This window comes from Arachis hypogaea, chromosome 5, assembly GCF_003086295.3.
Source record: "Arachis hypogaea cultivar Tifrunner chromosome 5, arahy.Tifrunner.gnm2.J5K5, whole genome shotgun sequence".
Taxonomy (NCBI): domain Eukaryota; kingdom Viridiplantae; phylum Streptophyta; class Magnoliopsida; order Fabales; family Fabaceae; genus Arachis; species Arachis hypogaea.
The window spans coordinates 6,172,372-6,243,678 of NC_092040.1; the positions used below are offsets into that span (position 1 = coordinate 6,172,372).

The 71,307-nt window shown below is 33.1% G+C and overlaps 8 protein-coding genes and 1 long non-coding RNA gene across 10 annotated transcripts; 6 read left to right on the forward strand and 3 right to left on the reverse strand.

Moving 5' to 3' along the window:
- Positions 1–2,198: 2,198 nt before the first annotated feature.
- Positions 2,199–4,809, reverse strand: LOC112803184 (uncharacterized). The gene is made up of 3 exons (XM_025846697.1): positions 4,431–4,809; positions 3,096–3,811; positions 2,199–2,966 (listed from the first exon to the last, which is right to left on the reverse strand). The coding sequence occupies exons 1-3, from the start codon at positions 4,807–4,809 to the stop codon at positions 2,199–2,201; spliced, it is 1,863 nt and encodes a 620-aa protein (XP_025702482.1).
- Positions 4,810–6,764: 1,955 nt separating this feature from the next.
- Positions 6,765–9,508, forward strand: LOC112800449 (tubulin alpha-2 chain-like). Of its 2 annotated transcripts, XM_072196332.1 has the most exons (5): positions 6,765–7,202; positions 7,879–8,113; positions 8,193–8,563; positions 8,661–9,118; positions 9,204–9,508. In XM_072196332.1, exons 1-5 carry the CDS (start codon positions 7,110–7,112, stop codon positions 9,478–9,480), a joined length of 1,434 nt encoding a protein of 477 aa, XP_072052433.1. In that variant the 5' UTR covers positions 6,765–7,109; the 3' UTR covers positions 9,481–9,508. The 2 variants fall into 2 exon arrangements, with proteins under 2 accessions (XP_072052433.1, XP_025698516.1); XM_025842731.3 differs by having other exon boundaries at positions 8,661–9,508.
- Positions 9,509–10,011: 503 nt separating this feature from the next.
- LOC112800451 (cytochrome c oxidase subunit 6a, mitochondrial-like) lies at positions 10,012–12,549 on the forward strand. The gene is made up of 4 exons (XM_025842733.3): positions 10,012–10,256; positions 10,657–10,763; positions 11,222–11,264; positions 12,261–12,549. Exons 1-4 carry the CDS (start codon positions 10,145–10,147, stop codon positions 12,296–12,298), a joined length of 300 nt encoding a protein of 99 aa, XP_025698518.1. The 5' UTR covers positions 10,012–10,144; the 3' UTR covers positions 12,299–12,549.
- Positions 12,550–13,177: 628 nt separating this feature from the next.
- On the reverse strand, positions 13,178–16,365 carry LOC112800450 (uncharacterized). The gene is made up of 2 exons (XM_025842732.3): positions 15,857–16,365; positions 13,178–15,410 (listed from the first exon to the last, which is right to left on the reverse strand). Exon 2 carries the CDS (start codon positions 15,347–15,349, stop codon positions 13,397–13,399), a length of 1,953 nt encoding a protein of 650 aa, XP_025698517.1. The 5' UTR covers positions 15,350–15,410; positions 15,857–16,365; the 3' UTR covers positions 13,178–13,396.
- LOC112800452 (cysteine desulfurase, mitochondrial-like) lies at positions 16,216–19,114 on the forward strand. Its single transcript, XM_025842734.3, has one exon. It carries the CDS (start codon positions 17,253–17,255, stop codon positions 18,624–18,626), a length of 1,374 nt encoding a protein of 457 aa, XP_025698519.1. The 5' UTR covers positions 16,216–17,252; the 3' UTR covers positions 18,627–19,114.
- Positions 19,115–23,790: 4,676 nt separating this feature from the next.
- LOC112804093 (EPIDERMAL PATTERNING FACTOR-like protein 2) lies at positions 23,791–24,911 on the reverse strand. Its single transcript, XM_025847516.3, has 2 exons — positions 24,526–24,911; positions 23,791–24,401 (listed from the first exon to the last, which is right to left on the reverse strand). Exons 1-2 carry the CDS (start codon positions 24,623–24,625, stop codon positions 24,130–24,132), a joined length of 372 nt encoding a protein of 123 aa, XP_025703301.1. The 5' UTR covers positions 24,626–24,911; the 3' UTR covers positions 23,791–24,129.
- Positions 24,912–35,752: 10,841 nt separating this feature from the next.
- Positions 35,753–38,262, forward strand: LOC140184547 (uncharacterized). The gene is made up of 4 exons (XR_011881612.1): positions 35,753–35,868; positions 36,002–36,055; positions 36,135–36,245; positions 37,935–38,262. It is a non-coding gene; the product is annotated as an uncharacterized lncRNA (long non-coding RNA).
- Positions 38,263–44,469: 6,207 nt separating this feature from the next.
- Positions 44,470–46,814, forward strand: LOC112803185 (uncharacterized). The gene is made up of 2 exons (XM_025846698.1): positions 44,470–46,314; positions 46,767–46,814. Exons 1-2 carry the CDS (start codon positions 44,470–44,472, stop codon positions 46,812–46,814), a joined length of 1,893 nt encoding a protein of 630 aa, XP_025702483.1.
- A 2,088-nt stretch (positions 46,815–48,902) lies between these two features.
- LOC112800453 (probable xyloglucan endotransglucosylase/hydrolase protein 6) lies at positions 48,903–50,832 on the forward strand. The gene is made up of 4 exons (XM_025842735.2): positions 48,903–49,382; positions 49,470–49,570; positions 49,648–49,844; positions 50,286–50,832. The coding sequence occupies exons 1-4, from the start codon at positions 49,190–49,192 to the stop codon at positions 50,671–50,673; spliced, it is 879 nt and encodes a 292-aa protein (XP_025698520.1). The 5' UTR covers positions 48,903–49,189; the 3' UTR covers positions 50,674–50,832.
- Positions 50,833–71,307: the final 20,475 nt, after the last annotated feature.

Sequence of the window (71,307 nt, forward strand, 5' to 3'; positions counted from 1 at the left end):
GTGACAAGTATGGGCATATGTGCATTGGAAGTTCTTGCCTTTGTTCGTGATTTTGGCAGTATCGGACAGTACAGTTGGGGATCTGCATGCCTGGAACACCTGTACAGGTCATTATGCAGGGCATCTCATTTCGACTGCAAGGAAATCGATGGTCCGCTAACACTTCTGTTAACCTGGGCTTGGATCCGTCTCCCATATATAGCTCCGGTTCCTCGGGAACCCTGCAGTTTTTCCCTTGCAAACAGGTGTCATTATCTTACAGTTAAAATCCTATATTCAATTGTAGAAAGGAATTGTGTTAATGAATTAAGTCATATTAGGTGGCGTAATTGGGAGCGTGGAGACCGACGCTTTAGGTATCTTACACTTGAGCATTTTAGGAAAGCCTTAGATGATCTCCAGGAAGGCCAGGTGTGTAGTTATTAAAGAAGTATTTGATGGTTGATTTAGTGTTAATGTTATCTGAGTTGTAATAATCTGTTTCCGTTATTTTTCGCAGTTTGTGTGGCTTGCTTATACTGTTGATCACATCGATCCGGATATAATTCCTGCAGATATCTACATGCACTCGGTTGTGTGGAGCGCTACGGTGCCATTAGTGTCTTTTGAAATCATTGAGTGGCATGCAACCGATAGGTTTAGGAGACAGTTTGGTTTCGTTCAGGGAGTCCCTCATCAGGAATGGAATCTTGACAAGGCACACGGAATGGTCCTGACTGGTCCTAAGAATCTTGACTGGGCCACGGCCATGACGCATTCGTTTTGGGTGATGCAGTGGACAAACAGGTATAACCACATTCTTATTGAGCTTCCCATGCCTCCACAGCATCCCTTGGATATTTACATGTACTGGTACCATGCAAGATATGGCAACCACTTGAACATGTCGGATCGTGTGGGTCAAGAGAATGATGAGGGTAATCAAGTCATGGATGATGACAATGAAGAACAGGAGCCACAGTCACCTCCACCTCCACCTCCACAAGAACAACCGTAATTCTCAAACCCATATGTACCTCAAACACAGTTTACCACATCATATCCAATACATCAGCAGTATTGGGGTACTCCACAACTTGACTCTGGAGATAGAGTATTTTTTTAGCCAGTTACTTGGATTCATAGTTGCAGAAGCAGGCCAATCACAGTATGGCCATCAGCGTGATATCATGGCTGGTAGGTATTTCTTGGACGCGATGCATCCATACCGCACTTCCTCGGTTAGCACTGGAGGGTTGGTACCTGGGGATTCTAATAAGAGTGACGGTGGTAGAGGAATTCTTAATAGTTAAAATCCTCGTCATGTTTCAATGGGTCTAATTGAAGAAAATGCTAGGACAGATGAGCTAGAGACGGATGAGATTCTAGTTGATATCCCAGATGATGATGATGACGATGAGGATAAGGATGAAGATGAAGACATGGAGGAAGATGAAGAATCTAATAATGATGCTGCTGGTGATGGTGATGGTGCATGTCCTATTATTGCTTTAATCTCTAGCCAATTGATTATATTATATTCATATATGGTTTATTTGCTTATATTATATACTTGCTGGGTCATTTGGTTATATTATATTCATATTTGGTTGATTTGCTTATATTATATACTTGCTGGTTCATTTGATTATGATGTATTCATGTATGGTTGATTTTCTTATATTTTGAACTTGTTTGGACAATTGATTATATTATATTCATATATGGTTGATTTGCTTCTATTATATACTTGCTGGGTCAATTCATTTGTGTTGATTTGATTATATTAGAAACTGGTTTAGTCAACTAATTAAGTTGTACACAGGTGAAGCATGAACTCTAGCTGAAACATGGAAAGGCTACAATCTCAGGGTGGATCTGCTACGTCGTAGCGCTAATCAATGCACTCCATCCGTATTCAAAAGGATCTCCAAGAAATGCAAGGATCTTGTGGACGACATGAAGTGGGCAAGGAGAAAATAACTTTTGTGTAGTTAGTATTATTACTGTGTAGTTCATCAAAGACGTTTCCATGTATCGTTTAAATGTTCTATGTATTGTTACAATGCATATCATAGAGTAGTTTTCTATCGAACATGGCATATAGTGGTTTGATATCAGTTACAATGTAGCAAAGAACATACTTTATAGTAGTTTGATATCAGTTACAATATTTCAAATAAAATAGAGTACTTTGAATTAACACGAAATACATAAATCTACTGAGCATTATTGCCGGCACTTGCACCACCTGCCTGACGGCATCTATTACGGCTGTGTCCCTCAACCCCACATTGCCTACATATCCTAGGACAACATAACATCCGCGTGTCCATCTCGTTCAAGAAGCGCGTCATCCTTAGACGACCTTTGGTTACTCGTCTCAGGTACGGATTCGGTACAAATCGAGGCCCGTTGTAAGCATGCCATGTAGTAGGGTTCCCCAATGGCCTAAACCTGGATCGGTAAACCTGTCGAACTTGGTCCATCTTATACACCTCATGAACATAAACATGCCAATCTAGTCGTTGATTTGCACAACATGCAAACACATGTCTACAAGAAATTTGATCCACGTGGAACTCACCGCAGTCACATCGTTGTCGACGGAGGTCGACGGCATACTCCACTCCACATGGCATCTCACGCACTTCAAAGACCTCATTCTGCCTGTCGAAGCAATTCACCTGGATTTTTCCTGAAGCAAGTTGATTTGCATGCAACTTGGAGGTCACAAGCTCAGAAAAAACATGGCCGGTAGTAATCCGAGCCTCCGCCTCGGCTCTTTTTCGAGTGAACAACTTGTTGAGTCTGTAGAAAATTGCTTTCACAAGTGCAGTGATAGGTAGATTGCGTGCACCCTTCAAGACTGAGTTAATGCATTCCACGAGGTTCGTAGTCATGTGACCCCATTGGTAACCACCATCAAATGCCAATGTATACTGTTCGCGGGGGATTCGGTTTAGCCAGGTTGTGTAAGCCTCGCCCTATTCTCGTAAACATTGGTAACGCAATTCATACTCGCGGACCGTCCTCGAATATCTTGCGCAATAATAAAGGACAAATTACAAAACAAATTATTAACAGTACCCTGTTAATAATGAACCTCAAATTACAACAAGGTTACCTATATTGACGACAAGTTTCTGTAGGTACGGTGCCTTGAACTTCCTCAAAAAATTCGACTCTATATGCCTGATGCAAAACATGTGGAAAGCTCTGGGAGGTGACCAAACTCCGTTACTACGGGCCACAACTGCATTGATGGATTCGTGTCGGTCAGAGATCAGTTCCACACCATCCCGAGTCACTACATGCTGTCGCAGGTTACTCAGGAAAAAGTGCCACGCATCAGTAGTCTCTCCTTCCACAATAGCAAATACAATTGGGACGATATTGTTGTTTCCATCATGTGAAACTGCAACCAACAGACAACCCTTGTACTTTCCATACAAGTGAGTCTCATCTACTTGGACAACTGATTTACAATGTCTGAATGCTCTAATACAGGGGTAATAACTCCAGAAGACTCGATGCAACACCCGGATATCCGTAACCAAGTCATCGCCTTGATATGCAGGCATAGTCTCAAAGTGGACAATTTCTGATGGCTCCTTATGACACATGGCCTCAAAACATATAGGCAAAGCTTCGTACGATGCTTCCCAACTTCCAAATATTTTTTCCACTGACTTTTGCTTAGCCAACCATGCTTTCCGATAGCTGACGGTGTAATTGAACTTCGACTGCACTTCCGCAATAACTGATTTCACCTTTATCGAGGGATCAACCTCAACCAACGGCTTTATTGCTTCTCCAGCTTCGAATGATCCTGAGAAATGGTTGCTCTGGTGCAAGTGTGACTACCATTATACCTCCTTATAACCCAACAGTACTTTTTGCTGATCATGCTAACCCTAATAAGCCAATCACAACCTGACCCATACTGCGTACACTTAGCATAAAATGTCAGCGACTCCGACTCATACACCCGGTAGTCTACACCTCTTCAGATAGTATAATCTTTTATCTCTCTAATAACAGCTTCACTAGAACTGAATTCCATACCCACGACAAATTCACCATCTGCGACAACAAGAATTTCTGCCACGACAACAGCCGTAGCATAAATATTTAATACACAAATATTTAATAAGTGCAATTAAAACTAAATCAATCCACAATACGTCAATCTTAGTATAATTAATAAACACTAATTAAAAGCATAAGCACATAAATAAATACTAAATAGTAACACTAATTATTATTTAACTTCATCAATAACTAACTACAAATAATGTTATTAACTAAACAAACACACAAACAAATGCTAACTGCGTATATTATCTCTTGTCACGTAATTATTTGTTCACATCGATCAATATAAATTATTATAAAATTCTAATCCATCGTTTATATCTATAGGCAATTACGTACATGCATTCATATACTCCGGAAATTCCGGAGCATGTATGGCTTCCAAGTCCAAAACTCGCATGAAAGACGGCTCCTCAAACGGATGTTCGTTTTCGAGTGCATTGACACGTCAGCTACATTTGGTGCCATAGTGTTGTCACCTTGGTCTTCGTCTCCATCAGGACCAACAACTTCGTAATTGCTTTCAAACTCTTCCTCACTATCACTGTTGTAATCTTCCCGTTCAATATTTCGATCGGCTTCAGACGGTTCGAATTCAACATACACCTCAATGAACGATATCTGACTGCGACTTTCAATGTACATTGAAAACATCTTTTGCATGCTCGCTTCATCTGTTACATATTTCATCTGAAATTGAACGAATCCACCAAATACAGGTATGGGATACATGTATACAATACATGATATTCTTCTAAACAACCCAGATTCTATCTTCTCACAAATCACACCTTTTAGTTCCTTGAATGAGATTGTGAATGGAATAACAATATCTAACGGATTTTCACAAATAAATTTTACTCCTTCAATTGTTTCTAAGAAAATATGACCGAAATAATATACTTTCAGTAAGACTCTATCATCCATTTTTCTCACTCATATGAATAAACTTTAAACTCTCGTTAGTTTCCTTCGTCTGAAAGAAGAGAGAAAGATAAACGGAGTTCCAGAAGGAAGAAGATGATGAACTGAAGAAGAAACACTCTTATCATTACAATATGAGCTACCCACACTTATATAATCGTTAAAAAACATATTATACTCAACTCGGACCCAACAATTACGCTTCACATATTCAAAAAAATATTTTTTTATACCAACTCGGAGAGTCCGTTTTCCTTTTATAAAAAATAAAAAATAAAAAATATAATCAGAGGGTCCGTTTTCCTTTAATAAAAAAAAACTAATCGGACGGTCCGATTAGTTAACCGTGAATTTTAAATTTTTCCTTCCTCATAACTCGAACCATCCGATTTAGTATCCTAATTTTTTCTTTCACAGAATTCGGATAGTCTGATTTCTTGCACTATATTTCAGCCAAAAGCTGTCCCACATAACCCCATCTTCTTTATCAATGCATAACAAACGCGCGCATAACATATCTAAATTAATGAGCCACAAAAACACACTATTTTGTGGAAAAACACCTTTTCCACTACCACAAAAAAAATTTGCGATATTCTTACGTTAAATAATAAAAAAGAAGATAAAGAACTGTTTTATGTTAAAAATTAGTATCATATCTCGTCATGTTTACATTTTTGTTATTGATTTCTTATTGGTTGCACATTTTATTTTTTAAATAATAAAAAAATTGAAGATGTGATCATGTTATGTTGATTTTTTTATGAGTGAATATCCCATCCGACCCCTGACAATTATCTCGAAAGGACAACGAGGCTCCCAAGAAAAAAAAAAACACCCAATCCGGCCCCTGATAAATTTTTTTGGGACTGATTAGCCCCTGTGTCAAAAAAAAACATTGATTTTTTTTGGTACAGGAGCCTCGTTGTCCTTTTGAGATAATTGTCAGGGGTTGGGTTGGATTTTTTTTTGGTTAGGGGCCGGGTTGAGGTTTTTTTTTTTGTCAGGGGCCTCATTGTCTTTCGAGGTAATTGTCAGGGGCTGATTTGGGTTTTTCTCTTTTTTTATTAATAATCGTTACCATGTGATATTTTTTGGTAAAGGAACTTCTAACCAAATATTTTTTCCAGTGAATTTTTAAAATATTTTCTAGAAAATAAAAATAATTTGATATTTTGATATCTTATATAAAAATATTTTTGTATTTATCAATTATATTTAGACATAATAATATAAAATATTTATTTGTTTATTATATTAAAATAATTTTTTCTAGAATAAAAAATTTTAAAAAATGGTAATTATAAATTTTTTAAAAATATGTTTTTTTATTTTCAATATTTTTATTTTTATTTGAACAAAAATTGTCAAACATACTAAAATTCTGGAAAAGAATTTTGATTAAATTTTTTTTACCACTTAATGATATACAAACACACACAGATTATTGAGACTAATTTTAAAGTTTCATCCGAATTTTGGCAAAGTTTACAAACAAGAATATGATAATTTTTATTTTCACAGTGCATTTGTTGTTTAATATGTTAGACAACTTTTAAATCTATTTACCAAGATAAAATATTATCTGTATTTAAATATTTGTCTAGATAGTAATATCTCTGTACACATTCTTAGTCTGTATGTATACTTTATATTGAATTGTATTACACTATTACTAAACTTATTGTGTCTTGAAAATTTTTTTTAATTAATGAAGTTAAAAAAAAACAACAAAAGAAGAAAAAGAAAAGAAAATATTCAGTGTGTAGAACAACCTGTAAAGTGTAATGTAATGGTCAGATGGCAAAGCAGCAAAAGCAGCCCAATATAAACTTGGGTCAGTGCTAGCGGCACATAGGTAACCCCGGTGTAATGAGAAGAAATTCAAAAAACGTTAACCGCGGTTAAATTATTTTAAAATGAAAATATCCCTCACAGTCACAGGGACGGCACTCTTCCCCAACCGCTATATAAAAAGAGAGAACCCCAAGAGCCTCAAGCACACTTTCGGCAACAGAGAGGCGTCTTAATACACGCCGCTCTTCTTCTCCATTCGACTTAGATTTAGATTTAGATCTCCTTATTCGTTGTGTGATTCAACTGTGAAAATGAGAGAGTGCATTTCGATCCACATTGGTCAGGCCGGTATCCAGGTCGGAAATGCTTGCTGGGAGCTCTACTGCCTCGAACACGGCATTCAGGTATTTTCCTCCATAACCATACCACCATTTTCCTTCACTGTTTTTGTCTTTTGCTTCCTTACTTCATAGTTCATAGATCGCTATGGGTTTACTTTCACTGTATTTTGCGTGGATCGCTGGATCTTCAACATTTGCTGTCATTTGTTTCTTTCTTCCATCCAGATCTTTCAAACTTCAAGTCAAGATTTAAGACATTTGAATCTTCTTTAATCTTGCCGAGTATAACTAATTTTACAGTGTAGATATAGAGTATATAATTTGTTTCTCAAATAATGCGTTTAGTAGTGCTGTTTTTAGTAGATAGATCTGGAATGTAAATTTAACGAGGCCTAGATTTCTGCTACGTTTGCCACAATTTTTTGAAATATTGCTTTACTTAGGAGTACAAGAGTATTGCCTTTACTATATCAATGAATTATGTATTGGTTATTGACAAAAATGTAGTGGATCTGGATCCACTTTGATCTAAATAAATAAGACATTCATAGCTTGTTAACATTCTTCAATTAGAATATGAGTGGTTGTATAGTTAGTCACTTGGTCTAGTCGTGCCGTGCTAACACGAAGATTCTATCAGTATTGTTTTTCTTTGAATACTGGGAACAATTAATTTCTATCCTCATGTTTTCTTTTAAATTAATTGGATCTTGATCATTTTTCTTTTGTGGTCTTTTAGCCTGATGGCCAGATGCCGAGTGATAAGACTGTTGGGGGAGGTGATGATGCTTTCAACACCTTCTTCAGCGAAACTGGAGCTGGAAAGCATGTACCTCGTGCAGTTTTTGTAGATCTTGAGCCCACTGTCATTGATGAAGTGAGGACTGGCACATACCGCCAACTGTTCCATCCTGAGCAGCTCATTAGCGGAAAGGAGGATGCAGCAAACAACTTTGCTCGTGGCCACTATACCAGTAATGCCTCAACAACCTGTGCATTTTTTCTGTATTTAAATCTAGTTTCATGCTAATACCATTGTGTTTGTAAATTCAGTTGGGAAAGAGATTGTTGATCTGTGCTTGGACCGTATCAGAAAGCTTGCAGACAACTGCACTGGTCTCCAAGGTTTCCTTGTGATGAATGCTGTGGGTGGGGGTACAGGTTCAGGTCTTGGATCCCTTCTTCTAGAGAGGCTTTCAGTGGACTATGGCAAGAAGTCCAAGCTTGGTTTCACTGTGTATCCCTCCCCACAGGTTTCGACATCTGTTGTTGAGCCCTACAACAGTGTCCTTTCAACCCATTCCCTTTTGGAGCATACTGATGTTGCTGTGCTGCTTGACAATGAAGCAATCTATGATATTTGCAGGCGTTCTCTTGACATTGAACGACCAACCTACACAAACCTTAATCGCCTAGTTTCTCAAGTATGATGTTGTTAACACATTTGAAGAAATTCCGCTTAATTGGTTATTTAAATGAGATCATACTCTGACTTTCTCTTTATATTAATAATATTTTCAGGTGATATCATCACTGACTGCTTCTTTGAGGTTTGATGGTGCCTTGAATGTTGATGTTACTGAATTCCAGACTAATTTGGTTCCATACCCCAGGATCCACTTTATGCTTTCATCATATGCACCTGTGATTTCAGCCGAGAAGGCATACCATGAGCAGCTATCAGTTGCAGAAATCACCAATAGTGCATTCGAGCCATCTTCTATGATGGCAAAATGTGATCCACGCCATGGAAAATATATGGCTTGCTGTCTCATGTACAGAGGTGATGTGGTGCCTAAAGATGTCAATGCAGCTGTGGCAACTATTAAGACCAAGCGCACTATTCAATTTGTTGACTGGTGTCCCACTGGATTCAAGTGCGGAATCAACTATCAACCTCCAACTGTTGTTCCAGGAGGTGATCTTGCCAAGGTGCAGAGGGCTGTTTGCATGATCTCAAACTCCACCAGTGTTGCTGAGGTTTTCTCCCGCATTGACCACAAATTTGATCTTATGTATGCGAAGAGGGCCTTTGTTCACTGGTACGTTGGTGAGGGGATGGAGGAGGGTGAGTTCTCTGAGGCTCGTGAAGATCTTGCTGCTCTTGAGAAGGACTATGAGGAGGTTGGTGCAGAGGCTGCAGAAGACGATGAAGGAGAAGATGGAGAGGACTATTGATTTGGAATTTGAAGTTCAGTTAATTTCTTTTCTCAATGGAGTCTTGTTTTGTTACCTTTGTCTTTTAATCTTTGTATGCTCTTGTTTACTTAGTTGTCCAATCTATTGGGCTTGGTCTGTTCCAGTACTAAACTCTAATGATTTGAATGTGGCTCTTAGCTAAAATTGTTGTCTATTTTGTGATTGCTAAATCATGCGTTGCACAGTGTGTTGATCCTGCGATGAAGCAGCTTCGATTATGTGTTAGAAGTTCAAGTGTTTTACCTCCCTTCCCAAGAATCAAGATGCACCTATGTTACTTTCTAATAAAACTTTTAGATTTTATATATATATATATATATATATATATATGGTGTTTAATTTTAATGTATTAACATTATAAAATATTTTACACAATTAAGTAATCATATTTTTTAGATAATTATTTAAACAATTAATATAAAAAATAATTATTTTCACTGTCATTAGAATATTAGATATACTGTATATTAAAATTTTTCTCAAAATTTAAATTTTACTTTTTTTCCCTCTCTCAAAGAAGGCATTGAGATTAGGAAATGATGTAAGTAGATACAGGAATTAGGAAATAATATGCTGGATGCGTGTTCAATTATTTTTAATAAACTAAAATTTAACTTAAAAATTAAAAAAAAAAATCGAAAATGTTTATAACGATAAGATAAAAATGCAATCCTTATTTGACGTATTCTGCTCTGAAACTTTGTCCATATTTACAGGGCTTTCCCTGTTCCTACGGCCTCCATTACTGACAAGTTTAAAACGCATAACAAGATTTCTGTTTCGGTAACATTGGCATTGATTGAGCAATGGCAAGCACCCTCGCGCGGTCCACTCTTAGAACTGCCTTACGAGGAAGCCCTCGTGCCACACCCCCTCCCAAGCGAAACTTCGCATCTTCTCCTCATCACGATGATGCATGTTTGTTCTCTCTCTCTTTCTCTCAACAATAAGATTGGATTGTTTATACGTTCCTGTAATCTTCTCGTGCGTCCGGTTTTAGTTTCTGCATGCATCTCCTTTTTCTCTCAAATCTGGATCGCCAGAACATTTTATTTACTCTCCTTGTGGAAATTACATTGTATTTATTCTGTTGCTGAATTCGATACTGAAGCTAACCTAACTTCAACGTGCTTTTATATAATAACATTTTAGACTGCAGAATCAATGTAACGTTCACCTTACAAAATAGGCACAATATTATATAGTTTTCAGTCCAAATCCAATTTAGCTCTCATGAATAATTTCTATGAATTATATTTTCTTTTTTCGTTAAAATGATTTGCTTTGGTTATTATTTTTCTGCTGTGATTTGTTTCAGATGAGACGGCCAAGTGGGAGAAGATTACGTATCTAGGCATGGCTACATGCTCAGGTTTAGCTTTTTATATTCTTTCAAAAGGCCACCCGCACCATGAAGAACCTCCTGTAAGTTTTTGCTTTCCACTCATCACATGTTATTACCTGTTTTTTTATGAGTGTTAAGTTCAATTTGGCATGAGTTTAGTCACCCTCTGAAATTATACGACATACCATGATCATATTGTTTCATTGTACTAAAATCCAAAAGGGTGATATTTGTGTTTCTTATTGAGTTCTACTTTCTATTAAGAAATTGACCATAAGATTGAAAATCAAGACGGCTTATGGTCTAGGAGTTTAAGTTTTTGAAGGATAAAGACGTTTTCTTATCTATGATGATTATAATAAATCTCAATTTTAGGTCAAAGTCTGTGTATGGTTTGTCTGAAAATTTACGTTTACTGCATTCTATTATTTGTTTTTATTAGCTTGTTAGTTACATCTCAAATTTGTTTTAACACATTCATCATAAGAATATCCATTTCTTTCTATCTCTAATTTCTTTATTCTCTTTTCTTATGCAGCCATACCCATATTTGCATATCCGCAACAAGGAATTTCCATGGGGTATATCTCTCTCATAGAATGCTTTAATCCGTGTGTCTATGTATATATGTTCTCTAAGCAACTTCCGCCAAAATCATTTATTGGAATTTGGAATTGTTTAATTTTGGCAATTGGACTTTGTTCAGCAACTTCTGCAAAAAGTCTTTCCTTTTTATCATAAAATTGTAGCTCTTCTTTTAAGAAATTTAATATTCATGAAACGTAAAAGCAGCCTTCTCAATCAGATGTAGAGCAAAGAAGAAAGCTGCATATAATAATGTGAAGTTATCGAGTTAATACTCAATTTGACCACTGAAATTTGAAATCGGATTTAATTTGACTCTTAAAATTTCAATGGACTCAAATTGGACCTCGAAAGTTATAATCGTAACTCACATTAAGCCTTGAGCTAATCTCCGTTAATGGTGTTGATTTGGTACATTAATTTGTTGTGATTTGGATTTCTCACCCAGGTTCTATGTGATCAAGATTTATCAGAGTTTCAAAACCTTGATTGTTGCATCCAAAGCCGCAAAATTTTTAAATTGAACTTGTTATTTTTGTCTTCACGAGGATGTTGTGGAGCCAATCAAACTTTTAGGAGGTCTAGTAAGTCTTAGTCACATAGAATCTAAGTGAGGAGTCCAAATCTTAACAAGTTAACATGCAAAATCAACACGCCATTTACAGGAATTAGCTCAGGGACTAACGTGAGTTACTATTGTAAATTTTGGAGACTAAATTGAGTCAATTGTAATTTTAAGGGTCAATTTGAGTCTTCAAATTGAATATAAGTCGAAGTTATCATATTATTATTCACTTAGATTTAGATGTGATTGACATATGGAACTTTGAGAGATCATCATGTTTCAATGCCTTTCGGTACACTTTTATGCTTTTGTTACCGTTGATTGAAGTTTAGCCAGTTGTGTGCATGTGATGTTTTGAACAATAGAATAGGATCATTCAATTATCTATAGTTTCTTATTGTAGAAGTGATTCTTCTGTGATAAACAGGTCCAAATGGGCTTTTCGAGGTTAAGGACCACCACTAGGAGGAGCATTCGATTATTGGATTTTGATAACTGAGTGAGGTATTTGGAGGCAGCAGGCAATAGCCTATTTCCTTTGTCAACGTTTCAAGGAAAACACTGATGATGGTAGTTTCGTATTATTTTATGGAACTGTTATCTACAACTAGCACTTGACTATATGGTCTTTCTTATTTAATTCAATTTGTTTGGTTTAATTTGCTGAAATTGAAACATAATAAAACGGGTACCATGCTTTGTACTTTTTCTCTCAATACTTGGTCAATTCATTCTGCCTCAATTTTAGCTTCTTCAATGAATCTGTTAATATTTTGGAAGTACTTAAAGTATAATGTAAATGATATAACAAAAAAAGTTTATAAAAAAATCTGACCGGAACAATGCACAAATGAATTTTCTTCGTGAAAGTATAAGATGTTGAGAAAGCGACTTGCCGTTTTAGCCTGCATTAGCTATTATAGCTAAATTGTCGTTTTATGTTATGTTAGCTGCCAAGTAGCCATCAAGGTAGTGAAAGGCCAACTGTCTAAGCTATTAAGTGGTCTTTACAATCAAATTCGGGTATGTTTGGTTTAATTTTCAAGTGAAAAAGATTAAGTTGAAAGAAAAATCCTGTCACATCTTTTTTGTTCTACTTAGAGATAATATCTTGCTAGTTGCTATGTGCTAGTCTTCAATACCAATTAGGCTCGGACCCATTCATAAAGTCACTGGTTGTTGTTACTTCGGGTTTAAGATCGCTGTCTAGTAATAGAAATACCAATGCCTCGTGAGATAAGAATGTTGTTTAGTGTTTCCTTTTTGTAAGGTGAAAAGGGCTGAATGAGTTCATACTCATAGACTACATATTTTAAAGCAGCAGAAATAAAGCAAATTGATATCTTCTGTGGACAATCTTGCCAATGCAAATTGCAATTAGCAATGATCAAATATAGAAAACAAAAATTTGATACATATTGGTCACGTAAGGAAATCAAAAGAATTACTAGGATTACAAGAAGAAAGCAGAGGATACAATTCATTTATTTAAATTACCATTTTGCAGCAGTGACATCATACCTCCCTTATTTTCTGTATTTGTTCCTGGAATGGTTCCCATATCTATGCCGCGCTCTGAGAGTTTGAAGAATCAGAGTTGCCTTGACCATTCTGCTGAGAGTTGCCATGATCATCTGTGTTTGCTGACTCATCTTTCTCTTTTTGTGATTCCCCTGATTCCTGTTGAGTTCCTTCTTCATTTTCACTCTTCTTCTCAACATTGTTTTCATTCTCAACCTTGATTCCGTCAGCACTATTATTCTCAGAGGATGCGTCTTTCTTCTCAGAACTGGAAGAATCAGAAGTATTTACTGGCACATCATGACTATCACCTCCGTTTTCATTGCCATCTGAGTTATTCTGCCCAGCATTGTTACTACTTTCGGAATTTGTTGATCCTTCTGTGTTTTGTTCGGAGTAGTTAGTTTGGTTAGTATTTGTGTTGTCATTAGCACTTCCGTCATCACCGTTCGTGTTGGTCTGAGCAGAACTGGTGTTGTCATTCTCCCCGGACTCTGCGCCATTCTCTGACCTGGAGGATTCATCCTTTTTCTCTTCGGATGAAGCATCAGTGGAAGTGAGCTGAACCTCTTGGTTTTGGCCAGCATCTTTGTTCACAGTTACCCCTTCTTGGCTGGAATTGTTGCCGTGGTTTTCACCCTCAGCAGAACTTCCGGAGGTGTCCTTGTATTCGCCGTTAGCCGCATTGGTCTCATGAGTTCCTGATGAATCTGTTGAAGCGGAATCAGCTTGTTGCCTTGACGCATCTGACTTAGAATCTTCGGTTTTCGTCTGGCTGGTTTCCTCCACCTCGGTGTTTGCATTGTCTCCTGAGGGATTATTCTGCTGCTGCTCATCTGACCCAGCAGTATTGGAACTCTTCTGTGAATCATTTTCTGTCTCAGCCTGATTCTCGCTACTGTTTTCTTGGTTGGTTGTTGTAACAGTAGAGTCATTCACTGATTCTGTTACATTTGGGACTGACTCATTGTTTTCTTTGTTTTCAGCAGTGGAGGCAATATCCCCATCTTGCAGCCTACCTTCAGATGAAGCCACCTCCTCAATCTTTTCATTCTCTTTTTCATTTTCTGTTGCTTTGCTTTCCTGCTTGTCTTCTTCTTTGCTATCTTTCTCTCCATTTTGCTCCCCCTGTTCTTTAGCTTCACTTCTGTCTTGGTTGGTATCTTCATTCTCCTTATTGTCTGTCTTTGTCTCTTCATTTCCTTGTTGATTCTGTTCCTCATTCTTCTCTCCACTTTCTTTGCCCTCTCCCTCAGTTTTGTTATCGTTGCTCTCTTGCTGATTCTTTTCCTCACTTTTCTCTACATTTACTTTGTCCTCCGCCTCAGTTTTGCTATCTTCATTCCCTTGCTGATTCTTTTCCTCACTTTTCCCTCCATTTTCTTTGTCCTCCGCCTCAGTTTTATTATCTTCATTCTCTTGTTGATTCTTTTCCTCACTCTTCTCTCCACTTTCTTTGTCCTCTCCTTCAGTTTTGTTCTCTTCTTTCTCTTGCTCATTGTTCTCTCTATTTTCTTTGTCCTCCCCCTCAGTTTTGTTACCCTCACTCTCCTTCGTTTCAGTATCACTCTCCTTGTTTACCTTATCGTCATGATCCTCATTTTCCTTTTCCATCATAGCATTTTCGGATCTCTCTTCAGTCCCTTGATCTGCTGAATCCTGTGCGTGCTCAAAATTGTCTTCATTGTTATTCTGCTTCATGCTTTCATCTTCCACACCATTAACATCTTCTGGTTTTTTTTGCTCTTCATGCTTGATTTCTTCATCCTCTTCCTCTCTATGCCTTGCATCTACAACAGAAGGTTGCTCCACATTAGGGGTGAGGTCCTTCCTCCCTAACTTGACAACCTCAGTGCTAATAGATGCTTCCTTGTGGCGGCTGGGTCCGAATTGATAAACCAGCCAGATGCAAAGGGCTAGCACAACACATATTTGTACAGCATGCTTCACCTTGAAGCCCTTGGATCTCGGGCTCCTCTGAGATGACCTGAACATGCCGAATAGTCCTGAATGATGAGCCTCCAAATTTCACCTTCTTTAATATTTTCTCGGAAGCCTGATCAGAGTTGAAGATAAATAACTGATTAGAACGAACCAAGAGTAACAACAAATTAAAAGATTCACATTTAGAATATAGTATGCTGGCCGATCTACAACTACAAATACCTTAAGCTTACATGTAAAAAAGATATTTTATTACCAAAATCAAGATCACATACGCGAGGTTAGAACATTTACCAGTGTAACAATTGGATATATCAGTTCATGATTTAAAGTTCAAATCTGAAATCAGTAGCAGAGAACAATGGAAAGAGCAGCATATGCGTATTGAGGAGCCAACTCAGTTCGAGAAATCATAATACAGCAGTATATATGAACATTGAATTAAGACATTCACAGAGATCTAAACTTGTTTATGGAAAAGAAATGGCAAACTGAAGAAGCTTCACAATAACAACAGAAACCATAATAAATCACAGAAGGACAGAGACACATACTTACCTATAAGAAAGAGGCTTTTGGAGTTTCCCTCAGATGAATTGAATGCTTTTGGATCTGATACCGATGTAGTGTGGACAAGATCTATTTGCAGAGATGGTAATGGCAATGGCAACAAGGCCTCACACTCATTTATTTATTTATAGCCTTGCAAGTTGAAACTAGTTTAGTTTATTTTTAACTGTTTTTCCCCACTAACTTCAAAAGTAGTCCATCAAAACTCAAAAAGAGAGAGAAAATGAAAAAGGTAAAACGACGCCGTCTTTTGAAAATGTTAGGAGCACCGCCATTTTTTTTTTGGTGACTAGGAGCACCGCCATTTAATTTAATTTAAGCACTACGTGAACAAAACCCATGGTGGAATAAAACCAAACACGTGGCTTCTCATAAACCTTACCATAAAACCCTACCACCGTCAGATTCCCCAAAGTTAGGAATGTGCGCGTGTATCTCAGACTTCATATCTGAGAGTTCAAGTCATACGCTCACACCTTTTCTTCAATTTTGCTCTCGCCCCATCAACTACTAGGAAGATATATATAGTTATGTGAATTATGTTGAGTTATGGAGTATTGGAAAGATATATATAATTATGATAGTATTTAATTTTTTGTTTTAGTAGAAAGAAATTGGACCATCTGATTTTATTAGAAAGAGAAAATGACATAAATGGGACGGTTTGATTTCGATTTGTGTAGAGCAGTACAAATTGGATTTAGGATTTTCTGTCAGTATATAAATTGGACTTAAGATTTTTTATCTGTATACAAATAAGATCCAAAATTTTCAGTACTTCTAATCAGAAGGTCTGATTTATCTTACGTAATTCTCATATGGTGAAATATTATATATCTTCATAACTCTATATACCAACCCTCTTTCCATATTAAAATTAAAAAGTTCTAAGGATAACGCTAGGATAATAATGTAGTAACGTTATATTTTTTTAAAATAAATTATAATATAAATTTGATATTTTATTTATATTAAAATATTTTTATTATTTTTAATATTTTAATTATATACAATATTTTAAATAATTATTATATTAATAAATAAAAATACATACAATAAAATTAAATATGTGGACAAGTAATTATATTTAAGTGAACTTAAATAGTTAAATGTGTTTAGAAAAATATAATATTATAGTTTAAATAACAATAAACATAGAATATTCAACAATTATCAATAAATACGCGGCTTGGGAGTTGTATGTGCAACGCGCCTGTGAGCGGTGCAAGGTACTGTTTGATAGAGATGATGGCATTTGTTCCTCCTGGAAAGCAAAATCCTGAATTAGGTTTATCGCTGCTCAGTTTCTATCTATTTCCCTTTCAAATTCTCTCTCTTTCTTTACCAAACCAGTAAGCAAGGTACGTTCAGACTCACCGATCCAATGACCTCGAAGCTACTTGCTTCTAATCTCCGTCACCACCTCACAAGATCCGCCCGCATCCTCTTCCGCCGCCAACCGCTTTCAACTGCGACAGCAGCGGCGCCGGACTCGCCCCAACCCTATGAAGACGCCGCGGGAATCACGATGAAAGGGGTGAAAATCTCCGGTAGACCGCTTTACCTGGACGTGCAAGCGACCTCACCGGTGGACCCTCGCGTGCTGGACGCCATGCTCCCCTTCTTCCTTTCTCGCTACGGAAACCCTCACTCTCGAACACACTTCTACGGTTGGGAATCCGATGAGGCTGTTGAGCGAGCACGTTCTCAGGTTGCGGCCCTTATAGGCGCTTCCCCCAAAGAAATAGTGTTTACCTCAGGGGCAACTGAATCCAACAACATCTCCATTAAGGGTGTGATGCATTTCTACAGGGAGAAGAAGAAGCATGTGATTACCACCCAGACGGAGCACAAGTGTGTTCTTGATTCTTGCCGCCACCTTCAGCAGGAGGGTTTTGATGTCACTTATCTTCCCGTTGAGTCTGATGGTTTGGTTGATTTGGAGAAGCTTAGGGCTGCTATTAGGCCTGATACCGGTCTTGTTTCTGTGATGGCTGTCAATAACGAGATTGGGGTGGTTCAACCTGTTGAGGAAATTGGGAAGATTTGCAAGGAATTCAATGTTCCTTTTCACACTGATGCAGCTCAGGCTTTGGGGAAGATTCCTATTGATGTTGAAAAGTGGAATGTGAGTTTGATGTCTCTGAGTGGACATAAGATTTATGGACCTAAAGGTGTTGGGGCTTTGTATCTTAGGAGGCGGCCGAGGATTCGTGTCGAGCCTCAGATGAACGGTGGTGGACAAGAGAGAGGGATTAGGAGTGGGACTGTGCCTACCCCTTTGGCCGTGGGGATGGGTGCAGCTTGTGAGTTGGCAATGAAGGAGATGCAGTATGATGAGAAGAGGATTTCCATGTTGCAGGAGCGGTTGCTTAATGGGATTAGAGACAGGATTGATGGGGTTGTGGTGAATGGAAGCATGGAGAGGCGCTATGCTGGGAATTTGAACTTGTCCTTCGCTTATGTTGAAGGGGAGAGTCTTCTTATGGGGTTGAAGGAGGTTGCTGTATCTAGTGGCAGTGCCTGTACCAGTGCAAGCTTGGAGCCTTCTTATGTGTTGAGAGCATTGGGTGTGGATGAGGACATGGCTCACACTTCCATTAGGTTTGGGATTGGTAGGTTCACCACAGAGAAGGAAATTGATAGGGCGGTTGAACTCACGGTTAAGCAGGTGGAGAAGTTGAGGGAGATGAGTCCACTTTATGAAATGGTGAAGGAAGGTATCAACATCAAAGAGATTCAATGGGCACAGCACTGATTATCAGGGAAGTTCATGACTTAATTGGATTCATATATAGCGAGCTGAATGAATTGGACCTGGATAACATCCCTTCGGAGATAGCTAAATATGTGTGCTGCTCAACCATATAAATAATCGTTGATCACCCAGGTTTTTGGCGCCCTTCCAGACTCGTTTCGAGAATCACAATAGGTAATTTAGGATGAAACATGCTCTTAAATGGTTATGTATAATAATACCTTTCTAGGATTGCTTACATTTCTTGGCACGTACCTATATTACTTTGTCATATTGGAATGAACACTTATGCTCATACCCATTTTCTAGTTTTGTTTTATTGTTTTTGTTCATTGTTAATCTTAACACGTATGCCAACTACATATTGTGTTTCTTGTATTGAATGCATTTTGCTCTCAGAATACTGAACTAGACAATGATAGTTGAATAAAGCATATGGTTTGTATGCTATCGACAACCTTCAATTTGCTTGGTTGTTTCTTGTTTGAGTTGTTGAATATGGTGATATGCCAGCTTTTATCTACCGTTTTTACTTTATTTATGTATCATAAGTGAGAAGAATCAGCCTGAAGTCTTACCTTACATTCATATGTTCAATTGAAAAATACATTACCAATTTAACTAGTCGGATTAGACATGGTTTTATATCAAATTCACCAATAAATCAGTGCAAATGTGACAAGAAATGTATTAGGCCTGCTAAATTGTTTCTTGTGGCTTCCATAAGTGTTTAACAAAAATAAAAATAAAAACCATTTATTGTGGCTTCCAGTAAGTAAACTTGGTCTGCTATGTCTCGTTTTGAAGGTAACTTCTTACTCTGTTCAACTAACCGTTTTGTTGTGGCTTCTATGGTTGTATATCACATAACTATTACTAACTATGCCCGAGTGAAGTCCTTAATGATAATGAGTATTGTTAGGATACCATTAGTAAGGGGAATAGTTACAGTTAATTAGTCACGAAATAGTATGAGGGAATAATTTAAAGAGGGTAGGGTCTTGCCATTTGGTTAGTCTTTTGGGGAGAGATTGAGGGCTCGGGGATTCTCTGAACTCTCATAATTCAATTTAGGGTTCTTGGTACTTTTAGAAGAAATACCCAATTTTTATAGGCAATCATATATTCTTCTCTCTACCATTGATACCAGTTCTAACGAGGACTCCAGGACCTTTGCTCATAGCATGCATCTTTTTACACCAAAACAAATTCAGGTTTTCCAAAGTCAAAATCCAGTCAAGAAGGAATAATGATGAGGAGTAGGATGTTATGCTGTTTCAAGTTAGTTTTATCCTTGGTTTACAATTCCACATTTCAAAACTGCAAGCCATTACATGATTTGCCACACTCACCAGGTTACTGCAGTTAGTCACTTTGGCTAGTAGAATTTTGCGAGCTTGTTAAACAGTGGTTTGATTGGAGTCTGCAGTCTGGAACCTGCTAGGCTGCTACTGCAATCATCTTGTGGAGTTTATATATAGATGATCTGGTGAAGCAATTGCTAGCACCCGTTGGTGTGGTGTATTAATCAGTGCCTGTCACTACTCAGTAGTATCTACTTTGACTTGCTTTAATGTATGGATCTTCTTGTCTACCAGCTCCAAGAATTGGAACCCAGGTGAACATCATCAGAGGCCAACATGTCCACCACTAAACCAAATCTTCATGTGCCTAGAATATTGGTTTGAAGTTTTTCTTTTTGGTCAGGGTTTGAATCTTCTCTTGAACTCTGTTATGGCTTTATCCCTGATTTTATGGTTGATTTTAGGAGCTTGGAGCCTCATCCCAAATTCCTTCACTTGTTTTCGTGGCTGAGACTTCACTTTTTTTTTTGTTGGACTGCGACATCACTTTGTTTAAAACTTTTTTGGTCGAAGTTAGGCTGGGAACTGGGAAGGCCCAGCCCAATGCAGCGAGAGCCATATACAACTGAGAAGCAATAACACCACCAATGGAAACATTTACAATTTCATCTACCCCTTCCTAACACATCTACCCTGTATCTTCCTAACAGATTCAGATTACTCTCTCCAAGCTTGAGATATCAGTGACTACCAAGTGCTTCAATCACTTAGTTTAAAACTTAGGTTGCCTTGTTGGAATCATGACTTTGGACTGTTGGGTCAACCCTATGAAAATAAATTAATCTTGCTGTGCCGAGTAGGTTTGTATTGGGCCTTCTGAATGTGATACTTGATGTTTTCTAGTGGATACTTGTTGTGCTTTACATGCCCCAAACTATATCAGCTTAGTTTAGTAGTTCATTCCAATGTATGCGTGCTCTTTGCTATCCGAAGCAAGCCCCTTGTGAATATTTCTGGTTCCATGTCATTGAAACCTGTGTAGTTTATGTATCACATATTGCGTTCACCTGAATTAATTATGTTGAAGTGGGCTAGCAACTCTCTCCATAATATATATTGGAGATAGAAAACGAGGTGCAAGTTTTCTAGGACAGTAGTTGTTTGGATGATCTCGGGCGGGGGGCCTTAATTATTGAGTAAAGGGGTCTTGTCACACTGGCAGGCAAGGATCACAGGCCCCATGTTGGTATTATTCAAAAATGAAAATGCATGAGAATAAAAAATGAAAATGCCCTGACAAAAAGGCGTTATAGGATCGTGTGGTGTGAGGTACTGGCCCCCATGGCCATGGCCATCAACATCAGATGGCAACTAGAGTATGACTGCTGTGTAGTTGAGAGCAGTACATTTTGTCCATGCCACAGGGATGGGGCAACTTCACAACCGTGTTCCTGATATTTACAGCACAAAAAAACTTGACGAAGGGTCATCCCCATGGACGTGGAGACGGATTGGAATCAGAATCCTGAACCCCCTTTTTTCTTTTCTTCCAGTGGTCCCCTTTAAGCTTTTTCACTTTGTTTCTGTCTTCACCTTTGCACAAAACATTCTCTTCTTTCTTTCTTTCTTTCTTTATATTATAGTATCATCTCTCTTCTCTTCTCTTTTCTTTTCTTTTTGAGTTTAGGATGTTCATGTTCATACTTCATATTCATGTGCATGGGAGGCTCTCCCTCCTCCCTCACGTGACATCCATTGTGTTGTTTCATCTAATCTCACTGATCCATATATTCTGTTTCCATTCTTGCTTATCGCTTAGTCTAAAAAATCACACTATAACTTGTTTTGGTTCTATCTCCATCCACTTTTATCGCAAAGGTTCTCTTCTTCCTCTAGTCATTTTCTTAAAGTCTCTTCATCACTGCTAGTCACTTTTAGTATGCTAAACCCAAGATTAAGATTTCAAAATATGTGCAGATTTATAGCTACATAATAACTCACGGCTGTAATGTATAACCATTTAGATTCACAATCTGCTTTTTCATCGAGTTATATGCTCATAGTACAGAAGCTATGCATGTAATATGAGGCGTTAAAAATTTGCTTCAGGACAAATGGATTTTTTAAAGACAACACTGTTTGCAGCTTATTTATGCAAAGCTTGGCTGTGCAAATCAATCAATCCCGACTTCAATTGACATCATGAAACCTGTTATTCTGAAGTATATTATTAAATTATTTCTTTTGTTCCAAAACTAAGAGTTATATTTTGCATAGGAGAGAGAAATAAATTATAGAAATCACAAGTTTGAAGTTATTAAACATCTTAGTATAAGATTTCCGTTGTGTTCCATCTTTTCAGCACCAAAAATGAGAAATGGAAATGTGTGGAAGTAGTGAACGCTACACATATTCTTACTTTACTCAAAACAGAAGCTGAGACCCTGCATTCCTCACTATTTGATATACCAATCAACAGGTTCAATATGGGAATTGAGTTACATCATGTGACTAGTTTATTGTGTTGTCACATTGAAATAGAAATAAATAAATAAAAACTATAGTTTCCTTCCAACTAACCATTTCCCCTGTATTCACGGACACGAGAGTTCAACGGCACGTTATTGGAAAATAAACAGCAGGCATTTGCATTTTTCTTGTGACATTGGAAAAAATATTTGGCCGTGTATGTATATCACTAGTCTTAGGTTGCTTCGAGGAGTTTCACTGCATCCCTTCAGTGACTAGTTATCAGTGCCTATTGCCATTTGACCACACATTATCTAAAGTGATGCTCCAGTTGTGCAGCACAAAGAATGGAGACTCAAATGCAACGTATCCATTTAGAAAAATTACACTTCTCCAAGCATTCACAAAAGTTACAACTCTGTTACTTAAATTCATTAGTCCAATTTGACTTTAATAACAGTGGAAATATATATATAGAGAATGTAAAAGTAAAGTTTGGTTAAAAAAATGTTGTGGATGTTGGAGGTAGCCATCTAGAATTCTAGATTGTTCACTCCAATTAAGGAGCAAGGGACAGAGGAGAAGAAAAATCTAAATGGAAGCAACCTAATAATGGCTCAAGACAACTCTAATAAGTAATAAGTAATCAATCTCTTTCACTTTGGTAGGGATATTGCGAACCAAATTTAAGAGGACAATCAAAAGTTATCATGTCAATTTATATCTTGTTTGCTTCCATCGATTGCAATTTGTTTGTTGCAAGTTTTGGCTCTAGCACAAGGTACTGACCAAAGCATGTCACAATCAAAAGCACCAAAGTTATGATAAGATATTACAGCATGACATTTTAAATAAAATAAAACAAAATAAAAGATCGATTCTCATGCTTACGTGTAGGATCCTTGAGGCAAACCAAACAGGGCCTGGGCCATGTTTGGTGAAATCCTTTTCAACTTGTACCCAAATCTTGTATCTAAGTCTTCTCCCCATCCTCACTAAAATGTTATTAGTGAAGACTGAAGAGGGGCATGGATATTTATTCATGTGTTAGCCTTAGCCATTCTTTTTGACAAGGTTATTTTCATAAATACATCTTTATCTTCATATAAAGATAGTACTATAAATCGTTAGGAGATTTATTTAAATATATTCAGATAAATATATCAAATATTCTGATAATTCAAAATATCATCTTCACACAAAGAGATATTTTTTTTTATTATTGTGTGGCATGCATATATCGAATATTTTATATATTTTAGCAAAGAATGGAGTAGGTGAAGTAAAAATAAGAAGAAAATGTGTAATTACAAGCACCCCAAAATGTTAGAAATGATGGACAGAACACAGCGACCATTTTGCTCTTAACACTTAACAGGTTGAGATTCTTATGACAAAAAGGTTCACTTAATTTAGAGCAACCAACAGAATCATTACATTAAGCCAACTAGAACAGTGCATGTCGGAGAATGATCAGCATTAGCATCCTCAGGTGATTACAAACTAAATATTTGCCATGAAAGAAATGAAGGATTATTTCCTGGGCTTAATTATGATGTTAGCATACAAAAAAAAAAAAAAAAAAAAAAAACAGATTTTCCTCAGAGAGAAAAAGACACTAATAGAAACAAAAATAAAGGCTCCAAAAAGAGAAGAAAGAATCACTTGGCAGTGTGTAATTCATATACAGAGTTGACAAATTGATTACTAAATTGTAAAATGAGGCAGCATCAGGGGTTGAAAATGAGGTTGCCACATTTGCACTTCCAACTCATGGGCTTGTAGTTGGAATTGTCTTCACCACTTGCATAAGCAATTGTTTTAAGCTTTGAATTATTCTTAGCTTGTGGATTTGTAGGAACCTGAATAGCCTCACAGTGTTCACATGACCTGCACCTTTTCTCACACCTTGGTGGCCTTGACCCTATCTGTGCTCTCATCATCGTCTTATCATCTTCACTCACTACCTGTTGAGAACCCTTCTGTTTTAGACTCTTTCTTCCTTTTAAGAACAAAAACACAAGGTAATTGCTGGTTAGATGGTTTCTATTACAAGCTTCCAAAACTATACTCATGTGATGTGAATGTATGCATGCATGCATGTATGTATGTATGTATGTATGTACCTTCAGCAACAAATCCATGGTGGCTCCAGCTTGAAACTATGAGAAAGAGAAGAGAGAACCTAAGAAAGCTTAGTCTTTGACCACAATGATCACACCCCATTTGGCTTTGATGAGAGGGAGTGGAGAAAGCTAGAGTGTTAGTTGGGTATGATTTCAGAGAATAAAAGAGAAGAAGGATGAGGAGAAAGTAGAGGAAGCAAAATATATTTTATTTATATTAATGTTTTGCAAGTTTTGAAGTGATGGAACATAGAAAGACAAATGAGAAAATGCAGATAATAAGCAAGAAAAAGGAGGAAGGCCGAAAAGGGAAACACACTCTCCCTTTGGGTGACGAGCCCCCTTACCCCAACAACAAGCTAACATTATATAATAATTGCTGCATGCTAAGCTTTAGAATTTTAGAATAACCCTCACAACCTCTAGTAGGATAATGTATAAGACAAGTAGAACCTTGAAACACCAAAAACCCAATAATTTCATCAGAATGTTAGTCACTAGACACTAGCTATCATCACTACAGGACATGCATTTACAGCTGTGGATTTTGGGTTTTTTCATTTCTTTTATGAATAAATTGCGCATATAAAAAGTCAGCTACTAAATTAATTTTTTGTATAAATTATATATTAAAATAAATTAAATAATATATATAATTAATATAATAACTAATTTTTATGTGTACATAATATTTTTTTACCGATAATTTTTGTTGAAACTACTATTTTTGCTATTAGAGCCAATCAATCTTATTCCAGTTGGATGAGGCTATTTTGGGTGGCAAATTTTCATTTCAAGTTTTAAACATAGTTGCATAATCATAAATTTTAAACTCAAGATCTCTAGTTAAGTTAGCATATAGTAATTTGGTGGTTGAATAAATATATTGTTTTTGGTTTTAACGAAGAGAGTGAGTGAGGAAAGTGAGAATGAAGGGTAAGCTTCTTTTTTTGGGTTCTTGTTGTATTGTGATCAGAGGAGTCCCACCATACAATGGCACATTCCTATCTGTCCCTGTGTCTGCGAAAGAGAAAGAACATAATGAATCTCTCTTGCTCAACAATATGGTACGATCTTTTCACACTCTATGATTGTGCAATCACATGAAAACCTGCCAAAGCCTATCACTTTTTATTTATTAATTTATGGAAAAGTATAGGTAAACAATGAAAATATTAAACAATGTAAACAATAGATATATCGGATGTTCATTTTACTAGTGTATGGATGGTTATTTTAATATTAAAATTTAGAAGTTTAATTTAAAAGTGTAGTGTGTTTTTATTTGATTGGTGGTTGTTCACATTGTTCAACAAAATCATTGTCCCCCTAGCATTCCCTTTAATTTATTCTGGTTAGGGGGTGGGGTTTGGTAAAATGAAAAATCTGATGGCATGATCATTGTTCAGATTTCAGAACAATGCATATCCGTTCTGTTGGTGTTTCATAGTCATATATATACTGCTAGGGCCAGTCACGTACATATTACACATTGATGCTTACATTACATGCACATTTTCACCTTCACACTCCTATCATTTCTATTTCTTTGTCATTTTCTCCATTTTTGGTGCACCGCTATAATTCAAAGTTTCAAACTCCAAACCATGCCATTTTTAATATCTTTTCACTTATTTCAGACCCTCATAAATTAACCTTTGGAGAGAGTTTAGACCAGTATTTTTGTTGAAATTTGGCCAATAATTAATCATTAAAAAAAAATGATTAATCTTATATCATTAGATGTCATCTCACATCATTGAAAATATTGATGATGGCTAATTGATAGCTAAACATCACAAATTCTGGCCCTTAACACTCCTCATAACCTTTGTATATGATTAGGGGTGGCAACGGGGCGGGTAGGGGCGGGTTTTTGCTCTACCCGACCCCACCCCCACCCCGCCAAACAAAAACCCGCATCGAACCCGTTCCAGCTCTACCCACGGGTAGTAAAATGTTAAACCCTAACCCGCCCCTGCGAGTACCCGCCTCGCCCCTATCCGTCTCTATAATTATTAAATCTAATAAATAAAATAAAATTTTAAAAATTATATAACCATTATTTACATATATAACATAAATTAAAATAAAAATTTAAATATGATATAATATTATTAATCATTTTACTAATTATTTTATATATATTACATATTATATATATATATATATATTATATATACCGGAGCGGGTTTAACCTAAACCCGACCCCACCCCCGCCCCACCCAAGAATCCGCCCCGGTGCGGGGGCGGGTAATTACCCGCCCGAACGGGTAGGGGCAGGGTGGGTACCCACGGGTTCGGGTAGTGTTGCCACCCCTATATATGATCATATTGTCACGATATATTTTAAGATGTTACATTTAACGATATTTGTATAATATTCAAGAGTGTTTGAAATTGTTTTAGATGATTTCGGAACGTTTTAAAATGTCTCGAAACGTCCTAAAATGTTCCAAAAGAGTGTGAATATATGTAAAAAGTATGAAGAACGTATAGAATAATCTAGAAGTATTTAGAAATATATGATAAATTAGATCCTTGTAATAAAAATTTTGGACAGTTGATTAGATTTAATTCTAACCGTTCATTAAAAATGTGAATGACTATAAATATGAGTGAGAGTTTCAATTGTGGATATGTGACTCATCCATTATATATCTTTAATTTTACAATCAAAATGTGTCACATGTCATTTTCTCATTGCAATTGGAATCAAATCTTTTCCTCCAAAATTAAGGAATTATTCTCTCCTCCTTACTAATTTTACAACCAAAATATGCCACATGTCACTCTCTCATTGCAATTGAAATAAAATCTTTCCCTCCAAAATTAAAGAGTTATCCTCTCCTCCCTCATCCTTTCTCTATTTCTCTCATTCCTTCAACTACTCTATCTATTTTATATATTATTATCAATATGAATGACTAATTACTAAGTTGACAATCAAAATGTATAACATGACATTCTTTAATTGCATTAAAATATTAAAATTGAAATCGAATTATACCTATATTATATATCATATATTACTATCTAATTTAATAATCAAATGTGTCACATGACACTCTCTTATTAAAATTGAGAGAAAATACTCTTTTTTTTTAAACTTAATAAACTCCATTCCTAAATTCTTTCATCTACCTCTCTCTATTTTTTTATTTTTCTCTACTATTTTTACTCTATATATAATTTATATTTTATATTAGTAATTTGACAAATCAAAATATGTCATCAGATATTTTTTTACAATTAAAATAAAAATTTTTTCTTCCAAAATTAACAAACTCTCACTCTCATACTTCATCTTTATCTTTCTCTCTCTTTTCTCGCATGCTCTATTTTTTCTATCTTTCTCTTCTACAGAAAACAAAATTAACAAAATAATATAATTTAAATAAAAAATATTATTATTATTATTGTTATTATATACATAGTTTTTATTTTGTTTTAAATTTTTACCGCTTATCTTTCTAATCTATATTTTCATTTCTCTTCTTTCAAGTATTTATTACATATAATTTGGAGAGAATACTAATATTATAATTAAAAGTTAGAATCAAGATTCAACTGTTTTTAAAAAATTAATTTTGGGTTAATTTTATAACTATCAGTATAATTTTTTATGCTAATATCTAATTATATTTTTATATACAAAGAGAAAAAATATTATTTTTAAATAGCAAGTATAAAAATTAATTATTTCTATTTGTGCAATAGATTTAACAGTTAATACCTTATTAAATATAAAAGTATACACGTTAAATTATTTTAAATTTTAGATAACAAATGTTAAAATTAATTATTAATAAAAAATTAAATTTTTCATATAAAAATAATAACTAAAAATTTTATTATTTAATTTTTTATTTATAGATACTTCGGTCTTCTTAAGGTTTTACCACATTTACCATATTTTTTTCTCAATTACAATCTCTAAGATTTGAATCCTAGACCTTTGAAGTGGGGAGGGAGAGATATATTATGTGAGGTAAGGTTTATTGGCGCGGCTAAAAATTTCTTGAAATATAAATGATGAAATATAGGGTTTCTATTATTTTTAATACCATTTGGGCCTTATAATATTTAATTTTTTCTGTATGGGCCTTATAATAAGTTTCTAAAGTTATGTTCCCTTATGTTTAATGTCATTTGGGCCTTATGAGAAGTTTTTGAAATAATTTTAAAGATTAAATGGCCCAATATGTATTACAAGTATTGTAAGCCCATAATGTAGTCTAAACGGATCATATATGATAAACGCGTAAACATTTTTATGAAAGGAAAAACAAAAGGCCGAAAGGGTATAATACCAATTAATCCATTATGAGTACACCAAAATATAAAAAAAAATCAACAACACGATGATGATGATCTACCCCTTTGTTGTGATCCATTGTAATCAGATTCATTAGTTACTTGTGTAAAATAATTCCAACAACTGAGATGGATACCCTTTTTTTTTTTGGGCACATGAAAACTGAAATATCCAGAACAGGTAGGAGTCTCCTTTGCACACTGTCTATTGTTAACAATTTAACATTATCTAAATTATTTTTATACTTATTGTTAATATATCAAACAACAAAAAACACACAAATCATGAATTCACCTCTTTTTTATAATACTAATTATTTATGTATGTTTTTAGTGCAAGTTTCTTGTGAAATTAAGGGTGTACTTGGCAAATTCGTTGAAAAAGAAAATGATTCAATTTTTTAAAAGTTTTAATTTTTTGTTTAGTTAATCTTTCTCTTTACAAAAAATAACCATTCTTAGTTTTTGCGTTTTACTAATGGACTTTTAGCAATTGATACTCACTATTTATTTTTTTACTAACTTTATTCTTTATATATGTTATTGTATTATTTATGAAATTTTTATTATTTTTTTATATGAATTTTTTTAATATTATATATTTTTATAATTATAATTTTTGTGTATTATATTTATTATTATTTTTTATAATATGATTTATTAATCTTGTAACATCCGGCATTTTAATATGATAAAAAATAATTAACATAAATAAAAATATTTCAAATTTTCGGGAGTAGGCTAAAAATATTTAGAATATTAATTTAGAGAACTAGTAGAAAAAACAATGCTCGAAAATTCATTCGGAGCGCGAAATTATAGCAATTTTACGAAAAACCGCAAACCATCATCAAAACCGACAAACGACAACCCAGGGCGATTTGGATCTGTGACAAATAATTTAGAATATGGAAATTGTTGTGATAAAAATGGGTTATCACATCTTATGTGGATGCCCATTTTTCATAAGATAGAGTTTCTCAAGAGAGATTGAATTTAATGAAGGTTGAAAATGTTACCTTCTGTATGCCTATAAATAAGAGGCTAATCCTCATGCAATACACACACAAAAGCAATAAAATAATTCTCTCTCTTTTTATGTTGCAATACTTATTCCTCTCTTTTTATATTTCTTTATTTTATATTTGTTACCTCTTCTTTATTTATTTATTTAGTTATTTTATAACACGTTATCAGCACGAAGCTCTAACGAAGTTTTAGGAAGACTTCAGGTAACAAATTTTTATTATGTCAAAGTTTTTTCATCTTGAATATAATGCTCTTGATATATCTGAAAATAATTATTTATCATGGATACTAGATGTTAAAATCCATCTTGATTCAATGGATCTTGAAAATACCATTAACGCTGAAAATAATGCATCCCAAAAGGATAAAGCCAAAGCCATTATTTCTTTCGTCGTCATCTTGACGTATGATTGAAAAATGAATATCCCATATTAAAAGATCCTGCAGATCTGTGGAAAGACCTTGAAGAAAGGTATAATCATGTGATACTTCCTCAAGCCCGATATGTTAGAGAAATTTTTCTCGACCTTCCATGTCTCGAATGTGCTCCTGCAACAGCAGTATCGAGAAAAATGATTTAAAAATATTTTGAACTAATTTCTTACTTTCTTGTTACTGAACGCAACAATGAGTTGCTCTTAAGAAATCATGAAGCGCGCCCAGATGGCGCCGCCCCATTTCCTGAAGCAAATGCGGCAAATTATAACCCTAGAAGAGGCAAATGGCAAGATTTTGATAACAAGAAAAATTATGGAAGGAAAAGAAATTATGTTCATAAGAAAAGATCTCACCAGAAGTGGGATAAAGAAAGAAACACTGAGCAAAGAAAATCAATTGAGGATAAATGTTTCCGTTGTGGTGGAAATGGCCATTGGTCACGTACCTGTCGTACCCCAAGACACATTGTTGATCTTTATTAAGAATCCTTGAAAAAGGATGACAAAAAAAAAAGAAACAAATTTTGTTTCAAATAATGAAAATCTCACCACTTATTATGATGTATCTGATTTTTTTTAGGATTCTGAAGGAGATATTGGCTATTTGATCAATGATGGAATAATTTAATATGTGTTTGTTAAGTATTCAGGTGAATAATTTTTACTGTGCATGTACTTTTGCTCATTTTATTATTATCATTTGTTTTTGAAGAAAAATGACAAGGACATATCCTGAAGATATTTGCCTTGCGGATAGTGCAAGTTCGCACACTATTCTCAAAAGTGATATATATTTTACCCATCTTGTGCCAAAAGAAGAATATGTTAATACTATTATTGGCTCGGGCAATGTGATAGAAGGCTCTGGAAGAGCTATAATTTTGTTTCCCGGAGGAACAAAATTTATAATAAATAATGCACTATTATCTACCAAGTCTCTGAGGAACTTGTTAAGTTTCAAAGATATTCGCCGAAATGGATATCATATTGAGACTATGAATGAGGAAAATCATGAGTATTTGTGTATCACAACTCATGATTTAAATAAAAAGGTTATATTAGAAAAGTTACCCTCATTTTCATCTGGATTGTATTATACCAAGATTAGTGCAATTGAATCACATGCCATTGTAAACCAGAAGTTTACTAGCCCAAATGAATTCATAACTTGGCATGATAGATTGGGTCATCCAGGAACAACCATGATGAGGAGAATTATTAAAAACTCTCATGGACATTCACTAAAGAACCAGAAAATTCTTAAATCTGGTGAATTTTGTTGTGCTGCATGTTCTCAAGGGAAGTTAATTTTAAGGCCATCACCAGTAAATATTGGATTTGAGTCCCCTGAATTCTTAGAAAGGATTCAAGGTGATATATGTGGATCTATTCATCCACCATGTGGATCTTTTAGATATTTTATGGTCCTAATAGACGCATCTTCAAGATGGTCACATCTGTGCTTATTATCTTCTCGCAACCTGGCGTTTGCGAGATTACTGGCTCAAATTATTCGATTAGCACAATTTCCAGATAATCCAATCAAAGCAATTCGTCTTGATAATGCTGGTGAATTTACTTCCCAAGCTTTTGATGCTTATTGTATGGCTAATGGAATAAGTGTTGAACATCCAGTAGCTTATGTTCACACACAAAATGGGTTAGCAGAATCACTTATTAAACGCCTCCAATTGATTGCTAGACCCTTGCTTATGAGAATAAATCTCCCAACCTCGGTTTGGGGCATGCTATTTTACATGCCACAGCACTTATTCGTTTGAGGCCGAGTTACCATCGGTTCTCTCCTATGCAGTTAACTTTTGGCCAGCAGCCAAATGTCTCCCATTTAAGAATATTTGGGTGTGCGATATATGTTCCCATTGCACCACCTAATCGCACCAAAATGGGACCCCAAAGAAAATTGGAAATATATGTTGGATATGATTCTCCCTCTATAGTGAGGTATCTTGAGATACAAATTGGAGATGTATTTAAAGCCCGGTTTGCGGATTGTTATTTTGATGAATCAAAATTTCCAACACTAGGGGGAGAGAATAAGCCTCCTGAAAAGGAACTTAACTGGAATGCATCACCGTTGATGCATTTAGATCCTCGATCAGGGCAATGTGAACTAGAAGTTCAAAAGATTATTGTTCATACCCTGGGTCGAGCTGTCCGACCCAGGATGTTCTACAGGCAAAGCGACCGACCTCTTCGGGTCAGGACAACCCGAACTCTTCTCAAAGAGCTCGGCCAGGTCACAGGAAAGCCCAAACAAAGGGGCCAAATAGAGGAACACTCCCCAAATCCTAAGGCGGCCCAAGCCTACAGAGAGAAGGGCGGTTCCCTTAAAGATAAAGATGACCTCACTTAAAGATAAGATAAGATAAGATAACTAACTTATCTTATCCACAGAAGGCCACATCTCACCATTATAAATACACTGGAGCACCCAGGTATAACTCATACTCTGATTCTACTCAATACCTGCTTAATACCCTTGCTAACTTAAGCATCGGAGTCCCTTGCAGGTACCCCCCACCCTCCGAGAACGAAGGAATCAGCACCACCACCAAGTCTAAACAAGTCGGACACAACAGCTTCGACCAGTACAGAAGATCTCATCCGAGATCGACCTACAGTTTCAGGTAACCCTCAGAACAATTATACATTTGCAAAGAATAGCAAATGAATTGCCTGATGCATTTTCCGATACAAAGAGGATAACCAAATCTTATATACCAGCGGAAAATGCCTCAATTCGAATTGATGTCCCAGTAGGACAAATAGCCACTGAAGCAAATTCACGCCAGAAGCGTGGCAGGGCGAAAAATGCCCCAATTCGAATTGATGTCCCAGTAGGACAAATTGCCACGGAAGCAAATACACGCCAGAAGCGTGGCAGGCCTGTCGGTTCCAAAGATAAAAATCCTCGAAAGAGAAAAGAGGTAAATAATATTCCTGTTGAAAAAGACATAGTAGAGACACCTGCAGTTGTCCAAAATTCTGATATAATGCCAGAAGACGTTTAGGTACCTGAAAATTGTGAAAATGACGAGATCTCGATAAATTATGTCTTTACAGGAGAGAAATGGGACCGAAATAAGACAATTGTCAATGAAATATTTGCATATAATGTGGCATTGAATATCATGCATGAAAGTAAGGATCTTGAGCCAAGATCAGTCGAAGAATGTCGACAAAGGAATGATTGGCCAAAATGGAAAGAAGCCATGAAGGCTGAATTAGACTCACTTATAAAACGTGAAGTCTTTGGACCTGTAGTCCGTACACCAGAAGATGTAAAACCTGTTGGATACCGGTGGGTATTTGTGAGAAAACGAAATGAGAAAAATGAAGTTGTGCGCTATAAAGCCCGACTTGTGGCACAAGATTTTTCACAAAGGCCCGGTATAGATTATGAAGAAACGTATTCCCATGTAGTGGATGCGATAACATTGCGTTATTTGGTCAGTTTATCTGCATATCATAAACTGCATATGCATTTAATGGATGTGGTAACAACCTATTTATACGGCTCATTAGATCGGGATATCTATATGAAAGTCCCTGAAAGACTAAAGATATCTAAACCATCCAATGAATATTCGCAAGGGTTATACTCAGTCAAATTGCAAAGATCTTTATATGGTCTAAAGCAATCTGGACGAATGTGGTATAATCGTCTTACTGAGTATCTGGCCAAAAATGGATTCAAAAATGATGATATTTGTCCATGTGTTTTCATAAAGAAATCCGCATCTGGATTTATTATAATTGCTGTGTACGTTGATGATTTAAATATCATTGGAACTCCTGAAGAGATTCCAACAATTATAAAAACTCTAAAAGAAGAGTTTGAGATGAAAGATCTTGGAAGAACTAAATTTTGTCTCGGTCTGCAGATCGAGCATATAAAAATGGGATCTTTATTCATCAAACAACATACACAGAGAAGATCTTGAAGAAATTTTATATGGATAAATCACATCCATTAAGTACCCCAATGATCGTAAGATCTTTGGATGTGGAGAAGGATCAATTCTGTCCTAAAGAAGAGAATGAGGATATCCTTGGTTCTGAAGTACCATATCTTAGTGCCATTGGAGCGCTAATGTATCTTGCTAATAATACACGACCCGATATATCATTTGCTGTGAACTTACTAGCAAGGTATAGTTCCTCTCCAACTAGAAGACATTGGAGTGGAATCAAGCAGATCTTTCGATATCTTCATGGAACGGTTGATATGGGATTGTTTTATCCCTATGGATCCAAGTCACAACTAGTTGGCTATGCAGATGCTGGATACTTGTCTGATCCACATAAAGGGAGACCTCAAACAGGATACCTATTTACATATGGTGGAACAGCTATATCATGGAGGTCCACGAAACAGACGATAGCAGCAACCTCCTCTAATCATGCTGAAATACTAGCGATACATGAAGCAAGTCGCGAGTGTTTTTGGCTAAGGAGTTTGATCCAATATATCATGTCATCATGTGGACTGATTGATCAGAAGATAGCTCCAACTGTCCTGTTTGAAGATAATACAGCATGTATTGCTCAACTTAAAGGCGGATATATCAAAAGGTGATAGAACAAAGCATATTTCTCCCAAATTCTTCTTCACTCATGATCTTCAAAATCAAGGGACAATTGATGTCCAACAGATCCGCTCAAGTGATATTCTGGCAGATTTATTCACAAAGTCACTCCCAAAATCTTCTTTTGAAAGATTGGTACATCAGATTGGGATGCGCTGATTTTGAGACATAAAATAATGTCGGCAAGAGGGGGAGACTGTACTCTTTTTTCCTTGGTAGATTTTTTTTCCCATTGGGTTTTTCTTGACAAGGTTTTTAATGAGGCATTCCCCATCACAAAGGATATTGTACTCTTTTTCCTTCACTAAGGTTTTTTCCCACAGGATTTTTCTTTAGTAAGGTTTTAACGAGGCAATAATCTTAAATGGTCATCCAAGGGGGAGTGTTGTGATAAGAATGGGTTATCCATCTTATGTGGATGCCCATTTTCCATAAGATAGAGTTTCTCAAGAGAGATTGAATTTAATGAAGGTTGAAAATGTTACCTTTTGTATGCCTATAAATAAGAGGCTAATCCTCATGCAATACACACACAAAAGCAATAAAATAATTCTCTCTCTTTTTATGTTGTAATACTTATTCCTCTCTTTTTATATTTCTTTATTTTATATTTGTTACCTCTTATTTATTTATTTATTTAGTTATTTTATAACAGAAATGAGTAGAAAAATAATTAATGCAGAAAACGAACACTAATTTTAAAGATATTGGCCCAAAAATAAGTCAAATGAGCGAATCGAGCAAAAATCGGTTCAACCGAAGGAACCAAACCCCATACTCACTTATATAAAATCCATTTCAGCATCTCCTTCTTCCCATTTCTGCAATAGTCACGTTAAAATGTAAGAGTGAGAGAGGGGAAGACGGTTTTATAAAAAAACTAACCTTTAAAGTGGGATAACTTTTGTTCTAGTGATCGAAATTGCATGCTGCTTGTGGTCACGTGTCAGGTTCGTCGACCTCTTTAATTTTATTGGAACAAAACTGAAAGTAACTCACGTTTACCTTACTCCATTTCTGCTGGTGTGTTAAATTCAGTTTGGGTTTGAAGAATTCAATTCCTTAATAATTTTCATGTTCTAGGGGTTTACTAGCTTTGACTCCTTGTGGGTATTGCTCAAGGATCAGTGGGTGAAGGTGAAAGCTCTTCTAACCCTGATGGTTCATTATAATTATGATGTTCAATTTAGTAACTTTGGTAATTTTGTGAAAGTAGAGTTATAATGTGTTAATGGGATGCTTGAATTGTTGGTAACTGGAGGAATGGAGCAAGAAAGAGGGATTTGTTATTTTGAAGAGTTTTGGATTGTGCAAAAATCGGCCCAAGGTATGATTTTTGTTTCTCGTATGTAATATATAATGTCTTATGAAAACATAGGTTAGATGACTATAGAATAAATTAAAATGTGTAGTTATGTTAATGTTTAGTAACTTTGATGAAATTATTAAATGATATTGAGAATGAGTAGTGATTGATGATTTTGTTGAAAGTGTGATGTTGGTATTTGATGATGAATTTGATTGAGTTTGATGGAAGTTGAATTAGTGTACTTAATATAGATTAGCAACTCTTGATGTAAATTTGAGCCATTTATGATAGTGGGATGAGTATATTTGTTATTGATTTAGGTTGAGGAATTGTGAAGATGAATAGTTGAGAGTATTGAGTGTGGTGTGTTGTAAAATGAATGGGAGGTGTGGAGTTGAGTTTTGGTGATGCTTTGGTTGTGAAATGTTTGGGTATGAAATGAAGTTTAATTTTGGTAAAAATAGGGGTTTGGTGATCTTTGGAAGAGTTTATCTTTAATGAATTTCGGCGATCCATAACTTGAGCCTCAGATTTTGGATTTAAATGAAATCTATTTCAAATTAAAGATAATTTCAACAGTTTTAAAACGGTATAAATTTTGTGAAAAGTAGAATTTATTAGAGAAAGTTATGGGCGCCGGAATTTGGTAATGTGAATTATGAAATCTGCACTTTATCAGCTTTTAAGAAAAATGAAGGTGGCGCGTACGCGGAGTCCTGTTTTTTCAGCAAGTTCAATTTTTGTATTTTAAACATGATTTAAAAATTTTAAACCTCTATTTTTACTCTTTTATACCATAAATATTAGTTTTAAGTATAGTGAAGAGATTAAGCTATGAAAGGAGAGTAACTTGGTGCTGAAGGAACATGCTGAAAGTGATGAAAAAGGTAGGATTGAGAACAATGCGATGTTGATTGATATTATAAGTTTGATGGGAATTATGCATGAATATATATTTATGAATGTTGAAATGATGAGTTATAATTTTGAGGATAGACGAGTAATCCCTATCCAAGATATGACTTTGTGGATGGACGAGTAATTCCTATCCGAGTCATGGCCTGTGGATAGACGAGTAATTCCTACCCGGGTTATGGTTGAGGCACCTACCTGAGTAGACGAGTAATACCTATTCCGGGTTAGGTGAAACACCGGTATGGGAAAACGAGTAATACTTGTTCCATGTTGTGGTGTTCTATCCAGGGTTAGCTACCGGACATGTCGAGTTGGCTTTATAACCGAAAGATGAGACTCATCAGCCATAGGATAAACATACATCATCTGCATATGTTTATTTTGTTTGCTATGCTTTACTTGGATTTGCCTTTGTGATTATTATGTTACTTGTTATACTTGCTACCTGTTATAATTGTACCCTACTTGTGTTTTCTTTGTCTACTTTGTTGTCTGTGCAACAGAGATGCCCTCGTCTGGTGGAGGAGTGACAAGGGCGAGTTCTGGAGGATTGGGAGAAATTGAGAGATTAATAGAGTAAATTGGAATTAAGTCAGCGAGTGAGTTAGAACTAAGAGCTTTAGACAATTATTCTGTTTATAGTTTCTAGTTTAATCTTTAAGCTTTTGATCTAGGTATTGGAGTTCTAGAATTGCCTCTGACTTTCTCGGGACCTTATATATTATGTATGTTGGCATCGTTACCATGATGAGAACACCCGGTTCTCATTCCATACAATGTTGTATTTTTCAGATGCAGGTCGAGAGGCACTTCGCTAGGCGTCTGGAGTTCTACCGCGAAGTGGTTTCATTTTGGGGCTTATTTCTGATATTTTGATATGTATATGTATTAGACTCTCCTCTTGTATATATTACTGCTTTACTTTGTACCTCTTAGAGGTTTATGGAGAACAGGCTTATATGTATGTAGTTTTTTGGGGCTTCGGGCTATGTATATACGTATGTAAATATTCTCGACCAGCCTTAGCTTCGCAGGCTGAGTTAGGAGCTTGTTATTTTGTACTTTTGGCCCTCTATTCCCACTTTCTGTTTATTTACAATTATGAACCTTGGTTTTCTTAGCACGCAAGTAATCTCGATTCCGGAGCGTTGCACTTTTTATTTTGAGATTTTACTGTACCTGTTTTTCAAGGCTCCTTGTATACTGTATTCTTTTCAATATTATTATGTATATATTTTAATTTAGAGGTGGTAATACCACATCACCTCTGTTTTAAGGCTTAAGCGTAAAGCTCTGTGTGGTAGGGTGTTACCGATCTCATTAAGTAAAGTAAATTAAACAAAAAAATTAATCATAAATAATAATAATAGTAAAAAATTATAACATACTAAAAAAAGTATTATTTTTTTCGGTGACACTAAAAAAAAGTATTAAGAGTATATATTATATAAAAAATATATTAGAAAAAATATCCAAAAAAATAAACATGCATAAAAAATAACATTATAATTTAATGTCATCTTTTTTTAGTATTTTCTATCTAAAAGTGATTTTAACTAATATTACCCAAACAATATTTATTTTATCAAAATCAATTTTAGTATAGAATTGCCAAATATAAATTATATTTGCACAAACTTACTTCTCTTCAAAATCAATTCTATAAAATTACTTTTATTCAAATTTCAGTTTGTCAAACTACAATCCAAACACGGCTCATCTTTAAACGCTCCTTATTAAGTATGGAGTGCTGTACACTTTGTAAATTCATTAAATTTGAACTCTTTGTTTATTATATTTTATTTGAATGGTTTAGATTTAAAAAGGCAACCTGTTAATCAGGTTAATCATTTTTTTACAAGTTTTAGATTTTTTTTGTAAATTTCAAATATTGGGCTGAAATTCAAAATAAAAAAATAGTATATAAATATTAAAAACAACATGTCTGTACAAAAAAAAAGTTCTTGGACTTTAGAATTAAAATAAATAATACATAAAAAATAAGTTGAAAATTCATTTACTAAATCCAAAAAAAAAAAGATATATTAGAATCTTAAAAAAAATAATATTAAAAATATATTATGTATCTAATATTAAAATTTAAATAAATTTTGTTTTGTGTGAAATAAAACTATAATATTAAATATAAACACAATGATAAAAAATTTTGTGTTATATATATATATATATATATATATATATATATATATATAACACAAAAAAAAAAATATATATATATATATAATTTTATTTTGTGTGAAACAAAATTAAAACATTAAATATGAATAAAATGATAAAAATTTTTGTATTATATAAATTTAATTAAAAAGAACATATATACAACATAAAAAGCAAACAAACATATAATAATTTTATTTTGTGCAAAACAAAAATTTATATAAAAAATATTTATATAATTTTTTATTAACAATTTTTTATTGAAATATGTTATTTTATTATATTTATAATATATTATTTTGGATAATTATATTATTTTAGTTAATATATATTATTTAAAAAAACATTTAAAATTTATTATTTTGTATTAAGAATATTATTAAAAATATATTATTAGTTTTTTTTAAAATAATATTTTTTTATTTGGTTCAAATACTATGACAATAAAATTTTTTTACGTAAGTGCGTCTACTCAATAAATATTATATTCATTTATTTCTATATTGCATGTAAAATAAATAATTAATGTTTAAAAAAAGTTAATAAAAGAAAAAAGTATTCTTTTTTTTTACCAACTCTTGGATGAAAACTATGTCATTTGAACTATAACTCGTTGATAAAAAATAAATATTCTTAATTATATATTAAATAGAATAATTATTTATTAAGCTCATTCTTATACAAATAATTTTTTTTTAATTTTATATCTGTAATATTTTATACCAGTTAACTTTAAAATTTAATTATTTTTTGAATAAATTAATAAAAAAATAATATAAATAATTATTTAAATATAATTGTATTTTAATTTTTCATTTTATTACGTGAGGATAATTTGAAATAAAAGATAATGAACTTATTGTAACTGTCATCTATTTTGTGCTTTGACTATGTCGTCATCTAAGAATCATGGCGTCTTTATGGAGACCGGGGTTCTTCTACAGAATCGATTTTGCGTTTGGAATTAGCCAACCAACAGCAACGACAGACATGCATCTTCCTTTTCTATGGTAGCAATTTTTCGAACTTTGAAGGTCATTTATGGTAGAGGTAGAATGTGGTGGGTTCAAGAGCATTAAAATCTGTGACTAGTCAGAACGATAATGGAAGCATCTGCCCAACAAATAAAACAGTGAAAATGCTTGAAGACATCACATTAATAATAACAGAGTAATGGAGGAATTCAATCAAATTTTCCTGAGTATTTTTGTGGTGTAAAGGTCATCCGTGTGTTAAATGAGGGAATTAATATTTTTGTTAGTGCCGGTTTATTTGTTCAACCCATGACAAAAAAAATAATAATAAATAAATAAATTTAATTTACCTGATAACTTTTGATAATATGTTAACTTTTAAAGAGTGTTGCACTCCCTACTTTACCTAGAGTGCACTAACTGTCGCCTCTAAACACACACTCATTATTTATATAGATTCACTTTCCTTTTGTCCCAACAAGTATTTTCATTTTTTTTATATTTTTCAAACATTTTAGAGTTATAATTTTTTAAATTGAAATTACTGTTCACTAAATTCGATAAATTAAATTTTATATAGCGTTGTGGTACCAATAATATTTTCTCATAAGCAAATAGATAAATATTAGCTAAGTTATTATCCGGAATTTTTGAAAATAATTGTTATTCAGATTTTTTTTATTAATAATAAATGTAAATTTATTTATTATAATTGTTTTGTAAAAGTACATAAAGAGTACATAGTATATAAAATGTAATAATTTTACAAATATTTTTTTTAAATAAAAAAAAAACTTATTTTTTTTCTTTCTCTTAATTCAACTTTTAATTACAAAACTATATGTAGTAGTAACTTCATCAACGGCCACAGCACGTTTTGAAATTTAAGAAAATATAAATACAATGATCTTTGAATTACATGGTTTAGGATTTAAAGATAATTTTTTAAAATAAATATTGATTGAAACTACAAAAAATATTGTAAATATCTTCCATATTAATTTTCCTGCTTTAAAAAGACTCTTTCCTGCTTATTTCATACCACCACTTCCGTCGACACCACTTCTGCCACCACCTGAGTGGCTTTTGAATGAATTGCACAACTATGCTTATATTATTTTTTTATCAATAATAGATGTAGATTTATATGTTATAATTTTATTTAATAAAAGTACATAAAGAGTACATAATATATAAAATGTAATAATTAAAACAAATATTTTAAAAAAAAATTATTTTTTCAAAACCTTTAGAATAAGAATAACTTATTTTTCTCCTTCTCTTACTCCTTTAGTTCATAAATCTTAAATCTTTAATATTATAACTTAAACAACTTTAAGACATGAAATTTTTTTCAATAATATACATGAATATGATGGAACACATGAAGCGACACATTAGGGTCCTGGCAACCAATTAGACATAAGGTGGTTGTGGCATGCACATCAAATTATAAGGAACCATGTTCCATTAATCAATGTTGATCATAACCTTTCTCACCCACTAACTTTTGTGAAGCCAGCAATTAATGTAAGTACAGTAATAATCAACCAAGGCATATGTTAAAATTAGTTATCGATTCAAAAAGTCTTTATAATAGACATATAAATTTTTAATATATTTATTATATATTTATTAAAGTAAAAATTTTAAAAATTTTATCAATAATAATTTTAACATATGACAACCCACAAGTTACATTTTTGTAGTCTTCATATGAAGTAGCAAACAAGTTGTTAGAGGATAAATAGGTGGTTTAGTTCGTTTAAAAAAACTTTTTATTAGAAGCAGTTAAATCTAATTAGTTTGTATTAATCTAAATTTACATTTTTTATTCACAAGCTAGAACCAATCCAATATGATCAAAGTCGGGTTGGTTCAATTCAAAACATCAAATTACTAGTTTCAGCAAAAATATAAGGTCATGTTGTTGATGGCAGCTGGGAAGTCTCCTTTGATACCAAACATATTTGCATATTGTTGCACTAGTCGGTGTTTGAATAGAAAAACTCTCAATTTGAATTGTCATAATGTCAAATGTCAAAGAGATAATATCTAAAATTATCTTATATAACATAATATTTATATATATATATATAATATTTAAAATTATATAATTATTATAATAATAATTAATGAATATTAAATAAAAGTATTTTAAGTTGTTTAAACTAATTTTTTATTATCTTTCAAACATTATTATTTGAATTGTATTAGAATTTGGAATTCTCATTTTGGCTCAAAAACAGATAGAGTAGGATATAAATATTAAATAGTTAGTTGAATAAGAAGACATTTTTTCTATTGTTCTGCTTACCCGAAAAATGTTTAAGTGGAGGTATGATATTTTACTTTTGGCAATATATGAAGATGAAAAAAATTAGTGGAGTTCTAAATCTCGTAATCAATATAGGGTTTGCCTTTGGTGAGTGATGTGGCGCTTAAAAGAGAGACCATGAAGAGAAAAAAATAATTGTTTGGTTACTTATGCATGGTGGATAAATGATGAGAAAAACAATGGTAGTTTTGAGGCCCTTGAGTCAAATAATTTATGAAAAAGTTTAAGAGGTTATATTTTTATTAAAATTTGGTCAGAATTTTTAATTAATTAAAAAAATAAATAATTTTATACCACTAAATATAATCTCACACTATTAAAAATATTAATAATAATTAATTAATGACTATAAATCATAAAACCTGCTAATAACCCTCTATAGCACTGCTCATAATTTATTTCAATGGGGTCTAAACGTGATAAGTATTAGTTTGATGCATGCATTATTGCACGTTGAGAAAAGGAAAAGAGGGAAATCCCAATAATGAGTTTGAAATTGCATGAATGGTTCTGGCAAACACAGGCTCTACTGAAACTATTCTGAAAGTGAACCGTGCATTTCAATTTCATGCCTATACACATTACCAACTGTACTGTATTATGATGTTCCAGTGTGGTAGAGTAGGGGTGTTCTACATGTATGCCCCCACCACTACTTAAAGTCATCCACTTTTTTTCCATCAAAGGTTAATATGCATTATTATTCAATATTATCAATTTCCATATTTACAAAAAAAGTTTAGTGTTGATTTATATGTTTTAAAAGTGCTAATACTCTACTACATAGTAACTTGGCCATTAATCAGAAGTTTTGGTTGGAATCTAGGCAGTGGCGGATCCACGGGGGACCTAAGGTGGCCATGGTCCCCCCAAATTTTTTTAAAAAAAATAGTAAATAGTAATAATTAATAATATTAAATTTTTTTATATATAATATTAAAAAAAATATAACTTACAAAATTTTATAAATTAAAAAAACTAAAAACTGCATTATGTATTAGATATTTGAATTATTGTTGCTCTTGTTAACAAATAGCCCATTCTAATAATTAATAAAAATGGTTCTATTATACTAGCCCAAGCCCATACTATTAATTAAAGTAACCCTAGTACATTTTTCAAATATTTGTTTCAAACTATCATAGGCATAGCGCCACTTTTCTCTCTCTTTTAGTGATTCCCAAACTTTTGGTCTTCTACTCTTCTCATTCTAATTTTCTTTCCATACCAAAACAAGACATATGAAGAAAAACCATTGAAGAGAAGTGAACAACAAAATATTAACCATTGAATGCACAACAAAGATTCAAAGAGGTATATTTCAATTTTTTTTAAGTTAATGACAATGTCAAGTATTATTTACATTATTTATTTAAAATAATTAATTTATTTTTTTTTATAATGGACAGTGTTCAAAGATTGAAGTGAGGACAAAACTCAATAGAATTATTTTTTTGTGAGACTTGGAACAAAAAATAATCAGGTAAATCAATAACTTTATTTTTGGTTATTATATATTTGTGTTTCTAAAATTATTTGTTATTGCTCAATAGGTTTAATATTTTTTTTTAAGAAAATAATATATATGCAATTATTTTTGTTTTTTTTTTGTTAGATAGTTCAAGTTAAGTTAAAAATGTCAAAGATGAAAACAATTCACTCATTTTTCAAGAGAAAAGAGAGAATATATGATGAACAAAATTCAGCTTCAGATTCTTTGAGTAATGTTCAAAATATTATTGAACAACCTGTGACACAACTTGTTGAGCAAGATATTCAACCCCCTGCTTCCAAAATAGCAAGGACTGAAATAAATCAAGTTAATATTGATACATTGATGCGTGATCCCGGAAAGCGTCCGCAAATTTGGAATTATCCTATCAATCAACAAGATGAATTCCGTAGAGCATACATAAAGTTTGGACCATATCAATTTATTATGGATGAGTACCCTCTTTCTGGTCTAGAAAGTCATCATCGTCGTTTCAAAGCTCATTGGTTTAAGAGTTTTTATTGGCTAGAATATTCGCCAGAAGTGGATGCTGCATTTTGTCTTCCATGCTATTTATTTTCTAGAAAATCAAGTCCATTCACATCAGGAGGATTTCGCAATTGGAAAAAAGTGAATAATGGAAATGATTGTGCATTTTTATCTCATGTGGGTAAATCTCTTAATTCTCCTCATAATATTGCTGTTAAGTCTTGTAAAGATTTGCTTAATCAATTATGTCACATTGACAAAGTATTGGCTAAGCAAAGCTCACAACAAGTTTTAAGCAATAGATTGCGTCTTAAAGCCTCTATTGATACTGTCAAATGGTTAACGTTTCAAGCTTGTGCTTTTAGGGGACATGACGAGAGTCATGAGTCTCAGAATCGAGGAAATTTTCTTGAAATGTTAAAATTATTAGCTTCTTACAATAAAGAAGTGGATGCAGTTGTTTTGGATAATGCTCCTCAAAATGCAATATACACATCACCTTCTATTCAAAAGGAAATTCTACATGTTTTTGCTAGAAAGGTACAAAATGAAATTCGCAATGAGATTGGTAATGCAAAGTTTTGTTTGATTGTTGATGAAGCTAGAGATGAATCTAGAAGAGAACAAATGGCACTTGTTGTTAGATTTGTTGATAAGCATGGATTTGTCAAAGAAAGGCTAATAGATGTTGTTCATGTCAAAGATACTACTTCTGCTACTCTAAAACAAGAGATTTGTTCTGCATTATCTCATCACAATCTCAACATTCAAAATGTTCGAGGTCAAGGGTATGACGGAGCTAGTAATATGCGTGGAGAGTGGAAAGGGTTACAAGCTTTAATTATTCAAGAATGTCCTTATGCATATTATGTTCATTGCTTTGCTCATCAATTACAGCTAGCTCTTGTTGCTGCGGCTAAAGAAGTTGTTGATGTTCATGCTTTTTTCCAAAGTTTGAGTAATATTATCAATGTTGTGTGCTCTTCTTGCAAACGCAATGATGAATTACGATCTGCTTATGCAACTGAAATTTCCCATTTAGTTGCAACTAATCAAATTGAAACAGGAAGAGGAGCAAATCAAATTGGCACATTAAAAAGATCAGGAGATACCAGGTGGAGCTCTCACTTCAACTCAATTTGTAGCCTTTTACGTATGTTTGGAGCAACAACTTCAGTTCTGGAAGATTTGGCTACTAATGGATCTACATATTCTCAACGTGGTGATGCTACTTATGCTCTTAAATCTTTATTATCATTTGATTTTGTTTTCATTTTGCATATGATGAAAGAAATCATGGGAATCACTGATAAACTTTGTCAAGCATTGCAACAAAAATCTCAAGACATTTTGAATGCTATGCATCTGGTTTCTAGTACAAAGTCATTGATTCAACAGTTAAGAGATAGTTGTTGGGGAGCACTTTTGGAGAAAGTTAGTTCTTTCTGCAATGATCATGCTATTCAGATACCTGATATGGGTGCTTCTTTTAGTGACATAATTCGGTCTCGTCGTAAAAAGGATGTTGTCACTGTTGAACACCACTATCGTGTTGACATTTTTACTAGCGTGATAGATTTTCAATTGAAAGAGCTAAATAGTAGATTTAGTGAGCAAGCAACCGAGCTCCTCATACTGAGTACATCTCTAGATCCTAAAGATGCTTTCAAGTTATTCAGTGTTTGCAACATATGCAATCTTGTAAAGAATTTCTATTCTTTAGATTTTTCTGAGCAAGAAAAGATTCAATTGGATTATGAGTTACAACATTATGAACTTGATGTGGTTAAAGCTCCAGATTTTCAGAATTTGTCTACTCTTGCTGAATTGTGTCAAAAATTGACAGAGATAGGAAAATCAAATATATATCCTTTAATTGATAGATTAATTCGTCTTGTTTTGACTCTTCCTGTGACAACAGCAACAACTGAACGGGCCTTTTCAGCTATGAAGATTATTAAAACAAGGCTTCGAAACAAGATGGAAGATGAATTTTTAGCAGATTGTATGATTGTATATATTGAAAAGGAAATTGCTTCAAAATTCACTTCAGAGATGATAATTGATGATTTTAGTTCCATAAAGCATCGTCCCGTGCATTTCAATTTCATGCCTATACACATTACCAACTGTACTGTATTATGATGTTCCAGTGTGGTAGAGTAGGGGTGTTCAACATGTATGCCCCCACCACTACTTAAAGTCATCCACTTTTTTCCCATCAAAGGTTAATATGCATTATTATTCAATATTATCAATTTCCATATTTACAAAAAAAGTTTAGTGTTGATTTATATGTTTTAAAAGTGCTAATACTCTACTACATAGTAACTTGGCCATTAATCAGAAGTTTTGGTTGGAATCTAGGTATATATGAAAGAAAAAAGTCAACAAATTAATGGAATTCATATTAATATGATCTAAAATTCTAACCGCTTAAAGAACTAAAAAAAACATGGCAAAAAATTATACGTGTTTTCTAATACATTTAATACGTTTCATAAAATAAGTCCACTCAAAAAAACTAATAAAAAACTATAAATTTGTCAATAAATTAAAAAATTCGAATCCAAACCCTCTAAAGTGAAAATAGGGAGATTATACTATTTGAATTATAGTTTGTTAGCCAATAATCATAACTATTTTATTTTATATAATATTAGAAAAATGTATAATAGTGGTCCAAGACTAAATACTTATAAACGTTTTTAAATCATGTATTAAATATAGTTGAAAAATATATAAAAGTTTATCCAAAAATACATGTGACATAAAGTTTAAAGATGCAAATGAAAGTAGATGTAATTATGAATATGTACTAGTATTACTTTACTCCTCTTGTATAGTAGCTTTCAGCAAACATTTGAATGGTCACATTTATTAAATCAAATTGAGCCCGAGGGCTGGTAAATTAAAAATTTCATTTCACTAGTACTAAAATGTTGAAGTTCTTCTAATTAATGGGGAGGCTAGAGGACAGACTAATAATCAACGATCTAGCCAGCTCGCGTTCATATTATGTTAAAGTCTAAAAAGTCCTACAACAATTATTAGAGATAAACAATTTATGTGTCGTTTTCTAATTTTTTTACTGATTACATCAGTAGTGAAAAGTTCGACGCTTTTAAGAAGTACATATCAAATGATTAAATTTAATTTCCTTCAAGATTGCAGTCGAGGACCAAATTCAACCACAAATAAAGAAACAAGCCACAAAAATGAAAACAAAAAGTAACTATACAATATACATATAATCAAATCAATCATCAAATATAATACGTTAGTTCGATTTTTTTTTTTTTTTTTTGGTTGTACTCTTTCATCATCTATCCTGCATAAAAAGCCAATATACTCATTTCTCTCATTTTATTCATTTATAGTTGTCAATTGTTGTCCTTGATTCTCACTCTTTTCATGACTTATATTCACTTTCTCTTTTGAAATCTATATTCTTTTTCTGTTAGTTCAAGTTTTTAAAAAAAGTAATTTTACAACTAAATATTAAAATTTTTATAACAAAAAAAAATATAGTTCAATTTTTGCTAATTTCAAAACAATTTCTTTTAACATGAAACAAAAAGAAAAAGTTTATGCAAATTCCACATAAAATAATAAATATCCTTACTCTTGTTGTATTATAATGGCCTGAGGGGTAGAAACAATTAATGGGTGGTAATTAAGTAACATCATTTCACCGGAAAATTAGATGGATTATAAATTTTGAGTTATTTGACGTTTTATATATATTTAGTAGTTGATAAAGGTATACTCATTATTTTTATTCCTTTATTTAGAGGAAGTATAGGAATTAATTTTTAGTTAGATTTTATTATAGATTTATAATTTAGAATTTAGAGTTAAATGTTTTTTATTTAGAATTTCTAATATAACATAAATAATTTAATTTTTAAAAGGTTAATTGATATTAATTATAAAAGGAAATGGACTCTGTAGCATTATTCGATTATTTATTGTTGCATGCAGATATTTCTACGATTTACGGCAGCCATAAATCAATAAAATTATAAAAATAAAAGAGGCATTATTGTTTGTTATAGTTTAGGAAGTAATGGTAGCTAGATTATTATTGGTCGGAAATATTTAATAACCAAAGTAAATCAGCTAAAAACAACTATAACTTATCTTATTTAATATTTATTATTTGTCGCGACAATTAATGAATACTAAATAAGTCAAGTTCTGGCCTTTTTTTGTCTTCCTAGTATTATTCATTATTGGTGAAGAAAATTGTGCATAGTAAATGGACAAGAAATGTCCCCATTAATGGTGTTGAGTTCGATTCGTGAATACATAAAATAATGCACACGCACGCTGAGAAAATCATTGGGGTAGCAGAGAATAGAATACATAAATAGAAATGAAGAAGCGAAGCTCCGAAGTCCAAACATTCGCAAAAGAAGAAATATAATAGTTTAGGGCCCTACTCACTGCTCCTCATTAGCTGTATCGAAAGCTATTTCCTCTTCTCTTCTAATCCATTATCCTATATAAATAACACACTTTCTCTTGCTCCACTTGCATTATTCCAATTAATCACAAATACATATATATATGTATGTACATGGCATTCTTTAAAAACCCTTTCTTTTTATTATTATCATTATGGGCTCTCGTATTATCTGGTGTGTGTGTTTGGGGAAAACCAGTTACATTCCTTCAAGACTTTAGAGTTACATGGTCTGATTCCCACATCAGGCAAATTGATAATCAAGGCACCGCCATACAACTCATTCTAGACCGAAATTCTGGTAATTAATTAACTTAATAATAACTATTATTATTATTAGCATTGTGAAACAAATTAATTAAGCATTTTAATTGATTTGATTTTGGAGGATGCGGATTTGCTTCAAAGAGTAGGTACATGTTTGGGCGTATTAGCATGAAGATTAAGCTCATTGCCGGAGACTCTGCTGGGACTGTGACGGCATTTTATGTTTGTACACATGTCTAGTTAATTAATAAAGTTAAAGAGAGCATGAATTAACGTTAATGTTGTTGGTGGTTACGTAGATGAGCTCGGACACGGACGCTATAAGGGACGAGCTTGACTTCGAGTTCTTGGGAAACCGTAGTGGTCAACCATACACTGTTCAGACTAACATCTATGCCCACGGCAAAGGGGGTAGAGAACAAAGGGTCAACCTCTGGTTTGATCCTTCCGCCCAATTCCACACTTACACTATTCTCTGGAACCACCACCACATTGTGTAAGACACGTAAATCAAATTCTTTTTTAATTAGATAACATTAGTTAAAATTTAAAAAGATTAATTTCTTAACTATTCATATCAAGATGTATTTATGTAAAAATAATAATTACAACTAGTTAGATACTTTAATTAAACTATTTGGATAATATTTGATGGATTATTTTGTTGAGGAAAAAAAAAGTTGATTGGTATTAATTTAAAGTGAAAACTCAAGTGCAGTCAACTTCATGTGAAGTTAATAACTGAGAGTCAGTTAGATGATTTAACTGATTTGACTAAATTCTTATATCAAATATGAGATAAAAGCAAAGAAATAATAATAATAATTAAATATTAGGTATTTAGTTATTTGGAGAATTAGACATCATTTTTAAAGCATTGTAGGAATGAGCTAAGAATTTTAGGAAATTACATGAGAGTGCTTACATATGGATGCAGGTTCTACGTGGATGAGTTTCCGATAAGAGTGTACAAGAACGACGTGGCAAGGGGAGTGGCATACCCAAGAATGCAAGGAATGGGAGTGTACTCAACGCTGTGGGAAGCAGATAACTGGGCAACAAGGGGAGGCTTGGAGAAAATTGATTGGAGGAAAGCACCCTTCTATGCATACTACAAGGACTTCGACATTGAAGGCTGCCAACTCCCAGGGCCCACCAGTTGTGCCTCCAACGCAAGTAACTGGTGGGAGGGTGCTGCTTACCAGGCCCTTACTCCCACTCAAGCCCGCTTGTACAGGTGGGTTCGCATCAACCACATTATCTATGATTATTGCCAAGACAAGCCACGATTCCCACTCGGCCCACCACCCGAGTGCCTTTCCTAGCCTTCTTGTGTCGGTGCCCTATGCTATTCATTTGGTGTCTACTATATGTGTAATGAGCTTCTCATCACTCATCAGTCATTCTTTTGGACTTAATTATTATGATCTACCAAAAAGTGTAATGTTTCGCTTCTATCTAAGGAAAGGACAAATTATATGTTACTCCTCATTTATGCTTTTAAGCACAATTTAGTTAGGGGTCACAATAATTGCTTTGTAATTAATCATCAGTATGTGTGTGTCCCATTTATTTCAGCGCATAAAAATTGTTGTCATCTTATTCTCACCACATAAATCGTCGGCAAACCAAATCGTTGTGTGTTACCTAGCATTATCAGCAATAGTGGCCATATAATATTTCCATTTTTTAATTAACTCTCAAATGAATACAATATACCATGGATAAGTTCTAGAAACACCATATAAAAGGAGGACGTGAGACTCAAAAAGTTTTGGTTCCATGATACATTGATACTACAAAATATAATGGCTATGTGAGTGGTAATTAAGTGGTAACTGCTAGTTAACTAGGATTTGTGATTAATTATTGGTGCAAGTACAATGTACAGTTGTGGACGTGGAGAAATGGACAAGAGAAAAATATTCCTAGTTATAGGTTCAAGTTAAGTTTTTATGTTTTTCACACAAGCATTCAGCAAGCACGCGAGAGTAGCAACATGTATTTCTTTATCGGATCAATATGCATTTACATATTAATTAATCACTAAACAAAGCAAATGTCAGCACGCACCAAAATGAAAAGAAGAAGAAGGGGTAACGTAACAGACGATCCTCATCAAACAATTAGACAAACCCAAGCCAGAAATGGCAGGAACAGAAACATCCTCTCTGCTACGTTACAAGCGCAACGCTCGATCTACCTTATTCTTTAATTAATTCTATCTCGCATTCAACACATTACATTAATCTTTAATTTTATCATCAGTTATATTTTAAACAATAATATATGGGCATTTACCGGTGGGTTGATTGAATATTTAATTTTATTTGGACTACTGCTAAGGAGCTAATGTCATGATACCATGTCATTTTATATTTTGAGATTCACTAAAGATCAAACTCTTGACATTTCGGATCTTAAACTCTGATACCATGTCATGATACCATTCATCCCAAAAGTTTCAGTTCATGAGAAAAGATAAAACTAATGGTTATATTTTTAGAGGAGTGTTAGAGGGCCAGTAATTTTTGTGTTTTGTAACCATCAATTAGCCATCAATCATGTTTTTAATGGTGTGAGATTACATCAATTGGCCATCCAATGGTGAGAGATCACTCACCTTTCTTTTAATGGTTAAGTGCTGGCCCCTAGGCTTTTTCATATTTTTAATTCTGAATTGGACATCCTAAACTTTCATTGTACACATTGTACAAATATTTCATTAGCTCCCTATACTTCCTCTTTTACTTGTTACCATCTTTTATTTCCAATGAGAAAACTTATTTAAGGGACGGTTAATTGGTTTATTGGGGATAGAAAATAATATGTAACTAACTAGAAGTTAATAGCACTATTTAAAGCATTCCAAAAGCTAATAAAGTAAAATGAGTGAACACTTAAGGAAACTAATTGTGAAATGTTGTACATGGAAGAAATATAAATAGCTAGCTATAGCTTAATTAGTAAATAAACAATAATTGATGATGATAGGCATAGGCATGCAATGTAGGGCATCCATTAGGAGGTGTAACCAAACCAAGAGACAGCTCATGCACAAACATGTCAGATCAATCAAAGTTTTATATACGGGGATACTTTTTTGGCATGTTCTCAGATAATAACAACATCCTATTAATTAAAATGAATAGCAGACATATAGATAGATAGATTCCTTTAGTTTCTTCTTTGAAGTCTGTGTGGTCCCGATCACTAAATTAGCTTCTACCGGCGATTATGGAGAGGATTAGCTCCCGATGGCACACCCCTCTTCTCTTCTAACTCTGCTCCTTTCCCGTTCCCAGAAGACACCACCTCATTGTTAGGTGATGAAGATGAACCAGCTCTGCTGTTGCTGCTGAAATTCAACAAACCAAACGCTATGCCACCAAAACCAGAACTGCATAATATCAGAAGAACCAGAAGCATTGAAGAAAAAGCTCCCATTTCACTTGAATGCCGCAACTAATTCTCCCTCATCAACATTCTTCATATACATAGCAGCTAGCTGCTCCCTTGCTGATGATGAAATGCATGCAAATAAATAGGCTCAGTTAATTAGTAGAGTGACAAATTTAGGAATATGAATCTACTATGTTAGAAAGGGGTTTTATAGTGTGTGTCTACCTTGTCATTTGAGTAAAGTGGTACTAGCTAGAGATGGCAAACACCAACAATAAGCAAGGTTATATATGAATGACACGCCAGGGAAAGCTTTTTGTCCAGCATGACAACACTTTTTGATGCTTTGTTATTTGTTGGGATATAGGACACTATGATGTCTTATTATTATATCATCACCTGCACCTGCTTTTGTTTCCACCTTTATTTTCCTACTTGTTTAATGCAATCATACAACTATTACCTCCTAAAAGAAACTAACAACCTAGCTAACAAATGGTTTGCTCAATAAGCCCCCTAAAATCCCGTGTATCTTATAATAATGTTGCTTCTAAACAATTCAATATAGAAATTAAAGTAGCTTCTTCTGATAAACTCTAGGTGCACATATACATATTTTGCATTATCTTTCAATCATGTAACTGAACTTGCATTAAAATATTTAGCTCTTATAAATTATAATGTTGTATTGAAATCTCTCTACAGATAATACATTATTATACTGGCACTACTTGATATAAAAATCTATTATGTATTATTATTTTTATAATTAAAATATGTCGTAGGTCACTCTTACATTATAATTATTTAAAAAAAAAAACTAAAGAGTTATCTCCACTTTTTTCTTTTTTTTATTTCTCTTATTTTTTCATTCATTTTATATAAATTTAAAAATTAAAATGTATAACATGGTATTTTCTAATTATAATTAAAATTAAAATTAAATTTAAAATATTAAAATTGAAATATGAATATATTATATTATTAATTTAACAATAAAAATATGTCACATGACATTCTTTTATTAAAATTGAAATAAAATATTTTTTTTAAACTAATAAATTTTCTTCCTCCATCATCTCATCTACCTCTCTCTTTTTATCTATTTCTCTCTCTCCTTCCTACTATATATATATATATATGTGTGTGTGTGTGACTGAGATATATATTCTTTCGTTATAATTAAAATAATTTTTTGTTAAATTAACAAACTCATTCTCTTTCTTCTTCTTTATCTTTCTCTCACATTTTCTATTTTTTCTACTTTTCTATTCTACAAAAAAATAAAATTAATAAAATAATATAATTTAAATAAATTTATAAAATTATAAAAAATATATTAAATTTATAATTAAATATAATTAAAAAATATTCTAAAATGTGTTATTCACATAAAAAATATTTTTTATTTTTTATTTAATTTTAAATTTTCACCACGTATCTTTTTAATTTATATTTTTACTCTCTCTTCCTTCAAATATAATTAAAATCATTTTATTCAAATATGAATGTTAAAATTAATTATCAATAAAAAAAAATTAAATTTTTTCACATTAAAATAATAACTAAAAAATTTATTATTTAATTTTTTATTATACGAAGATTTTGATTTTCTTAGTTGATGGAAACTTTTGAGTTTTGTCCCCTACGACTAGGGGTGGCAGGAAGCTAGCCCACCCCTCCCATCCAGTCGTCCCGCCAAAAACCTGCCTTACCTCACCTATCAAGGTGACACCAAATTTCTACCCCACCCCTTCTACTGACGGGTTGCAGGACTAAGCCTATCAATTTTTTTTTTAATCATTAAATATTAAAAAATATATTATTTCACTAACAATTCAATAAACTTATAATTTTAAATTCAAAAATACTAAAATCTTTATAATTTAAATATTTAATAAACATAATAATTAATTAAAATTTTTTAAATAAAATAATAAAATTAATATTATAAAAAGCAAAACAAATATTGTCTAAAACATATAATTAAATATTATCCAAATCTCTAATCAATCAAACATAGTCCAAATTATAATTTAAAGTAAAACGAAAAAATATTCCAAATATAATTACAAAAATAACGATCCAAATTAAATTATCATCTCAAAGCCAAAAGGCCGCTGAACAAGCCAACCCGCCCCGCCAAAATCCGTCAAAATCCGTGGATTAGGCGGTGCGGGTTAGGCGAAATTTTTATTATAGCGCTCTCAAATTTTTAGCCCAACCCAATTTTTTTGGCGAGTTACTCGAGCTGACCCGACAGGTTTCGGCCCGTTTGCCATCCATACCTACGACTTTTTGGTAAAAGTAGTTTGATTTTATAAAATTTTTCTGCCATAATATATAATATCAGGACATAGTCAACATAAATTCAAAAAATTTATATTCTTGTAATATTATTACGGGTAAAAAAATTAGTAGAAGATAAACAAAGAGATAACGATTGAAATTGAATAAAAAGATAAATTGTAATTGAAAATAGAAAAATAAAAGGACTAGATTGAAATTGAATATAAAAAAATTATTCTATTTTTTTATATTATTTTTTGATGCAACCAGAAAGTGATTCACTCAATTTAACTTATCTACAACATAGTTCGAGAACTGAATAGAAGAGAATCACTCAACTTTCTACCCAATTCCTCGATGCAACAAGAGAGAGACTCACTCATACTATAGTTTTATCATGAAACTAAAAAGGAGTTTTTTACTTCTCTACTAATCTCTCAATTACAATTATTTAGGAGGTATTTATAACCTCTTATTAGGTTAAAATAAAAAAATTATAATCCTACTAAAATAAAGTCCAATCTAAAAACCAACTTGGGTTGGTTGAGTAGTCAGCTCACTCGTCCGCTTAAGTAAGTATCGGGAGTTCGAATTCCACCTTGTGCATGCAGCAACCTATTAGCCAACGGTAAACCTTTAAATAAAGCTCAGATCCGCAACGGATTAGTTCTTGACCTGTTGGATTGGGAGATACCGCAGGCAACAAAAAAAAATCCAATCTAAATAAAAACAAATTAAATTAAACATTCTAATACTTAAAAATATAAACTACTAAATAATATTTGAATTTTTTATATTATGAATATTTGAGGTATATATCACTAGTACTATATGAGGCTAATTTTGTTTGTTATGGAAGTAAAAATAGTGATATACCTTAACATTGTAATTTTTGGTGTTTTTAAAAACTGTGGAAAGTACACAAATTGGAGAGTCCGATTTCTGTACCTCAAATTTTTTAATTTTTTTTAACACAAATCGGACTGTCCGGTTTGTGTACTTCTCACAAATCAGACGGTCCAATTTCTGTACCTCTATAAATCGGACGACCCAATTTGTGTACCTCTAGAAATCAAACAGGCTGATTTTTGTACTTCTAATAAATCGGACGATCCGATTTCTATTTCTCTAATTAAATGGTACTACATTTACGAATAACACCCCAACAATCCACATTTAAAAAAAAAACTACTACTATTCCAATATTAAAAATAAAAAGTTCACTATATGATATGAGTAAATAACTATTTTTAATCATAAAAGATTCAAGTGTTAAAAAATAAATTTTGATTCACAAAACTGTTCAAATTCTAAAAATTATTTAAAATTTTCAAAATACCCCTTTTAATCTAACCTAAGCCAACCTAACTTAACCCCAATTCCCAATTATAATTTAATTCTTCTCCACCTTCAATTTCCGATCTTTCACAACCGTTTCGCGTTATCCCACAACCTTTCTTCCTCTTTTATGAGTTTATCCCCGTTTTCACTACCACACTAACTTTTCCTCCGTCCATGCAATGTAATCAATACCATTTTTTTTTTCAAATTGTGACTCAACATAAACACGATAACAAGGATACACAAATTCAAAAAAAAATAAAAATCAGAGACAACACATCTCCCTCCACCACATTCGGTTTCTTTTTTCTTTCTTTCTTTCTTTTCTTTCTTTTCTTTCTTTCTTGCTTTGCCTCTCTCGCAAAGATTCATATTCAACAATGTCCAATATAACCTTATCAAATATTGTTATTGTTGCTGTTGTTGTGGAAAAATACATCTTGTTTGTAACCTCCTCAAGATGTCGTCTCCCTAATATCATTCAAGTACAATTGTACAAAGTCAATCTCAACAACCGTCTCAACTTCATCAACACTAACGCCGCCGCGCAGTCCACTGCTTCTGTCACTAGCAAGGCATCCAATGCACTGCAACAGAGTGGTCCTCTAAAAAGTGATCATCCACAAGGAATGCCATCCAAGTGTGCCATTTTTTTGCCCCATGATGGCGTCTTGGCTAGAGAGCGAAATTTCTCGGCGTTAATGGCATTTTTCGGCAACTATACTAGAAGAAGCGAGATAGGCTGGCGGTGATTGTGGGATTCTCAATCGACGGGAATGGTTGTCTTTGTGATATCTTTGGTGTGTTTTACGGTGACCATGAGGAGACAAAGGAGGACTAGCGACAGAGGAGAGAACAAGAAAATTGCATCAAGTTAGGATGCATGGGACAGATGCAACGTCGATGGTGGAGGCAACGATGTAAGTGGAGCAAGAAAGAGCGCCAAAGGTGCGTTTGTGGTGAAAGGGAAAGAAAAGAGGGTTTGGGTTTGGGTTGGCGGTGGGTGGGAGTGGGGGTGATAGATTGAAAATGAGAATTTGGGATGGATAGAATTAAAGTACAGGTGAAAATTCAGGTTGGGTTAGAATAGGTTAAGAGGGATATTTTAGAAATTTTAAATAATTTTTGAAGGTTTGAATAATTTTTTTCATTAGAATTTATTTTATGGATATAATATTAATTTTGGTTTTTTGAGATAAAATTATTGTTGTCTAAAATTTTTTATAATTAAAAATAGTTATTTATTCTGATATGATATTGATAATTCATACATAATTTTTGAGATATATTTTTTTATTGTTTACGGTATTTTTCAACCCGACAAATTAAGAACTAATCCGTCACAAAGGATTTGAGTTATTTAAGGGTCTGAATGAATTAATTTGAATTTTTTTGAGTTTCATTTAAAGGTCTAAATGAATTATTACATACACAAATTAAAATTTGAATTCCCAACACTTATCTAAACAAATAAATGAGCTGACCAAACTGACCATTCAATTAATCTAAATTGGTTACAACTTTTTTATTGGACGTGAGTTGGTTACAACTCTTTAGATATAATCATTGGATATTGAATGCACAACAAAATTGTCTTTTTGGTGACAGAAAAGGGCCTAGGCCCGAATGCTAAAAATTTTTTACTTTAACCCGCTCCTTATTTTGTTTTTTGTACTGAGCTCCTGATTTTTAAAATAGTACAAGCTTTTTTAAAAAAAAAAAATAGTACAAGCTTGTTATAGGGTTTTTGTCTCTCCAGATTTTTTAGAATCAGATTTTTGTCAATCATGTGTTAGCCTCCTTTGCATCCGGTAGGATGGGTTATTATTTTAAGTAGTTACAAAATTAAGACGATAACATTTTTGAAGCATGAACATTCATAGTAAGATAGGGCCAAATTTAAGAGTCCAATTATGATAGGCATAATCAGATATAGAAGGCCCAGGTCGCTCATCATTTCGGGCTGAATGGTTAGTTAGTTAGTATCTATATGTATAAAAATCAATTTTGTTTAAAGAAAATTTAAATTTATTTTATTTTATATTAATTAATTATTGTTAAAATAATTTCATAATATTAGGTGTAATTACTGTAGGTATTCATGCTCTATAGGAAAAAATTCATAAAAATATAAAAAATATTTATATTTTTGAATATTTTAAAAAAGGATAAAGTATACATTTTAGTTTTAACGTTTGCGATTTTTTTCAAAAATACCCATAACGTTTAATTCCAATCAATTTTGTTCTTAACATTTTTTATAACGACCCAACTTCAAGTACATCATGATCATATCAAAAGTAAGGCGTTAATAACATGTTTTTTTTATTATCTATTTAATATGGAACCTTTAGTTCGATATCACATTTCAATCTTTAAGAAAATGCCAGAAGATTTTGTTTTCAATTCATTAAAAATCATATATCAAATATCACCACGTATTAATAATCACATAATTACTAATAATAATAAATCTTATACAAGTAAATCAAAGTAAAACTCAGATACGACATTTATTCCTCTGTATAAAATAAAAATCTTAAGCAACAAGCGAGGGAATTTTATGAAAGTAACTTAACTCATAAATAAAGTCAATAATCTTCCGCAGTTTTAAACTGAGTTTTCGAACCTGTGTCGTCAAAAGGGTGGAGGATTTTGGGGTGAGAACAAACCACATGTTCTCAGTAGGGACAGGAATACTATCAAAGCAAAGAAATACTTGCAAATAGAATTAATTTCATTGTAAAACAGTTTATCCTTAAAATAATCGTTTGAAAAGACTTTATGGATGAAACTTTGTTTAAATTACAATTTAGTAAGGCGATTAGTTTAAAGAAATGGAAAAGACCAAGGACGTGCCTAGGAACTTTCTATTCAACTTACCTCGCTCACTCCTATCCAAACAATATATACATTAGAATACTCTGGCAATACTTAATCCACCTGCCTCAACCTTTGTTATCACATACCAGAAACTACCCTCGTCACGTCTCCACCAAAAATGGTCTCTCGGATAAACATATATATACAAGACAAACAAATAAATCACAGATAGGATTCAGGTACAGCAAGTAAAACAAGTAGCACATAAACATAGCTAAGCAATTAGGCAAATCAAAACAAATGCACACTCAATCAAAACATACAAATGCATATGATGCATGGCTGTTCTATGACTAATGAGTCTCATCTGTCGCTTATATAGCTAACCCGATATGTCTTGACCGTTAACCATTGGATAGTCCCTCTGTGCACGCATCCCCAAACTAAAAAATAATACCCATGAAGTTAAACTCCAACCTCAATAATATTTCATGGAGTCAAACTCCAAGCTTAATAATATTCCATAGAGTCAAACTCTAAGCTCATTAATAGAATATTCAAAATTCATATATATATAAATGCATGCCCATGGGAGAATCCGGGGAGTTAAAGTGTTCGGTCACATCTTGCGACAGATGGTCAACAGAGTATCGAGTCTCAAACTTGAGCAAGTGGTGGCAAGTCATTGCGTCTACCCAGGAAAACTCGTGTCTCAGATAATTCAAATTTATCAGCCATATGAATAATTCAATCATAATTCATCAATATCCACATCATTTTCAATCTTATCTCATTCATCACCATACCTCAATTATACTCAATCATTATCCTCTTCCTCAATATTGAAATCACCGTCAGACCTTCATTAAACCAATTGTCACTAATTACATCTTAATTCAAACATAACCTTCAAACTTACTCACTTGTCCCCAAACTCTTGAAATTTTACTTAGATTATTGTTTTAAAATCTTTAACTAGTTAATCAAACCTCTTTTCGTTATTGTTAAAAATCAAATGAATTAAAATTACTATTTAACCAAATCAAGAGAATCCGACTCTCCTTAAAATCTGTAAAAGTATTCAAAACTTATTTCTTCTGATAATTAATTCAAATCAAATTCATTTTCGAAATCATAATCAAGACTCCTTTAAATTCTTCGAAAAATTTCGGCAACATCTATCCTAAAACTGAAGTTTGACACCCATTATGGGTCCCCTCTTTTCAGTCCCAACTCAACAAAATCAATATTTCAAGTCTAACATTTCCAAATCCATTATTAAAAAAAGTCATTATCATTTTCAACCTAAAATTCAAAATCAATGTAACCAATCAATTTTACCAGAAATTCAGTAAACAACCAATCACCAACAAATATAACCTTTCAATCGTAATAGAAAATCATTTATATTTCAGAAACTCATCTATTTGCATTAATCTATTAAACTTTTAGGTATTCAAAATCCAAATTATTTTTATTTTAAAACAAATCCCTACCTTGAGGAATCAAGCCCGCAACGATTCTAACGCGATAAGTCCATTTTTCTCTCGACTCGCTACAGCAACGGCTGCATCCACAACTTCGCTTACTTTCGTATTAACAGAAATAGGTTTAATTGTAACATGTAACCTTGATAACTCAATCCTAAATTATCAATATCGCGAAATCTTTAATAATATATAATGGAGAACTAATGGCGAGGGTTCGAAATAAAATATACTTACGGTAACAGCAGAACGGAGCAGCTGCAATCCCGAACTGACCCGGCAACAGCTCCGATAGTGGCCAGAAGCTCTAGTGGTTCAGCAGCAACTTTAATTTTGACATGAAATCATCGAAACTCAACCATATGATACCAACAGCTCAGAATCTCTAACAACTTGTATCGAAATACTGATTTCAAAGGTTCCGAAAACAAAACTCTTACCAAAAAGGTAGGAATTCCAGCGGCGGTGACTGAGAAACGGCTAGGCAGCGAAAAATGAGGCACGGTAGTGACTGGTGGTGACAAACGGTGGCTCTGACGGCGATGAGAAGGCAACGCGAGCTCCCTCTCTTTCTCTCTTCGCGGGTCTGTCTCCCGGTGGCAGCTCAATGGCGGATCGGCGACTCTGTGTGATGGTGTGGCAGGATGCGACAGTGGTTAGGGGTGGCAATGGGTAGGGTAGGGTAGGGTTTGAAGCCAATCCTAGGGTAGGGTTTGAAGCCAACCCTAACCTTACCCGCGAGTTAAGATTTTTATATAAACTCAACCCTACCCTACCCGTTTTTAACCCATGGGTACCCGAACCTACCCATGGGTTACAAAAAAGATACAAAATTATTATATAACTTTATGATAATTTAAAATAGAACTGATTTTTATGTTAAAAAAAATATTAAATTATCAATTAATGATCTTTTTTTAGTGGCTAAGAATCTTTTACATTTAGTGAGAGGTCTTTGGTTCAACATCTACTTAAAACATATTTTTATATAAATATATAACATATACATATATAGGGTGCGGGTTGGTCGGGTAGGGTTGGGACTCAACCCGCACCCAACCCTATCCGCTGCAGATCGGGTTGACAACCTTACCCGATCGGGTGGGGTCGGATTGGGTACCCGCGGGTAGGGTACATGTTGCCACCCTAACGGCGGTCGAAGCTCAGTGGCAACGGAGACCAAGCGCAGCGGTTGTAGCTCCTCCCTTTCCTCGTCATCGCGTCTCCCTTTGGATCTAGTTTCCAACGACGACGGCAGCTCATCGACAGCGATGACAACATCGCCGCCCTTCCCCTCTCTCTCTCTCTCTCTCTCTCTCTCTCTCTCTCTCTCTCTCTCTCTCTCTCTCTCTCTCTCTCTCTCTCTCTCTCTCTCTCTCTCTCTCTCTCTCTCTCGACTTTTGCTCGCGTCCCTCTTATTTATGGTTCTGTTTCTGACGGCGACGGCTGGTGGTGGTGACGGTGCAGTAGGGCGCGACGAACAGTGGCGACGGTCCCCCTTTTCTCCGGCGACACCCTTCTTTCCTCTTCTCCCTTTCTCTTCTCCGTTTCCCCTCTTCTCTCCTTCCCTTTTTGTTTTTCTTTTTCTTTCTTACGGGTGCGTGTGTTTGTGTATTTGAAAAAGGGGTGTGGCGGTAAGATGGTGGAGGTTAGAGTTTGTGGGGTGTAATTTTAGAATTAGGATTTGATTTGGGGCAAATTGTAAAATTAAGAATTTTTGAACAAATTGAAATTTGTTAAATTTTATTAAAATTAGGGGATATTATATTAAATTGAAATTTAAATTTATCCCTTAAAATTATTTTAAAAAATATTATTTAATTATCATTTTATCAACTTAAAATTTATTTTCATATAAATACTTCAATTCAATAATTAGAGATAATAAAAATTAATTTCTTTTATAATAATGAAATAAAGTTAAGAACCTAATTATTCAACTTAATGCATATAAAATTCTTATTATTGTTCAATTACTATAGTTTTAAATCATAAATAAGAAATTGCTTAATTTATATATAAAATTTCTTAAAATATAATCTTAATTAAATATAATAAATCATAAACAAATTTATTATTTAATTTTATAAAAACTCGGGATCTTACATTTTCGATTAATTCAATTTTGTTCTTAGCGTTTTTATTTTTTGTCAAAATTATCTTTGGTAGTTTTCAATTTTGTCCTTAATATGTTACATGAAATTAACATCTAGAAATAATTTTGACTCAAATTAAAAATGTTAAGGACAAAATTGAATATAACTAAACTTTATGGATATTTTGAAAAAAATTTCAAAGGTTAGAGACAAAAAACATACTTTACTCTTTAAGAAAATACACAAAGTAATTACCATTCTAAAAATTTTATAAAACCACGAACAAAATTTAAGTCTAACTTGAGAATAATAAATAACTATGTTTTTTTAAAATGAAATAATTATTTGTCGATATCTATATACAATTTAAAATTAAATTAAAATATTTATATTAAGATTTTATCTTTTTAAAGACGTCTCTATAAATATATTAATAGTTGAATTTGTATACATTTTTGCTTGACCATAAATAAAACTTAAAAGAGTCTTTGGTTCTTATAACGTGCGTTTGGTTGGTGTCTATGTATATCAAAGACATAGACACGGTGGTACATGTCTATTGTTTGTTTTTTTAAAACACAATTTTTTAATGGACACGGTGACATATAAGTGTACATAAAATACATATTTTCAACGTCACTCACTTGAGTTGAGACATTGAGAGACAATTGATTAAAAAAAAAATTTTACATTTTTATCCCTTCATTTTTTTTAAAATACCAATTATGTACCTTGACTCTAAGAGCACCTTCAATGGAAACTTTTTTCTGACACTTTGGAGAACCTACGTTGGAGCATATCATTATTGAGTTCCAGCACATTGTTCAAGAAGAGAGAATCCCTGCTTAGAGGGACTCATTGTAACCAATAATAACTTGTCATTTGGCAAGTTATTATTAAAAATAAATAATTATAAAAAATTTAAAATAATTAAATAATTATATTAAATAATTATATCTCTATTTAATTAATAATTTATATTAATTATTTAAATAATAATGAATTAAATAATTGAATCATAATTAATTTGTTAATAATTATAATAATTAGATTAAATAATTAAAATGCTAACACTTACATAATTAAATAATTAAATCATAATTAATTTATTAAATAATTTTTATTTTTAAAATTTAAAATACTAATCACATTATTAAAATTAGCCGTTGCAAAATTAGCTGTTGAAAACTAGCCGTTACTATGTTGCCGTTATTGTTCATGAAAGTGACCGCTAAGTAATTTTCTTAATTATATTTTTCTTTGTATTAACTAATTTTACAAATTAGGGTAATTCCAAATTATATATTGTGTATTATTGTTATGTATAAATTTATTTAATATTAATATCTTTTAATAGTGAATTATTTTTAAATTTATAAATTTAAAATATTATTGAAAAAGTATTTTAATTAATTAATTAATTAAGTGGGACCACAATAGGGACTAAAGTTAATTCCTCCTAATAGAGAAGAGAGAGATGCTCTGAGTTCCTATTTACTGTTTATGACGCAAAAGCTGATGTGGTTATGACAGGTGGGCCATAAATAGGGATTGTGATGAGTTTCCTGTTGGAGATGGTCTAACCCCCTTTTTTCCCCATTATCTTCTTCATTATGAGTTTCTAACTCTAGAAAGCCAGAAACCTTCTAACATCCAGGTACCTTCTTCCTCTTCCCTGCTTCTTCTATTATTGTTGTGTCCCTCCTTCATCGCTCCTCCCTCCTTCATCTTCTTTTGTCACTACCCTCTTCTCTCCATCACTCCTTTCTCTGCCACCGCTACTGCCTCCACTCTTTGTCACTCATTTAGATCTATCGCTTACTACTGCAACAGCCGCAACACCGTTGCCATGCATTTCTCACATAATAGCAAAATCGCAGTGGCGTCATCGTCTAGTCGTAACGAGATAGCAAGTCGTGGCGTCGTCGCAACGCTGTCATCGTCCACCTCTCGTGATCCAACAACTCACAGTGTCATTGTCATCTATCTCTCGCGACCCAACATCTCACAGCGCCTACCCCTCCTAACATAGGAACACTCGCAGCACCGTGCCTATTCGCCTTCCAGACACTCGCAGTTGCTATTGTATTCTTCTGCCCTTCTATTATCGTCAGCACCATCTCTGAATCTCTTGATTTTTTCTTAAATTTTGGTTTATTGTCACTGTAATTATTGTCTTGCCTCTCTTTCTCATTTTTTTGAGATAAATAAATAATTATTGTTAAGAAATTTATCACAATTTTTTTGTTAATTATATGTAAATGATGATGATAAATTTGATATTGGTATTAATGATGGTTATAGATGATGGTGGTGATTGTAGATGTTGATAGTGGTGATGATAATGGTGTTACTGCTGAGGATAAATTTAGTATGTTGATATGAATATAAATTAATATATTGTTGTGTATATTGTTACCAAACATAATAAAAAAACTTGTGTATATCTATGTCTATGTATTGTTATGTCTTTATATTTCTGTCCATTACTTTGTGTCTTTGTTACCAAACGGAGCCATAGGACGTTTCCTTGAACGCTCCACCATTAAAAAAAAAAGAGTAAAGTATTATTTTTGTTCTCAACGTTTGGGGTAAATTCTATTTGTGTCTCTAACGTTTAAATTGTCATATTTATATCCCTAACGTTTGTAAAAGTGATTTAATGTTATCCTGTCATCAATTACACATCATGAGCGCTTTAGTTTGAGTTTTGAAAATCTCTTCTTGGAGTTAGAATACAAATTTCTGGAATAGAATCGATGATCCATTGAGTCCCGCTAGGGAGACAATGGGCTATTTGTACAATGTGTACAATGGGCTATTGAGTTACAAAATGAACATCCCTATACTATCTAGAATAACCATCCGAGTACTAGGATAATAAACATCTATCTTCCCAAAACCAATGATCGAACTCTTGACCTTTCGAATCTAACGCTCTAATATCATGTCATGATACCACTCATCCCAAAAGTTTCAGCTGATGGAAAAAGGTAACACTAATGGTTATATCTCTAATACTCCATAAACCTCCATTGTACACATTGTACAAGTATTCCATTGGCTCCTCATACTTTTCCTTTCGAAAAATAGCTCATCAAAAGTTGAAACTAATTCCTAAAACATTTACATAATTAACTTTTCTAGGGACATAATTGAATTTAAACACAAATAGAGGGTATAATATTAAAATCGAATACATCCAGGTGAGACCTAATTAAGAATGAATATATCCAAGTAAGAATAATTGAAAAATATAATCTGATTTGTTAGTATAATTGATAGTAGACTAACATTGAATCACTTTTATAAACGTTAAGGATACAAATAGGATGATTTAAACGTTAGGAATACAAATAAGACTTATCCCCAACGTTAGGGACAAAAACGATACTTTACTAAAAAAAAAGAAAGTATCGCATTATACATTTTAGTAAAAGCACTAGTACCAATGAAAGCGTGCCATTAGACCACGATTACAATGTTAAAAATATTTCTCTTTTTTGGTTGAAAATAGAATATCTACCATCAATAATTAACAATAACTAATTTTATTAATCCAAATTTTCTGAAAAAATTAAATATACGGACCATAATATGTGTTATATTCTTATAGATAACCTTATCACGTATTGTTAATGACATTTTTCGGCAACGATACTAGAAGCAGCGAGATAGGCTGGAGGTGATAGTGGGATTTTCGATTGGCAAAACGATGTAGGTGGAGTAAAAAAAAAGAGTCCCGATACTTGTTTTAATGAACGAGTAAATTGATCATTAGACCAACTCAAGTTGGTTACAATTATTTCGCTATAATATTTGGAGTTTGGATATTGAATGCACAACAAAATTGTCTTTTTGGTGATAGAAAGGGGCCAAAGCCCGAATGAACAAAAATTTAATACTTTTTTTTGGTGAAATAAACGGGGCCTAAGCCCATGAAAGAGATTACATACTAATTAAACGAGGCAGAGATGCTCCTTGTTCATCATCTACTACTAATTGGACTACTTCTCTAGGAGGAGTGTCCCAAAAGTGGAATCCTAATTCTAAATTTACACTTTTTCATGCTAGGCAATCAGCACATCGGTTGCCTTCTCTAAAAATATTCATAAAATAGATATTTAAATTCTTGTCTTTCCATCTGTTGATGTCTCTGATTAAGCCATTTGGATAGTTATTGAGGTTTCTTTTGCTATTGAAAATCTCTATAACTGCTTTGGAGTCACATTCTACAATAATATTCTTCATTCCCATTGTCGTAGCTATTTCAAGTCCCTGTTTGATTTCCCAAATCTCAGCGTTGAAGGCTGAGCATCTTCCAATATGATAAGAAAAACCAGCAACCCACTTGCCAGCCTCATTTCTGATGAGCCCCCACACCCAACTTGTTTGGTACTTCCCTTCATAGCACTATCTGTGTTAAGAGTCACCCAACCTTGTGGTGGATAATTCCATTTGATATTTATCTCTTCCTTTTTCTTAAAACATTGTTTCTTCTGACTGCGCTCAAAAGCCTCCCTCATATCATTGACACTTTTTAAAACTTCCATATGTGGATTCGGTGGTCTTCTATAGCTCGCTTCATGAATTTCTTTGTTTCTCCACACCTATAATTTCATGCAATTTGTGAAGAATACGTCCTTCCAGCTTTGATTGGGGTGCTTGCTTAGATTTTCTATCATGTTCAACTCCAACCAATTCCTTAAATTAGATCCAAAAAAATCTTGTATCCTCTCTGGTTTGATGAGTTGTGCCCAGATCGTAGATGACTAGATGCGCTCGGACAGTCTCTTAGGGCGTGAATGGTGTCTTCTTGGTGTTCTCCGCAAAGTTGGCACGTTCCTCCCCCTCCGAAGATTCTGGCTTTCCTTTGATTTGTGAAGAGTTTGTTGTGCAAAACTCTCCACATAAAGACTTTTGATTTTTGCGGCCCTTGCCAGTTCCAGATCCTGGTCCAGTTTGTTGTCGACGATAGACTCCAATTTGCTAAGGCTTTGTAAGTAGAGGCAATCGAGAAGTCGCCATCCTCTGTGTGCCTCCAACCCAATCTATCCAACCCTAATTTAATACTTTAACCCCTTCCTGGTTTTGTTTTTGTACTGATCTCTACTTTTTAAAATAGCAAAAGCTTGTCATAGGGTTTTTGTCTCTCCAAATATTGCAGAATCAAATTTTGTCAGATCATGTGTTAGCCTCCTTTGCATTCAGTAGGATGGGTTGTTATTTTATTCAATTCCAAAATTAAGACGACAACATTTTTGAGGCATGAACATTTATAGTATAATAGGCCCAAATTTAAGAGTCTAATTACGATAGAAAAAACCAGATATAGAAGACCCAGGTCTGCTCAGTATTTCGGACTGAATGGTTAGCAAGTTAGTATCTATAGGTATAAAAAAATATACTAGTGGTCGAGTAGTTATTTCACTTGTATGTGGAGATTTAAATTTCGCCTTGTGTATGTAGCAACCCTTTAGATTCATAACGAATTAGTTTTTGACTTGTCAGATTGGGAGATATCGCAGACAACAAAAAAATATACAAAAAAAAAAATAAAAATTAATTCAAATCAGTTCAAATTCTAACAAAAAGAATCAGTTTAAATTTATTTTATTTTATATTAATTAATTATTGTTAAAATAAATTCATAATATTATGTATAATTACTGTATGTATCCATGCTTTATACAAAAAAATAATAATAAAAATACATAAAGTATTTATATTTTTAAATATTTTAAGAAAAGATAAAATATACATTTTGTCTTTAATATTTATAATTTTTTAAAAAATACTAATAACTTTTAATTTTATTTGATTTTATCCCTGACGTTTTCAATTTGTGTCAAAATTATTTTCGAAAATTTTAAATTTTGTCTTTAATATTTTATATAAAATTAATATTTAGAGATAATTTTGACTCAAATAAAAAATATTAGAGATAAAATTGAATATAACTAAATTTTATGGATATTTAAAAAAAATTATAAAAATTAAAAAAAATATGCTTTATATTTTTAAAAAAATACACAAAATAATTATTATTCTAAAAATTAAGATATTTATATTAAGATTTTATTTTTTAAAAAAATTTTTATAAATAATATTAATGGTTGAATTTATAAACATTTTTTCTTGATCCATTAGAAAAACTTAGAAGAGTCAAATTCCTAGTATTGCATTATACATTTTGGTAAAAGCACTAGTACCAATGAAAGCGTGCCATCAGACCACAATTACAATGTTAAAAATATTTCTCTTTTTTGGTTGAAAATAGAATATCTACTAACAATAATTAACAATAGCTAATTTTATTAATCCAAATATTTTGAAAAAATAAATATACGGACCATAATATGTGTTATATTCATATAGGTTGGTGAAATTAAAATATCAAATTTCCTGCCACATGGTTAAGCAATGAGATTAGTAAAAAAAAAAAAACATTTCTCTTCAAATCCATGTATCAAAGTATATAGGTTCTCAAATCTCAATAGATTATTTAGCAATTAATTTTTTTTTTCTTTTAGTTATTAAATACAGGTGGAGCAGAAGGAGGCAAGGGAAGATTGATGAAGCGAGGCATGTGGAGTTCTAATATCCATCCACAGAGAACATAATATAGGGCCCAATTACATGAGTGATTTCCAATTGCCAATTGCCAATTGCCAAGTTCAATGCTTTAAAGTTGAGTGTTAGTTAATTCAACCGAAGAAAAAGAAAATACTAGTCAAAATATAAATAGAGATAAGATTTAAGAGGGTGGTCCTGTCATTTCTGATTTTTTTTGTTTATCTAAACAGTATCCTTCAACCCGATAAATTAAGGATTAATCTATACAAATAAGTTGACCACTCAACCAACCCAACTAGGTTTGTCATTTCTCATTATGATCTCTCCAAATAAGATCTATTAGGTTTGGGCCAGGGTCATGTGTGAGAGTTTGGGTTCTGTTCACCTGAAATTAACGAAGAATGTATGCCACTTGAAAATTATTCTCTTTTTTTGCTTCAATCCTTGTTATCTGTGAGGATTTTGGGCCACATACACAAGGGTATTAGAGAGAAAGCAGCCTGTCTAATTAAAAATGAGAAATCCAGAATAATTTAGTTATGATATGTTTTTTGGGAGGGACGTAGAGAAAGGATAAGGGGGGCCTCCCCTCCTATAAGAGCCAATAATATTCTTCATTATTAGGAATGAACCAAGTGATTCCGATAACTAGATTAGTAGTATTGGATTATTATTTATTGTGGTTTTGGCGTGACACGTTAATGATGTATTTCCTCAAGATTTTAAGATTGAGACTTGAGATTCCTGCGTGTCCTTTTTCTGCTTAGAATTGTTATTACATATGGGCAGATAGAGCATTATTTCGATTCCAACCTTCAGGGACCGCAATTCCATGCATTCCAGGAATCAAATTATTCTTAGCTAATCTTCTCATTTTTGCATGCCATTGCCATTTTCATCAACACAATACTGAGTTTAGATTTTAGATCCAGTTCCATTCTAGACTCTATCCATAACCATTACCGACTTGTGTATCTATAAAGATGCTTTTTGCTTTATATTTCCACTTCTTCAATATAATTTTGATCTGATACCCAATATGAACTATACATTGATTTTTATTGTACACGATTTATAATTTGATTTTATTTTTATCTTAATTTTAAATTTATAATCGGAATGTTTAATGACTATTATTGGACTTAATAACCAAAAAATGTTCATAACATTGATATTATTTATTAATCTGATTCCTATAAAAATCATCTTTCTATTTCTCAAATTCTCAACAGAAAAAAGAAGGGTTATGATAAGTTTTATAAGTTTTAATATTTCTATATCTTATACACTATTTCTAATATTCTATAACCATAGAATTATTATACCTCTTAAATATTTATTAACTTAAGTGTGGAATGACTTTTGTATGTATACTCCATTTATTCTGGGCGGGTTAGATTCCGATTACAACCAATAAAGCATTTGTGTACTAAAAACTCTTTCAATTGTGTTATAGACCGGAGTCACTAGTTTACTTCGACTACGTGCTTTATGAACAAACATTTAAATAATGAATTACATCCTTGACAAACTAATGTATTGGGACAGACTCCATTTAACCTATTCATTACGTTAAACTATATAACTTTGTCTCAATTTTTAAGGATTAGCTAGAGTAGTTCGTTTACTTTTTAAAAGTTATAATATTTATGTTTAATAAATTAAATTAAAAAAATTCAATAAATATAAATAACAACAATTGTATTTAATAAAATAATTTTTAAAATTTAAAATATTATAATAAACATAAATATAAAAATTTAATTTGAAAAATAATTAATTTATAAAATTATATTAGATTTTTTAAATTTTAATAAATACAAATTTAACTTCAAAAAAAATTCTATCTTAAATACTTTTAAAAATACTCCTCCTTTCAAAAATTACAAGCACACATAAGTATAGACTCTTTTTAATTTACCGTACAAATCAAATCAAGCCTTAA

What these genes read in the sequence shown, in the direction of transcription:
- LOC112803184 (XM_025846697.1), bottom strand. Translation starts at nt 4,809, where the DNA reads ATGTATCCCATACCTGTATTTGGTGGATTCGTTCAATTTCAGATGAAA. An exon ending in CATGCTCCGGAATTTCCGGA is followed by an intron (nt 3,812 to 4,430) that starts GTATATGAATGC and finishes ACCATTTCTCAG; the next exon opens with GATCATTCGAAGCTGGAGAA. An exon ending in TCAATATAGGTAACCTTGTT is followed by an intron (nt 2,967 to 3,095) that starts GTAATTTGAGGT and finishes TTACGAGAATAG; the next exon opens with GGCGAGGCTTACACAACCTG.
- LOC112800449 (XM_072196332.1), top strand. Translation starts at nt 7,110, where the DNA reads ATGAGAGAGTGCATTTCGATCCACATTGGTCAGGCCGGTATCCAGGTC. An exon ending in TTAATCGCCTAGTTTCTCAA is followed by an intron (nt 8,564 to 8,660) that starts GTATGATGTTGT and finishes TAATATTTTCAG; the next exon opens with GTGATATCATCACTGACTGC. An exon ending in AACTCCACCAGTGTTGCTGA is followed by an intron (nt 9,119 to 9,203) that starts GGTTTTCTCCCG and finishes GAGGGGATGGAG; the next exon opens with GAGGGTGAGTTCTCTGAGGC.
- LOC112800451 (XM_025842733.3), top strand. Translation starts at nt 10,145, where the DNA reads ATGGCAAGCACCCTCGCGCGGTCCACTCTTAGAACTGCCTTACGAGGA. An exon ending in CGCACCATGAAGAACCTCCT is followed by an intron (nt 10,764 to 11,221) that starts GTAAGTTTTTGC and finishes TTTCTTATGCAG; the next exon opens with CCATACCCATATTTGCATAT. An exon ending in CAACAAGGAATTTCCATGGG is followed by an intron (nt 11,265 to 12,260) that starts GTATATCTCTCT and finishes TGTGATAAACAG; the next exon opens with GTCCAAATGGGCTTTTCGAG.
- LOC112800450 (XM_025842732.3), bottom strand. Translation starts at nt 15,349, where the DNA reads ATGTTCAGGTCATCTCAGAGGAGCCCGAGATCCAAGGGCTTCAAGGTG.
- LOC112800452 (XM_025842734.3), top strand. Translation starts at nt 17,253, where the DNA reads ATGACCTCGAAGCTACTTGCTTCTAATCTCCGTCACCACCTCACAAGA.
- LOC112804093 (XM_025847516.3), bottom strand. Translation starts at nt 24,625, where the DNA reads ATGGGGTGTGATCATTGTGGTCAAAGACTAAGCTTTCTTAGGTTCTCT. An exon ending in CCATGGATTTGTTGCTGAAG is followed by an intron (nt 24,402 to 24,525) that starts GTACATACATAC and finishes TGTTCTTAAAAG; the next exon opens with GAAGAAAGAGTCTAAAACAG.
- LOC112803185 (XM_025846698.1), top strand. Translation starts at nt 44,470, where the DNA reads ATGCGTGATCCCGGAAAGCGTCCGCAAATTTGGAATTATCCTATCAAT. An exon ending in TTTGCAACATATGCAATCTT is followed by an intron (nt 46,315 to 46,766) that starts GTAAAGAATTTC and finishes ATGATGTTCCAG; the next exon opens with TGTGGTAGAGTAGGGGTGTT.
- LOC112800453 (XM_025842735.2), top strand. Translation starts at nt 49,190, where the DNA reads ATGTACATGGCATTCTTTAAAAACCCTTTCTTTTTATTATTATCATTA. An exon ending in CATTCTAGACCGAAATTCTG is followed by an intron (nt 49,383 to 49,469) that starts GTAATTAATTAA and finishes TTGATTTTGGAG; the next exon opens with GATGCGGATTTGCTTCAAAG. An exon ending in TGGAACCACCACCACATTGT is followed by an intron (nt 49,845 to 50,285) that starts GTAAGACACGTA and finishes ATATGGATGCAG; the next exon opens with GTTCTACGTGGATGAGTTTC.